General features: G+C 41.1%; 1 protein-coding gene and 1 long non-coding RNA gene across 2 annotated transcripts; both read right to left on the bottom strand.

Annotated features, from left to right (window-relative positions):
• Positions 1-21,475: 21,475 nt before the first annotated feature.
• On the bottom strand, positions 21,476-65,844 carry CDHR2 (cadherin related family member 2; the record flags this gene model as incomplete). The annotated part of the gene is made up of 27 exons (XM_081319041.1): positions 21,476-21,721; positions 23,723-23,786; positions 24,076-24,156; positions 25,358-25,471; positions 25,719-25,897; positions 28,794-28,896; positions 30,088-30,239; positions 30,379-30,428; positions 30,850-30,921; positions 31,560-32,174; positions 33,242-33,311; positions 33,554-33,793; positions 36,495-36,738; positions 36,857-36,918; positions 37,484-37,651; positions 38,418-38,573; positions 40,050-40,280; positions 40,449-40,555; positions 41,202-41,277; positions 43,070-43,213; positions 45,042-45,167; positions 46,598-46,687; positions 49,803-49,892; positions 55,465-55,604; positions 56,184-56,320; positions 57,515-57,579; positions 65,698-65,844. 27 exons carry the CDS (start codon positions 65,842-65,844, stop codon positions 21,563-21,565), a joined length of 3,882 nt encoding a protein of 1,293 aa, XP_081175167.1. The 3' UTR covers positions 21,476-21,562.
• Positions 65,845-68,618: 2,774 nt separating this feature from the next.
• LOC308663346 lies at positions 68,619-71,854 on the bottom strand. Its single transcript, XR_014025367.1, has 3 exons — positions 71,477-71,854; positions 70,301-70,613; positions 68,619-68,885 (listed from the first exon to the last, which is right to left on the bottom strand). It is a non-coding gene; the product is annotated as an uncharacterized lncRNA (long non-coding RNA).
• Between the last annotated feature and the right edge of the window lie 235 nt (positions 71,855-72,089).

Here is a 72,089-nt window from a genome sequence, read left to right as displayed (position 1 = left end):
GCAGCAGTTAGCAATCTGTCAGCAGTCTCTTCCCCTTCTTGCCTGTCTTCTTTTTCCTCCTCCTCTCACCTGCCAGATTGGCTTGGCTCTCTCTGCTCAGCCAACAAGACAAAAGAGGAATGTGGGGCTGTGTTGTGAGGAGGTGCAAATGTTATTTATTGTTTCCAAGGAAGAAAATATTGCCAATCGTACTATTGGAATCGGAATGTGATACGTAGCAGAACAAGCTCACAAAGTTCATGGATGATTAGTACTCTCCTACAATCTCTGCATATCTGTAGCCTGCATTGAAAACTTTTCTTTCTGGCCATCTGGTGGTGGTGCTTCATACATGATCTTCACGGCCGTTTTCTGTATTGAATTCAGTGAGACTTCCTCTCAAGATGGCATGTATGATGAGATAGCACTAAAAACCACTGGAAATCAGCTATAGATTATTACATTACAAGAAAGTAATGTTTCTAAATGTTTTTTGGGAAACGGTTCAAATATTTTGAAAGAGAGAAGGAACTGATATCTATCGGCCACATTAAAGCTTTCTCTTTACAAGCTGTTTCTGATATTTTTGTCTCGTATATCTGTTTACAGGGATAATGAGAAGCATTGACATCCTCTTTCTTAGTTTTCAATCAGAGCAAGGCTTTGTTTTATTTAGCTAGGCTGGGATTGCTCCATCTGGGAGATGCACAGAAAAGACAGTGGTGTTTGCGTAGCACACACCAAACCACAAATTAGGGGGCTCTGTTGTAGTTGAGTGTTTTATCTAATTCCAGCCTGACTTGAGTTATGGTCCAGTGAGTTTACTAAACCTAGAAAATTCATCTAATTGATGAATGGTGGTTAGTCACTGAGAAATGTGCCATATGAACAATATTACAGTCTAGTGTATTCTTGTACAAGAGTTTGGGACCCATGAAAAAAAGCAACGTTCTTGACAGTTTTGATTTGGAGTCCTTTCTGTCTGTATTAAAATACTAACAGAGGTTTTACTCGCCAGGCTGCATAGTAGTAAAGGTAAAGATTTCCCTGCCAGTCATGTCTGACTCTCCGGCATCGTGGTCATTTCTGTTTCTTGGCTGGGGGAGATTGTCTGAAGACAATTTCCGTGGTCAAGTGGCCAGTATGACTATATGCCAAAGCTGCAGGGAATGATGTTACCTTCCAGCTGAAGTGGTACCTATTAATCTACTTGCATGAGCATGCTTTTAAACTGCTAGGGCACACACACTGCTGGGTGTGCAGTAGGAATGTTCAGCAATCTCCATGCACAAATTACTCAATTAATATAGCTCATCTGATAAGCAGTACAGATATGTGCATCCCCAAATGAACCAACAATAGTGCTCAGTGGCACTCGAATTAAATCGAGATTCTTTGGCTCTGACAAAGACTGGAGGGATAGTGCTATTAATCCAAACACGTAATATATCAAATGGATAGTAAACCACTAGAAAAACTTGCAGGCAGGTAGATTAGAGGCAATTTGATTTCATTATTGCATCCTTCTTTCTTCTCATGTGGCATTTCTTACAGTTCCCCTGGCTGTCATGTCTTTTAAGTGGAAATAACAACACATTTACACAGTACAATTGCACAGAATTAGTCTATATACATACTTTCCTTTCTATATGGAGAAACACAAGAATGTGAATGTAACCCTAGAACAGCCTTTTCCCTTTTAATTCCTCCCGATATTTTAGTTTAATATTCTCATCTGTAAGAGTGGTAAAGATGCCAGTCCTTGTCTCTCGATTAGTCTAAGACCCACCTAGCCTGACATACCAGAGGCAGAATAATACATAGGGAAATAGATTCTAAATAATAGTCAAACAACATTTATACTTTTTGAACCATCTGAACATTTTCTATATTGCAGCTAGTCCTTGCATTACAACTGGTCTCTTAGTGACTGTTTGAAATGACGACAGACCTCCTGTTGCGGAACAATTAACAGTCCGACCAGAGGAGGATGGACCGTGGTTCATTTGCATGGTCAATATCAAAGAAAAGAAATCCAAGGCATATTCTATTGTAAAACCTTTAATGAGAAAACAAAAGACCTAAACCTGACTGCATTCTCTCATCAGGCAGAAGAGCAAAGTAAAGTAGTAGCTGTGGGAAACTTTTTCTAGGCCTGCGCACAAAACTGTTTAAAACCAAAACATAGCTGGACATAGCTGGGGTCACTATGGTTACATGATATGATAATAACACAGGTGCAGAGCAGAAAGAGACGTACAATTAGAAATGAGCGAAGCTGGCAAAACTAAAAAACACGCAGTGACACCTCCCTTGAGTATTTATAACCTGGATTTGAAGTTCCGACACTCCCCCCCCCCCATTCCCTGGGATCATATGATCGTACTTCAAGTGCTCGGCAACATTTACAACCTTTTTTAGCCTCCTACATGCATGCGGCTGAATTTTACAACAGTTTTGCCTAAAACGGCATTAACTTCTGGTTTCTAGAAAAACAGGCCCATAGGGAAACATTGGTTTGCTGAAAGACCAGGGCATTCACTTGATGACTGCTGCAAAAAAAAGGTCATAAAGTCAGGTCAGTCACGTGGATGACCCTATTTACGACTGTCACGAATTACAACTGTGATGGGCAGGCTCTGTCATATCATAACTCAAGGGTTATCTGTATTGGCATTGTCCAGAAATACAGCTGGCTAAAAGCATTTTAGTCGTAATTGAAAATGATATCGTTAAATATTTAGTTTTACTTTTTCCTGTGTTAAATAACCAGACAAGTATGAATTTTGATGCTCTAGAATGTTGGTATAACCCACCATTATCCAGTCCAGCTGATCCTGCCTTTCTTTGCTGTATATCCTGATTATTTGTCTGTGCTAAGACAAATGGATATGAGTCATTTCTCCTTCCCTAAACCTCATACTACCTTGATATCAACTAGTCCTGTTTATTTATTTATTTATTTGCATATTGGGGTATCTCAAAGAATGCTGACACAAGGCAGAAAGGGAAAAAATAGTGTACAGTAGGGCTTTTCAACCAGTGGTACGGGTACCACCTGTGGTACGTTGGCACCTGGCAGATAGTACGCGACCATCCTAGAAAAGTGGTAGTGGGGGAGGGGAATGACCTGAACCGGTGGCAGCACCGCACAAGCCTGAGAGAGAGATGGCTGGAGCTGCAGGGCTCAACGGAAGCGCCAGGATCACCGCCAGGCTCCAGCTGGAGCTCGGCGCTGATCCTGACGCTTCTGATCCTAGAAGAAGCGCCAATCAGCTGGAATGTTGCAGCATCTCAAGGGTTTTTTGATTTATATTCAGATGCTTGGCAACTGATTCATATTTATGGCGGTCACAGTGTCCCAGGGTCATGTGAAGTGACCAAAACCTGCTGCAACCACCCAGCAGACCGGGGGGGGGGGATAAAAACCAAACACACCCCACCCCCGCTGCCAATCCTCAACAGAAATGCTCACAACAATGAAAACCTCAGACAGGATGAAGAGCGCCACCGGGCGGGCAGGCAGGTGTCTTGCTCGTCTGTGGCTTGGGGGGGGCACTTTTTCAGTGCCATTGTAACTTCGAACAGTCACTAAACGAACTGTTGTAAGTCGAGGACTACCTGTACTTCATTACTTTTTTCTTTTCTTTCTTTCTTTCTTTTTTTTTTTTTTGGTCATCAAGTTTTTGACACCTTGCTAGGCGACTGGTGTTGCCATATCCTAAAAGTGGTACAATGGGTGAAAAGGTTGAAAAGCCCTGCAGTACTGGATGCTCGAGGTGGAGATATTTTCTATTAACTTTTAATAGCAAGTCTCAAGGGCAAATTTGGGCAAGGCATAAAATGAAAGTTTTTTTTTAAACAAAAAAACCCACCCTTGTTCTGCCAGGGTGTTCGATCCACATCAGAATTCTTTCTCCAGTTCTTTACTTTTAAGAAACAACCATTCATAAAGTTGCTAGTTGTATGGATGTTGCCTTGTCTACCTGGGCTTAGAGTAAGTAATAGATGAATGCTGGGTCATTTTTAAATGAATTGGCATATTTAGAAACTAGCGCTGTTTGACACCTTGTTCAACTGACCCACCAGATACTATCAGAAAAACACCACCTCTATGAATATGATGAAGGGACGCGGTGGCTCAGTGGGTTAGGACACTGAGCTTGTCGATCAGAAGATCGGCAGTTTGGCGGGTCGAATCCCGAGTGCCGCGTAGCAGAGTGAGCGCCTGTTACTCATCCCAGCTTCTGCCAACCTAGCAGTTCGAAAGCAGGTAAAAATGCAAGTAGAAAAATAGGGACCACTACGGTGGGAAGGCAACAGTGTTCCGTGCGCCTTTGGCGTCTAGTCATGCCGGCCACATGACCTCTTTGGCTTTGAAATGGAGATGAGCACCGGCCCCTAGAGTTGGAAACGACTAGCACGCATGTGTGGGGGAACCTTTACCTTTACCTATTTATGACTATAATCCGATATTCCAAGAATGCCACGTATTAATAGCTGTTTACCTTTTAAAATGGTCATTGTGGTGCTAGTTACCAGCAAGGGCAGCTTGCCCAGAGTGCTTGTGGAGCACCACAAAGCTTTTGTCCTCGCCTACATGTTATAATTGTAGGCATTTCCAGTTTTCTGGACTGTTTAGCATTGGGAAGATATAAGCTGAGATTCTGATTCACCTCTAGTGATAGTCAGCAAGTCATACCTTAATAGCTTACCTACCTCCCAAGATTTTGGTGAGGGTGGTGGAAATTCAGTAGGCTGTGACAAGTTTCTTGGGGGGGAAATGGAATAAAAATATAATAATTTTTAATCTCTTTGATCTCGGCAATCTTGTTGGGTCTCCCTTCAAAGGAAGCAGCACCCAACTCTGCCCCAGTTACTACCTAGATAGGTGATGTACGCGGCTGTTGATTCCCTGGTAGCGGTTCCCAAATGGTGCTGGCAAAGCTAGTTGAACTGCCACTCAGCTAATGAGGGACAAGTTGCATTCTGCCTGAAAACCCACTGCTTATGAATTCTCTCCTGTTGTGATCTTGTGGCTTCAGTTCATGGAAACAGATTTAATTGCAGATGAGCAGAAATGAATTTACATTTTGCTCAGACATTAAAATGGCATCTCCTTATCTGCGTTTAACATATCTTAGGTCAACATTACCCAACCTGCGTATCCTGCAGAATGCTGGACCTGGGGATGGGAATGCTAAGTCCCATAATTCTCTAGCCAGGCAGACTATATGTGATGTGCATCCAGGTGAAGACACGGTTTGACCAATGCTTGTCTAAGAAGAGTTAAAACTTGGGATATTCTTGTGCAAGGGGTTCAGGACTCTCTTGATTTGCACACTAACAGAATGGGATCAAATCCACATGAAAGCAGCTGGCAAAAGAAGTATTGTGTTAAAAATGGGGCTGTAGGAAGAAAAGATCCCACAATCGGGGGTGGGGGGTGGGGTGGCTCAGAAAGTTACTAATTGCTCCATTCTGAGACCCTTCCGCTCTCCATCTTGCCCCCATGATCCAGAGAATGAAAGCCTGCAGTCTACTCTGTCCTTCCCAGAGCACATAGACCAAAACATACAGCCAGTGCTGTAAAAGGAGTTTGAAAGAATTCCAGAAACTCTGTTTTGCATGTTTTCCTTGCCATGAATTATGCTCAGAACTACAATAATAATAATAATAATAATAATAATAATAATAACAATAACCTCAACAGGATGGAAGCTGTATTGAACTCAGTGGCACTTATCTCTGAATAAACAGAGGACTTGGCTATTTCTGAGTCTAACTAGGATTGTCTCAGGATTGTTCTGATATTGCTGCTTTCGAATGTTGCCTGGCTAGACTTTTTTTCAGCCCAGGAGCAAAAAATAATAATCACCTTTTGGCAAGAAACTAGAAATTCATGCTTAAGCAACATGTTTCTAGCAAAAGTAGGAAGCATCAGTTCTGACTGATGCACTGAAGTAATGGCTACACCAGGCACATATTTCTCTCGCATATACCTCTTTCTCACTTACATAGACGCAGCTCCACCTCAGGGCACTCAGAATAGCAGCTCCACTATATCTGACTGAGCCTGAACCCGACCTTTCCCTGCATGAGCCAGATACAGAGGTCTAACAGGACAGATGCAGCCCACAGCAGGTGTTCCCATCCCTGCCCCAAAAGAGATTTTCCCATTGGGTTCTTGTGAAAACATCCAAGAATAGTAATCTTCATGAAGCAGCCCCAATAGCAGAGGGAGGGATGAAAAGTGGGGCCGTGTCATAGCTTTACTGAGAGATCAGTATCCGTTAACTATTTTCCAGTGGTTACCTCAATTCATCAGGCTCTGAAGGAGAAGCCAGAAGAATAGTTCTGGTCCTAGTTCCTTGTTGTGGCTCCACCTCCTCTCAGAATAGGTCTGTGGCCCTGCACCACACCCCTTCCTCTCTCCCTCTTTTCTTATCTCTGGTGCCTCTTAACATTGAATACTTAAGAACAGGATCTTTGCTTTATATTGTAAATTATCGGCATCTCGGGTCAACCAGACTATTCCATCTCTAACGATGGGGGGTGAGGTGTTACCCCCCCGTTGATAGGGCTCGCAACTTGGGCGTCCTCCTGGATTCACAACTCAATTTTGAAGACCATATAGGAGCCGTGACCAGGGAGGCTTTTGCCCAGGTTCGCCTGGTGCGCCAGTTGCGACCCTATCTGGACCGAGATGCCCTACGCACAGTCACTCATGCGCTCGTGACCTCCCGTTTAGACTACTGCAACGCTCTCTACATGGGGCTGCCCTTGAGGACCACTCGGAGGCTTCAGCTGGTGCAGAATGCGGCCGCGCGAGTTGTGATGGGGGTTTCCCGATACTCCCATGTAACACCTCTACTCCGCGAGCTGCATTGGCTCCCGGTTGCCCTCCGGGTGAGATTCAAGGTGCTGGTGATGACCTATAAAGCCCTAAATGGCATGGGTCCGGGATATTTAAGGGAGCACCTGCTGCCGGCATCAAGTTCCCTTCGTCCAGTGCGCTCCCACAGGGAGGGTCTTCTCAGGGTGCCACTGGTAAGAGATTGCCGGCGGGTAACACCCAGAGATAGAGCCTTCTCAGTGGGGACGCCTGCCCTTTGGAACCAGCTGCCAGTGGAGTTGAGGACTGCCCCCGACCTCCGTTCATTCCACCGGACCTGAAGACCTGGCTCTTCGAGCTCTCTGGCCCAGGCTGAGAATTCTTATTTTAGCTTTCATCTTAATTTTAACTGGGGTTTTACTTATGCAGGGATGAATATAATTTTTTTAATCTGTTTTTAACTTTTGTATCTTTGTTTTTTAATCACCCTGTAAACCGCCCTGAGTCCTTCGGGAAAGGGCGGTATATAAATGTAATAAAATAAATAAATAAATAAATAAAATAAATTACTCTAGAGCCCCTTTGCATAAAAGTAGGGAAAAGGGAGTTTTAATTCTTTTCTAAAATAATCTGTGAATTTAAGTCAGAAATTAAATGATCTCATTGGGTTTGTGTTAGAGCTGGATTATTATTTTTTGGAAACATAGACTAGACTACAAGTTAGTCCCCATTTAGTAACCACAGTCGGGACCAGCAGCCTGGTCATTAAACGACATTGGTAAGAGAAATTGCAACTATGCCTACAAATCTTACTTCAGTTGCCTTTGCTTTATTTACGAACCCGAGAAGAACATAAATGCAAGGACTCATCACAAAGTTACTTCTTCACTACTGGCATAATGACGAATGATCCTGAGAAGAGGCTGTCACTAAGCAAGCATTGCTTTTTTGGGAATTCCAGCCCCGATTCACTTTATCAGTTTTACTGAGCCTTGTCTGCCTGGCAGGTGGTAGGGATCAGAAAAAATAATAATAGTACATTCAGACTTGCAGCAGTGTTCCCCCAAATGCATCGCCTTGACACTTGTGGTGCTCCCCTGAATTTGCCACAATGCCAATCCTTGAACGCGGCCCAGCTACTTTTCCATCCAATAGCAAAATTTGTGGCTGGCCATAAACACAACGTGTTCAGTCAGTTTCTTCACCCACAGCCCTGTGCCTGACCCAGAATTTTAGGTGAGGATGGCTTGGTGCCTCTATACTTCCTTTTATAAAAGCAGTCATAGTGCCGAGACAAGAATACTCTTGTATGTGCGTGCACGCACTCGCCTGGCCAATGACTTTCCCCTTGTTGGCCTGGCCATAGATTGCTGGTTGAAAGCACCAATATTTTTCCCAGGGGCTTGCTGGGTGCATTTAATTCTTGTGAGATTGCAGACTTGTGAGATGTAATGAAATGCAATGAAAAGCTCCAGCTGAGCCCTTCCACTACAGCTCCCCGGAGGAAAGACCTGGACTGCACACGCTTCAGCCTCCACACACGCATTTGGAGAAGGGATGGAGGGTGACACCATCATTCTTTGAGAAGCCTGAGAAAGAAGAAGGCGGAGAAGAGGATTGATTGCTTGTTTGCTTGATTAATTAGGGACTTTGGAGTTACTCTGATTTGGTATCATTCCACCATTCAGCTTTGATTTTAGTATTTTGCGGACTCTCCTGATGTATTCCTTTTGTGTTGACTCTTTGACTTTTCCATTCAAGATGTTATCTGCTTCCAATATGCCTAGGTATTTGTTACCATCATCCTTTGCTAGTGCTTTCATAATACTTCCGTTTCCCAGTTCTATACCTTCTATTTTTCCCATTTTTCCTCATTGCATGGATAATACAGCACATTTTCCATGTCCAAAGTCCATTCTGGTGTCGCTGCTAAACAACTACTACTACTACTACTACTACTACTATTATTATTATTATTATTATTATTATTATTATTATTATTATTATTATTATTATTATTATTATTATTATTATTATTATTTTGTCAAGGTTGCAGACCCCTGAACTAGTTCTATGTACTATGTACCTGTTTTCATAGATTTTTTTTAAAGTTTATTGATAAAATGAATGGAAGGAAAATTACCATAATCTCCAACAACAAAACATACTGTATATTGAAGGCCTCAGATTGGGGGAGTCAGATTTAGGAATTGGTTAACAAAATTATTTTATGTGCACATCCTAAAATCTTGGCAGAAAGTGCTTTTGTCCTCACAGGAAACAAAGTTCTGTTGTGTCACCGCATTTAGGCCATGCCTAGAAGAACCTGTGCATAACTGCATTTGGCTGCCCTTTCTGTGTCCAAAATATTCACGGATAGACTGCAGGTTGTTATGTGGAGGAACTTTCTTTTATCAGCTCAGGTCTCCTCTGGGAAAAGGGGGTTCAAAGCAAAATAAAGAAAGGTAAGGTTGTTTAAGGTCTTCTATGCCAATGGTTTTCAACTCACTCTACCCCTCCCATATCACTTCCCATTCTCCCAACGTTGTTGCAAACTCCAGAGCTAACATATTTTCGAAAGGGCCCAACTGAGGAAAGAAAACTGCTCAGGAATTGTTTGAAATGGAGAACTGGCAAGGAGGAAAAGGGTTACAGGGAAACTGAGTTCAGGGGAAACTCTGCTTTTCCTTTCAAGAATCTCACGTGAAAGCAGCTTTTTCCCTCAGAGAAAGAAGACGAGGGCTCATTGGGCTTGCATTAGCACATAACATATAGCTAGGTCTATGACACTGCCCATTAAGATTTGGTATTCTGAAAGCCAGTCTACCCAATCATAACTGCATTGCTAAGGCAGTTCCATTTTGGCGCTCTGTGTGTGTGTGTGCATGCGCGCGCGCACACACACACACACACACACACACACACTTTGTTGTAAGAATTGTGATGAGTTCCAGCATGAGAAGGAGAGCTGTGCCCATTTCAGAAATCTTTCAGAAGTGCTTTGGGCTATACCTGAGCATAAAACCTGCCTGCTATTAATTAAAGGAGTCATGTCTTTGGGGGAAGGAATTCTGGATGAGCTGCACAGTTCAGCATAATGAGGCTGATTTAATTAGTGGCAAAGAAATTCTGCAGTTACACGAGGACCAAAGTTCTTCTTTCCAGACTATTTTGGAATTATTCAGAGGCCTGATGAGAATACTATTTTATAGAATGACAACTTGCACAAGGAACCATTTTGAGTCCATAGTCCTATTGTCTCTGAGTACTGTAAATCAGGGCTTTTTTTCTCATAGAACGCTCAGAATGGAGTTCCGGCACCTTTTTTGGATGGAACCTTGTAGGGTAGGCAAGGCAGGTTGTATGACATGTGTGAGTTCCGGCACCTTTTTCTTTTACAAAAAAAGCACTGACTGTAATGTTAGATATCAAAATAATAAAGCATGTGTGGATAATTCAGCCTCCAACATTAGAGGGCAGTTGTTCTAATTTGGGATATAAATGGGTTTGTTTAGCACCACAGAATTCCATGCTTATTTGTAGAATAATAGTTTTATTTTGTCAAAAGAGCCACCTGGGACTTTTAAAAAAAATGTCTTATTGATTGGCTCATTTTTCATTTCCTTTTTAGGATACAATTCACACTTTGTTTGCTTCTACTAAAATATGTGATCTCAAGTGAGTCAGTAGCTTTACCACATATTGAAAGACACAGAGATAATGATTCTCACAGGGAAGGCATTCTTACAATACGGAGTGATGCCTTTCCCCCTCCTTATGTTAATGGTTTCACGCTAAATCTCTGCAGAGCAGAGCTTCCGGGGCCTTGGCCTTATAGGACTCAAAAGAAGCACCACGGAAAATGGATAGGATAGGAGGAGGGTGATCTGAAAGTGCCAGCCTCCCAAGATTAAAATGAAAAAGCATGTCTCAAAATGTATTAAAAAACAAAGGAGCAACAAGGTATAGGGTATTGGTGCAGTTGTGGGAATGTCTGAGTACACTGCGTGCAGCATGATGACAACCCCAAATTTCTTCTTCCTGGCTTCAGATTTTACTTCTTACAGTAGTACCTTTATACTCGACCGCTTTGAAACTCATTGAATTTTATACTCAGTGCATTTTGATGCGAAAATGTCCTGCTACTCATTGTTTGGTACTCAATGCACAAGCTAGAACATTCTGTGTCGGCTGCCTTGTGATTCACTACATCATTGCTTATGGAAAAAAATTGTTTGGTACTCATCGTTTGTTTTGCTACAATGAGTAGCAAGGTACCACTGTATTGTCTGCTCTCTGATCCTTTGTAAGAAAAAATGCCAAAGATTGAACTCAGACCTTCTGATTACAGAGCATTTACACCAACATTGAGCTATTATCTGTCTTCCTACACATCCTAGAGTTGTCTAGCCGCTAATAGTACCATAACTTCAGCAGGTGGCAACATCCAGGAAAGCTTGGATGACCTGAAAAAAAGAAGGGTTGGATTTGGTTAGTTCTTGAAATGGGAGATCGCCAAGATATCCCAGAGCTGTAGAGATCCAGGAAGAAGGCAGTTCTGGGCAACCCTCTATCAGATGTTTATCGAAATACAGCATTATTTCTATAATTTCAGTAAACCGTGGCCGTAGCTTAAAGTCTGTGTTTATGGGGGCATAATTGAAAATTGAAAATTCTGCCTCTGCCATTAATTCCTTATGTAGCTTTAAGGTTGTCTTCCATCTTTAAAGTAGGAATAATACTGAAGTATTGTTTTTTTCCTGATTAGTGAGATGAAGATGGTGTACTTGAAAGAGTATAACATGATTATTATTAGTGATGGATTATAAATTAAAAGGGTACAATTTAGTCAATTTTATGGGTTTCAATATTTGGATCAGAAATTCAGTGTTGTTTAAACAGATAGGTGTGTGGAACTAAGTGCTCAAAGAGACCATTATGGAAGTAAAGAATGGGAAGGGAGAGGGGAAGGGAATGGAATTACAGGTAGTCCTCACTTAGTGACCATTTGAAGTTTTGATCTCCCACCCAAAAGCTACTTACAACCCAGTTCTGGAGTTCCAGCAGCAACCAGTTTCAAGCAAAAAATGACTATGGAAATCCATTGACTTGCTTTACGATCACTACATTCACTTTTACAACTGCTGCACAAAAGATAATAAAATTGGGTTGGTCACATGGGTGCCTCATGACTTATGGCAGAAATTCCATGGTCTGTTACAGTCACAAGTTGAGGACTACCTGTACTGCACTAGAATCTGTGCATCTCTCCGAGACTGCAAAATACCAAGACTCATTTCAAAGATTCTGTGTTGGTTGTTAAGGCAGCAAGCTTAGTAAACTCTCTCAAATAATACAGAGGAATTGTTGACTTAGAAGACATCAAAGATAGATATCTGTAAGATCATTATGTTTTTCCTTGAGATTACCTCAGATAATTGTCCCGTTTCTTCCCCACCCTCTCTCTCCTTCCAGAACCTTCCGAGAGAGGTACAGAGAATAGCATGGCAGAGGTCCTGCTTAGAGATGGGCAGTGCTAAGGAGACAGAGGCTCTGCAGTTGCTGAACCAAGAAGCGGTTCCAGGAGATGCTCACAAGCTCACCCCCAGCTCACCTTGTGGTTGTAGAAAAATCAGCTGCCTCCAAAATGTCAACTGTGCAAGTGGAGAGTTCACCATGAGGAACTGCTGTGTAAATGAACTCAGCACCAAAGACAGCAGCCAAAAGGTCACCATGGTGGATAACCCAAACCAGAAAGAGAAGGCTCAAGCGGTAGATTCACTTGCTGCTGCTGAGCCCCCCATTCTAAAAAACACAGGTGTTGGAGGAACTCCCCCCGAAGCAAAAGAAGAGGTAGCAACCTGTCATGAGTGGAAACAGAACAGTAAGCAGGATGAGAGCCTGAAGGAGATCTCAAATAGCACAGCGACCATCTGCAGCCCTCTGGAAAAAAAAGTTAGCCCTGTTGCTGGAGAAGCATGTAGGCATCTTCCAACAGAGCCCTGCCTCAAAGGGCCCAATAAAGACTCATCCAGTGCACCAATCTCCCTGAAACATGTTGCATTTCTTGAACCCACCACAGGTAAAGCTGAGGAGGAATGTATCCAAATAAAAACAGTTCATTCCAAGATGGGTCCAGCACTTCCTTCATGTCAGCAAAACATAAGCCAAGGGGAGCCTCTTGCTTCTAAAGGAGATAAATCACACTTTAGCAGTGCCATTAGTGAAGCTATGGAATACAGGAAAGAAGATTCTAGAAGTTTCTCTGGGTCAGAAACTATGAAGGAGCCCATTCTGGAACCCTCTAAAGCTGAAACCACATCAGAGAAGTCAGACAAGCCTGTTGTGGCAAAGAATCAGTTGAGTGATACTGAGGAAACGAGGGTCCCTGTTGCAGAAACTCACCCACCTGGAAGCTCCTATAAAGTGCCAGAAGTCCTTGTTACCAGCATTTCTTATGAAGTCAAACATCAAGGCACGTCAGGTGAATTAGAATCAAGCCCAGCTGAATCCATGGAAGAGAAGACAGGGCACAGGGAACCAACAATCTCCAGCTCCAAAAACGAGGACCGAGCTCATGAAAAAAAAGTAAAAATGATTAGCATAGCTACAAGTGAGGACCATACCACCAATGAGGAGACGGCGTCTGTAGAACTTCTTGCCCAGGCATGCGTATTGGAAGTCGCACACCCCCAGCATGATGCTGGAACTCAGGTTGATAATCGGGTATCTTTGGTGTCTGTAGCCGTCAGCCCTATTAATCCACCCGATGGCTCTTCAGCTTTCACATTTCATACAAGAGGTTTAGGGGCTTCTTCTCTGAAAAGTCCTGGTCCAGAGGAGAAACCCACGAAAAGGGATGTGGAGATGCAAGTGTCCATCCCAGTGGAGACCAGATCAGTGGCCACAGGACCCATGACTCCGGTAACCAAATCCCCTCAATCATCCTATCCTGAAGTGCACATTAAGGGTGCACAGGACGAGACATCAGAGCCAATACGAGAAGTCAGCTGGGATGAAAAGGGGATGACATGGGAAGTATATGGAGCCTCCATGGAGGTGGAAGTGTTGGGAATGGCCATACAGAAGCATCTGGAGAAGCAGATTGAAGAACATGGTCGGCAGATGGTGATGACTCCCCAAAGTACCCGCTCCAGTTCTGTCAAGGCTGCGTCACGCAAGGGTGAGATCAAGAGGCAGCCCAGTGTGTTCCGGGCACTCCTACAGAACGTGCGACGGCCGCGCTGCTGCTCTCGTGGAGGCCCAGCTGTGGAGTGAAATGTGGTCTTGTCATTTTCTTGGGTTTTTATTGTAACTGGAAAATGCAAATATTATGTAGTTTCTCAGGCAAGGTGGGGGGGGGAAATGATCCCTTTTTAATATTTTGAAACTGTAATGTTACGGCACCTCTATCTACTGCTCTTCAAATGGCATATTTTAAAAATGTTGGCAAAGTACTAAATTACAAGGTTGATAAGTTTGGCTGAAGAGCTTTGAGCCCTGCCCAGCAATAGGTGTCTTCATATACACCTGAAGAACTTACACATTCCTGAGAGCAGTGCTCATATCTGCTGCTTGCATCCAGAGTGCAGTTTTCATGCCGGATATATAATCTCCACAATGACAAAATGCAGAACTCTCAACAACCTATTTACTATAGGATGGAGAGCATCCTTGGGCTTTTACTGCCCAAGTGATAACAGCCCTCTGATAGCCCACATTTGTCATTTTTTTAAAAAAATTCACACAATAGATCACACAGATCTCTGAAACAAAGCCATCTGAGATATAAGGAATGGGATTGGCCACATTTAAGTGTTTGGGATCCACAAACAGAAGAAGCTATCCATTTAAATGAAGCGTGTTTTAAAACAAGCACTTTGGTTTTGACCCACTCCAGAATCTTTCTTGGTCCCGTTGCTGAACCACTGAAAGACCAATGACAGGGGCAACCGGTTTACCCAGATAAGTAGATCCACGCGCATGCAGGTTGCTCCACTTGGAGGTCTCCTAGTGCTGTTGTCAAAAATCATTATGTAATTCTTATTTTCTTCTTTAGCAGATGGTTGTTGTTAGTAATGGTCGTAGTAAGAAAAAGGCAGTATTAATAAAAATGTAGGCATAGTTCTTTGGATTCTTCCTCCTGTAATCCGGAGGATGCCATTATTTGATTCCGTAACAGTCTATAATGCAGCAAAGTAGGAGCCACAACTAAACATTGTCTGTTACATATAAATCCTCTTAACACACACACTGGTTCTTTTAGCATACCAGAAACCTATTTTTCATAGCCGTTAATGGTTAAGCTTTCTTAGTTCTCTCTAGGAGTAACTCAAATGGGAAAGTGCTTTTCTAAAGAGAATGGAGCATGACTGGATTGCTTACCATAAATGTATATTTTGCATTTACTTTGATCCAAAGAAACTGAATCTGGGGCCGCATAATTGCAAATCTCAAGTTCTAAGCATCGTTGCTTAAAAATAACTTTCTATTTCTTAGAGCAGATGTCGAATGGTCCAACATTAAATATTCAGTGCAAACATACTTCGCCTAATTCCTAAATCACTGGGGCTACCCTTTCCTTAACTACAAAATAAAGTCCTTTCTGATTTCAAATATATTTATCCATTCAGAATTAAATTCATTCCCCACCTTTCTGTTTACAATATTCAAGCACTTGAGGTGACTTGTAGTTTAAAAATTACAGAATATTACACATAATAAAACCCAGGCAATTAAATTCAAAATCAGTTTTACTTAAATCAACTAACTGTTGAAAAACTGACAAAGACAATAATGTTCTTTTTCCGTTTATACTTTTCTCTGGGAGTCCTGTAGTAAAAGGCCCTCTCCCATCTGCCTGGGAGAGGAGCTTCTCCTGGTAATGTAATAATAATAATAATAAATAAATAAAGTTGTAAGGGACCTTGGAGGTCATCTAGTCCAATGCCCTGCTCAGGCAGGAAACCCTATACCATTTCAGACAAATGGGTGGGTTCAAAGCCTGAGAGTTAGACACGGAAGCCAGAGAAAGGGATTGAGTAGCTCCTTTGCCCCTTAAAAATAAAATTATAAACGTTTGGTTTCCTAGAGAGGATCAACATTTAGTTCTTAGGGAATGAGATCCCTGTCAAGGCTTGGTCCCAGTTTCTTTGCCATCGGTGATTTTCTTTGGTAAGCGCGCACATATTTCTCAAATGCAATTCCTCTCTGCAAAGCTGTCCCAATCCTTTAGAAATCTTTTTGTTTCTGTACCCTCCAATGAGGGTAGCATGATAAGAGAGGGCCGCTTAGCAGACAGTCACTGTGTCTGCTTTTAGGCTAAGCAGAACAAGCGTATTTAGTGTTGTAAGCAGTGTGCATGCTGAGTATTTTCTCACGTGCCATTTGATTGATGGGGTAAGGACCAGCAGCCTTACTTCCTAAATTACTGACAGTCATGCTGTTTCATCCCATAGATCCAAAACAGGACCTTTGTTTTGCCGCAACAAACTTGTATGGCTGTACCTCTTTGATATAGCTTGGAAAGATCAAGCTCTTGAAGTCTTTGGAGGTAACTCGTAGGGGATTAGCTTTAGAGCTAGAAGGCTGAGTGGGCAATTTTCTCAGTATAATGCAGAATGTCAACTCTTTCAAGACCCCTGAAGATCTATTTTCTCCACAATCCCCATCCTTTAGGAAACGAGGCCATGCTTTTCACAGCTGGTAACAGTTACTCCTGGGCTTTCCCTAGGAGTAACTCAAATGTTACTCCTAGGCAGTATGTATGGTATATGAGCCTCTAATAATTGGGAGTAAAAACATTGATACCCTGAATACTAACCAACTGTGCTCTTCAGTTTGGGGTTTGTCAAAGGTCTCCCATCTTCAGCCTTCCTTGATCACATGTTATCTAGCATATTAGATAACCATTCCCATCCGTTTAGTCACACTGATAGCAGGTGATGGGACTTGTGAACCAATACTGAGGGGTTTTTAATTTTTAATTGGATTTTAGACTTAATTTTTACGGCTTAAATTTAATTACTGTTTTAACTGATTTTAACTTTTGTATTTTATGTTTTAATTGCCTTGTAAACCGCCCTGACTCCTACAGGAATAGGGCGGTATATAAACTCAATAAATAATAATAATACCGTAATAATAATAATACATCTAGAAGCCCTTTTCGAAATGGTTTAGGAAAGCAAAACCCTGCTACACTGTAGAACAAGCAGTTGCTACTGCGCTTCTTATTTATTTGTCCATTCCACACAGACAAGCTTTCCTCCTGTCATGTTATTTTTCTTGCCAATAACATTCCTCTACATCATCTCATATATCAGGAAGTAATCCAATGAAACAATTTCAAGCAAATCACCCAATTCGTGAAGTATGATTCACATCTAGGGATGTCCATCATTTTGGATCTGAAACAAAAATGGTGAGGCGTAATTGGCAGGGCACACATGCCACACCTGTTGGTGTTGCCTTACAGAAGCTGCATCTTTTCTGGGTTTGCAAGGTGGCCATACAATACCAGAAAAATATGGCTGAGTGGAGGCATTTAGGCCGACTCAAATCACCTTCCTGCATGTTATTGATGACTCCTTAAAACATATTTTCCTTGATTACCATACAATATAAGCCCAAACCAAAGATGCAGCTGCTTTAAGGAGGGACTTTAAAGAGATAGGGTGTGCATACCGTACCTACTTTGAAGCCACTTTTTTTGACGGCATCAAAACATTGCACATAGTTTCTTTTTGGGTACAAGAATTACCTTAGTACAAGTATGGGTTTATATTGTATTTAGTTTTGCACTGAAGGTGCACAATTTAGAGCAGGCGTGTCCAACATGTGCCCTGCAGGCTGCATGCAGTCCTGGACAGCTACTAATGTGGCCCCAAAAACCCTAAGGTTTGTTATTTATATAGACTAACTATATTATATATTTTATATGTGGCCCAAGACAATTCTCTTCACTCGAAGCAGTCCAGGCAAGCTAAAAGATTGGACACGCCTCATTTAGAGTGATAGTTCAAAAGAAACAGAGCTTGTTCCTAAGGCAAAAGAAAAATGTAGGCAAAATATATAATCGCCCTTGATCTGCATAGTATCAATAGCCTCCTCAGGCCTAAGGTCTGTGCCTCTTGCAAGTCAAAACTTGCAAAATGTTGAATTGATGGTGGGTTCTCTATATGGGCTTGGACCTCTTGCATCTTGACTGGGTGGTAAGCATCACTGAAGCCCATGGATGTTGTTTTAGATCCTATACCAGGGTCCTGAGACCACCAAGCAAACCATTTGCCTGAGAAACTAATCCTTGGGAAGAATTCATGTCTTGTAAGCAAATGGGCGGCTTGATGTGCATCTTGTATGCACTTGAATGCATGTACATATGTATCTTTGCCTCTTTGCAGTCTACACTGTTTTCTCTACAGAACAAAGAGGTCCATTGCCACCTGAAAATTGGCAAGTGTTATATTCCGGATTTTTTTTTCAAAGGGTTTGTGGGGGCTGAAATATTTTATTCATATGTGTCAGGATATGGGGACTTAAAATTATTTACTCTGGACCAAATTCTTGTTTTTCTTGATGTTGCCATTCCTCTTTTTTATCTCCTTCATTTTTCTTCTGTTACTAATATTCGTACTGGGGATGTGGGATTTTGTACTTTTCCCGTATGTGGTATAATCTGAGCAGAGATGTGTCCGACAGAAATAACTGATAAATTGGAAAGAAGATGGTAATGTGGGGAAGACCCAGTTTATTTTTTTTTTCTTTTTGATGGTAGTTCTCCAGATAGCTACATCCGCTATCATTTCAAAGGAGCTTCCAGTGGGAAATATAGTGCCAAAAATCTATTTTTAATTGTGTAGAAGAATACTATCCTAACTTTTGCCAGAAAATAACATTTTAATTTTCACTTTCTATTGTGATTTTTTTTCCCTGTCTGGGCTGTGCTACTTAGCTGTTGTTAAAGGGGGGGGATGAACAGATCAGATTTGTGCATCATGAAAAGTAAGCAGAGTTCTTCTGCTGAATTTTCTTCTTCAGGAAGTACTCCCATGAAAGAAAGGGGAACACTGACCATTATACTCTGAATGGAGATGCTCTTTGAGTCTAGATAATGGAGGGTATGTCCAAACGGAAAGACTTTTTGTGTCTCTCTAGTTGATTGACAACATGCAGCACCCATTCATTTATTCAAACTGTGAATGGATTGACTCCTTCCTTCCTTCCTTCCTTCCTTCCTTCCTTCCTTCCTTCCTTCCTTCCTTCCTTCCCTCCCTCCCTCCCTCCCTCCCAAAAAATATGTTTCTTTTGCAGTGTTACATGTTTAATGAATCCTACTTGAACTCCTGATTGGAGTATAAAAACCTCTTCACCGAACCCTCAAAAGCCAGGCTGCATTGTGTTCCCATGATACAAGAATGTGTTTCCTTCTGGTAACTGGGAAAAGCTTTCTGAACGCTGGCTTTTCCCCAGACAGTGAAGATTAACTCATTTGCAGAGTTGAGGTGGTGGTGGTGGTGGTATTATTCATCTCTAAGTAGCTTTTAAAGCCTTTGTAAACAATGCAAGCATAGGAATAGTTTGGCTGTCTGCTATCCTGCACAAGAGAGAATCTATGCCAGATTTCTCCAACCCGGTGTTCTCCAGAGATGTTGGACTACAGTGCCTATCATCTCCAACTAGCGTTGCTCTTGGAGAGCATCTGGCTGATGGAAAAGTCTAGGCTTGCAATGGCTTTTAGCAGGCATTTGCCGAAGTACAAATGTTAGCACTAGGTTTGAGACACAGGGAAATGTTGAATTGCTGCACTGACTTAGCAACAACACTGCCTGCATAAAGCTATACCTAAAGTGTATCGGGCTGGCAAGCTCTCCTCAATACATTAAGCAGGGCTTTTGGAAGACATGCTGGAGGATGGGCTTATCCTTCAGCCAGCTGCGTTCCTAGGCCCCCAGAGTGCTCAGTGTTCACAAGTAGCCTTCCAGTTGCAAGACGCAGAGCTAGGTTGTCTTGAGATTTCACTTGCCTTGCAGATCAGAGAGCCTAGCACAGGCACAGGGTTATTGCTACCACCACATTCAGCTGAGACTCAGACATGCAAGAGAAGAATTGGGGGAAGAGGCATCCAGCCTGGAACCAGCCAATGGACTTCCCCCTGCTCCCTCCTCAGAATAGAGGGGAAACCTTACAGAACCACTGGAGAACCTTCCCACGTCCTGCTTTGTGTGCTGTTCTCAGTATGGTGTTTACGTGCCATATGGATTTATAGTACCAAGCAACGCTGAATTGTTAAAAGAGTAATTTTGCCTTTTCTTCCCCCCCCCCTTCTTTATATCTTTAGGGTACTACTTGTAAACTTAACTGTTGGATAATAAATTTTTCTCCAAAATATCCAAACAAACCCAACACAACAATGAACATTTTCTGCTCAAAAAGATTTATTTGTGTTTGTCGAGGGGTTGGGAGGAAAGGGATGGCTTTCTTTTATAGGAGTTAAATTCTGAATAGTCTCCTTGCTGAGAATGGTGAAAATTGGGTTGAAGGGCTCTCAAACATGATCCCTTGGCAGGTTCTCAAAAGGGCTGGAGAACAATCATTTTTGCAACCTTCAAGAAGTTCTTAAAATTACAAGTTTATCCTCTGTTCAAGAGACAAAAAGCAAACACCACACTCGTACCATAAGATAGTCCACGTTGGACAACATTTCAAATTCATATAGACACTAAAAATGGAACATTTCCATTTTCCTCGTACCTACAAGTTACACTGATACCAGGCTAAAAAAAATATCCCAAAAACATTTTCCTTTCTCATAGTAAAATTAAAATACAAGACTAAGAATTGTTTGTTTTCTTACGATACCTAAAAAGGAATTGCCTTATTCTTTCTCATAGTGGCATCATACCTGCTAACCAACAATTAACCAAAAAGTGAAAACACATATAAAGAATGGTACCCATTAGAAAATAAGGTGTGTTTCCTGGCATTGTTCTAGCTCATTTCCAAGCATCTTAATAATAAAGGTTTAGAGATTAAAAAGTTTTGGTATTATCACTTTTGTGCAGAAGCTTTAAGAATGGGGTGGGGGGGAGACCAATTGTACTGGATTATTTTTGAAGATAAGAGTTTCCCGTGAAAACCATCATCTGGACATCTTTGCTCTATTTGTAATAAAGTAGCAAGAGACCTACGTCTTCTCCAGCAATGGTGAGATGGGATGACAAGAAACTAATAGTGTCTATAAGTTAGTTGTGAGTTATTGATTACATGGACAAGCTCATGCGTCACTGGCCCAAAGTCATTCTGTCACATCCCATTAAACCACGATCAGAACTCTTAGTGACCAGCTTCTAGTCCAATATTTTCAATCACATCGTTACCACTATCTTCAGACTAAACTGTTCTTCTCTGTCTTGTCTCCATTGAAGCATTTTGTTTTATTGAATACCCTAACAATTTTGTGCAGTAGCCACATATATGTATCTTTCAGTTGGATTCCTAAGCCCCCAGGATGCTGGACCTAGTGGCCCAAGAAGCTTCTTCCAGCTCTCCAGTTCCATGATCTTGTTGAGTCTGATCTTTGCTTCTAGTTTAGAGCAGATGTACAGTTTACGGTACAGAACTTGAGTTAATTCAGGCCACAGAGAAGCCAATATTCCAATGTTTTACAATTTATTTCATTAGTATTTCAGCATCTTCAGGTCACAGCTGCTATACATTTGGGACATTGCCAGAAGGAAATGGGCACAGTCATATTTCTGTAGTATCCAAGGAAGAGTTTCCAAAGTCTAGAGATACATTCTTGGAGTTCCCTTGCTGCAGTGGGTTGTTCTTCCTATGACTGTCTAAAGCAGCTTTCAAGGGCTCTTCCATATTGTTTATTTCCCACTGAGCATCTGCTTTGTCCAGCTGGAAATAGTAAAATATTTAAAAATTATTGTTTCTGTGGATTACAAGTGATGGATAACAACAGTTTTGGATCACCACACAATATAGACACCCTATCCCAGGCTTTATTAGTCTTTGAGATCTGGATATTTAAAAAAATAGCCACTTTCTACATTTTTCTTCTATCCACCAGCTCACATCCTTATATACTGTATAATAAGAAGAAGAAGAAGTTGGAAGGGACCTTGGAGGTCATCTAGTCCAACCCCTTGCTCAGGCAGGAAACCCTATACCATTTCAGACAAATGGCTGGCCAGTCTCTTCTTAAAAACTTCCAGTGTTGGAGCATTCACCACTTCTGGAGGCAGGTTGTTCCACTGGTTAGTTGTTCTAACTATCAGAAAGTTTCTCCTTAGTTCTAGGTTGCTTCTCTCCTTGACTAGTTTCCATCCATTGCTTCTTGTCCTGCTTTCAGGTGCTTTGGAGAATAGCTTGACTCCCTCTTCTTTGTGGCAGCCCCTGAGATATTGGAACACTGCTATCATGTCCCCCTCTTCCTTCTCTTCATTAAACTAAACATACCCAATTCCAGCAACCATTCCCTATATGTTTTAGCCTCCAGTCCCCCAATCATCTTTTCTGACAGCAAATCGATAGCAGAAAGATGGGAATATGCAATTGTTGAAGTTGCTGCTTCTGTTGTATCATAAACAGAAGAGCCTTGGTGGAGCAGTGGGCTAATGCCTCCTTAAGTAACACCAGCTGCCTGCAATTAGTGCAGGTTCGAGTCCCACCAGGCTCAAGGTTGACTCAGCCTTCCATCCTTCCAAGGTAGGTAAAATGAGGACCCAGATTGTTGGGGGCAATTAAGCTGACTTTGTAATAATGCCGCTTGGGGTGTGTGTGAAAGCCCTAACAAGCAGGCATATACATAGAATGAAGGCTACTGCTAAGCTTGTAAGCCGCCCTGAGTCTTCAGAGAAGGGCGGGATATAAATGTAATAAAAAAAATAAAACTGCTATCTCCAACATGGTACTCTCCAAATGAACTGAGAGTGCATCTCCCAGAATCCCTAGCCTTTGTCTACAATAGTGACAAATTCTGGAATTTGTATTCCCAGCCCACCTGTAGGATCCCAACTTGGAGAAGATTGTTAAGTATGTGAAAAGCATTTTCTTTGGGTGGGGGTTGATCCAGAACACGAGGCTTTTAGAGCACAGCACAGCAGAGATGAATGTGTGTCTTTCCACACTATTTCCAAATACACACTTGGCCATCTGGTATCCTTGTAAACAGCCAAGCACAGTGTAGATATGGCTGTGATTGTGTGAGCGTAGGGCAGAATTATTTATCATGCCATTCCTTGTATAGACTGGAAAGGCCTAACAACAGAAGTGATATAAAAATTGAGCAGCACAAGCCCAAACTCTTCATGAAGATCAGATTATCAGTAAGAGGTGAACCAGAGAGATGGGCGTACAGATAGCTGCATCCTTATGAATAATTTCATCTCCATGAAGAGATTGGGATAACCCACAAGTCTTGTTCCTCTGATGCTGGCTTTGTAAGTTACAGAAATTCAAAAGTTGTGATTTGTATACTATTGTTTATATGTTATGAACCAAACTACTCAGTAACTTAACCACAAAGTGTGAATCCAGCTTATTTAGCAGTCCTTAAGGTTTTGTCTAACAGGGCAGAGATTCTGCCCAAAACAGAAAAAGCCTTTGTAAATAAAGGACAGGACAGCAGATATTTTCCGTTTATCATTGTATGTGTTAATCACAAATCAAGCAGAAGGTGAAAGTAAGGCTTGACTTGCCACCCAGGAATGTAACGATAATGTAACTCAGTTTCAATACTTTCCATATACAAAAATCTCTATTACTTTAAAAAAAAATCCCTTATAAATGAAAGAGCTTAACTTAGTAAAGCAAGTAATATATTTACTTCGAACAAAAGATACCCTACCCAAAAATATTTATCATGCAAAAAATGTGCAATAGTGAGAGGGGTCTTACTTTCAGTTTAGCAGGAAATGAGTCATGTGAAGCATCAACCATATCTTCATCCAGAGAATTCAGGCTGTAATACAAAAAGCAGTTTGATTGGCCTAGGAACTATTTATCATCTTAGCTGCAAGTCTCCATAACCCCATTATTGCCTCCACCCATTCTGGAGACCCATTTGGTTTCTAATTTTTAGCACATATGGAAAATTCGACACCTCAATGCCAAAAGTAATGTGGGGGGAGGGTCAAAGAGATTTTAGGAACTGCACAAGATAAGGCTTTGAGTAAGTAAAGCAATCACTTCAGCATTAATCAGTATTTGCATAGATGGTGATTAATTAAAGATTAAGTTCATCATACTACCTGGCCACTTCAGAACTGGCATTTTCCTCAAAGCCAAGGTTCACAGAAGGATCCAAGGAGAAACCAAGGACAGGATTAGCCCTGCAGCAGAATGTTTTACACAGAAATGTCTTATGTATCAGAAATGTAACCAACCCTATGCCAAGCAGAGAATGCCATAATACATCATTTGGCAGCAAACATGCCCTACAGCTGCTCTTGTGTATGCCACAAGCTATACACCATCCGTTCAAACAGCCAAGGTGACATGCAAAGGGACTGACTAAAAATTTAATTTTCCACAATGTGGATTACCTTCCAACCAAGCAATAAGCAACTGCTACCCTAATTTTGCCCTCCTAAAATCAGTTTGAAGCCTGAAAGGGAGAGATTTCATATTTTCCAAAGACTGATAAGATGGTCTTCCATTTTTCTTGGCACTTCTGTATTGTTTCAACAGTAAAAAGGTAAAGGTTCCCCCGCACATGCGTGCTAGTCGTTTCCAACTCTAGGGGGCGGTGCTCATCTCCATTTCAAAGCCGAAGAGCCAGCGCTTGTCCAAGGACATCTCCGTGGTCATGTGGCTGGCATGACTAGATGCCAAAGGCACACGGAACGCTGTTACCTTCCCACCATAGTGGTCCCTATTTTTCTACTTGCATTTTTACGTGCTTTTGAACTGCTAGGTTGACAGAAACTGGGACGAGTAACAGGCGCTCACTCTGTTACGCGGCACTCAGGATTCGACCCGCCAAACTGCCGACCTTCTGATCGACAAGCTCAGCGTCCTAACCCACTGAGCCACCGCGTCCGTTTCAACAGTGCAACCCTGCTATAATTTCCAAGGTCTCCAATTGTAACCACATTCAGCTTTTTGATCATTTGAAGGTGCTATATATTTTTAACCTATTCAAATTCGGCATAGGATCTGACCAACAGATGAAGTTTTATAGTTGAAAATTAGCAATGTAAAGGATTAGATGGCTTTCAGGAGGTAGGAACTTAAACTTCTTACTTGCATTTCATCTACAGTATCTACATCAATCGATCCTCTCTCTCTTCCCCCCCCCCCCCACATCTAATTGATATGGCCACCTCTGTCAATGACTGTGTAGCAAACCAAAATTAAATAGAATAAAATCAATCACAAACCCTATAAAAACTGAAAATGCAGACAACCAAGCAAGCACAACCCAATCTCTAACACAACCAAGAAGCACATCCCTCCACAATTTAGGACTTCTGTCACAAGCTGTACCTGCTTCTCTCTTAATGCAACAAACCACTCCTTATGCCCACGTACCCTTCTGTATTGTATTTATTGGTCCCAGGGATGGCAGTTCCTTGCTGCACTCCATTTGCTGAGAAATGTGAAGCCACCTTCAAGGCTTTGAGTGCCTTCAATTTCCTTGTATAACTGCAAAAAGAAAGAAAGTTTGCACCAATCTGACAAGTGGGTTGACGGGAAAGCTTAATAGTAGAAGAATAGACCATCTGAGGAAGGTTTCTGCGCTGGCTTTTAAATATGTGGAGCCAATCTAGTATGGCAAAAGGGCTTAGAGCTTGCAACCAGGGGGAAAATCCTGGGTGCAATGAATTCATTCAGATTCTGATTAGGAATGGAAGAAAAACATTGGAAAATTGAGCTGATGGGGAAGGTGTACCTTTTCCTCATGCCAATTACTGTCCCAGTCAGGAGGAGGAGGAGGACGAAGACAGCTGCTGCCAACCCTATAATAATACCAAACAACTCCATCCCTTTCTCAGGTTCTTTCACATCCCCAGGACCCTGGAAACATACAAATGGGTTATAATAGCACACTCTGTATAGAGTCCATTCTAGCTTTCCCCATCCTCATGCTCCCCATATCAAATTGCAACTCACTGTCTACACTCAGCAGAATCATATTGGTTGGGCATTATAGAAACTGTAGTCTAAACATTAGGAAAATGCTAATTGGGGGGGGGGAGAGAACCAATCTGTACTACACAGGCTAACGCTGAAGGCTATGCTGGGAAGTTATTGGGGGGAATCACAGAAAAGGGCTTCTTCCATACTGTTGTCAAGAAAGTTGCACCCATGCGCCCAAGGAGCCATTAGGTGCCCAGTTTGATTGAGAAGGACTTTTTATAGACAAAACTTTCCCATTCTAGTTGCCCTCCAAAGCTTTTGGATTACAATTCCATCATTGCTACCCAGTGAACTAATAACAAGGGAATGCAAAAATTGTAACCTGAAGTACCATATGTCCCATTGCTGGATGCCTATTTCTCCCGATGAAACTTTGCCTTCACCTATATGGCTTCTCTCTTAGCTGTTTTGCTCATTTCTGCCACAAAAGTTTTGTCCTCCCTAATCATACATCTTCCCTTGGATGTTCCCATGTTAATATTTTTTTTTTACAAGACTCCCATTCCTGCCTTTCTTTTTTGTTTTCAAATTCAACTCATCTGAATTTAGAAGCATTAGAAGGATAAGAATTCTCACAATGACTAACAAGCCATGTTTGATAAGTTGTTCCAGCTCTTCAGGGTTTCTTCGAATGAGCCTGGAGAAAACATATTTTGAGGTTGATTAGGAAGTGTTTTCCAAGAGCTGTTTAGTGTTTGCAACTACAATAGAATTAAGCATGAGTTCTATTAAAAAGAGGGACGCGGTGGCTCAGTGGGTTAGGACGCTGAGCTTGTCGATCGGAAGGTCAGCAGTTTGGCGGGTCGAATCCCGAGTGCCGCGTAACAGAGTGAGCGCCTGTTACTCGTCCCAGCTTCTGCCAACCTAGCAGTTCGAAAGCACGTAAAAATGCAAGTAGAAAAATAGGGACCACTCCGGTGGGAAGGTAACAGCGTTCTGTGCGCCTTTGGCGTCTAGTCATGCCGGCCACATGACCACGGAGACGTCCTCGGACAAGCGCTGGCTCTTCGGCTTTGAAACGGAGATGAGCACCGGCCCCTAGAGTCGGAAACGACTAGCACGCATGTGCGGGGGAACCTTTACCTTTACCTTTACCTCTATTAAAAAAATGAATGAAAAGTCTATTTCCAACTTCTCAGTGCGCCTTTGAAGATTCTCCTGTTTTTGTTTTATACTATTATGCTAAACTATCCACTAGCAATTGCTTCCTCAATCTCAGCCTTCCTCTGCATTATTTTTCCTCTGTTCTCCATCAGATTTTCCTATTAGGTCTATACACACTGATATATTTAGATGTTTTGCCCAGGCTGAAATTACATGGGGACAGGGAGAGAAGCACTAGGTCTAAAATATGGTTTAAAACAAACGTGTCAAACTTGCGACGTCACATGATGTCGCGCGACGTATTGGAACTTTTACCTCATTGCCGGCAATGGGGTGGGCGTGGTTTTGTCGTGACACATCTGGGCCACGGGCTGGCAGTTTGACATCCCTGGTTTAGAAGCTGTGGGATGATTCTTAGCTTAAATTATTGGGTATGAGAGTGAGGGACAAGGTTTGGTTCATTTAAAGGTCCCTACTTTTTCTTTTTAATTTGACCACTTCGTTTTCCATTGTTGTCAAACTAACAGCTGAATGGGCCAGCCTTCCAAATGGGATTTTTATTTACTCTGTTCCTTCCCCATTTGCTGAGAGCAATGTGACACTTACATGAGAACGTGATCACCAGTCAGAGCTGTGCCATTCTTGTAAACAAAATAGGCATCCATCGCAGTATCCTCCAGAGCCCTACAGAAGGTAAAAGAACACGTAAGATGGATGGACTGAAGGGTCAGTACCAGCATGACCTTGATAGAACTGTTACCAATCAAAGAGCTATCTCAAAGGAATGGCTCTTTCGCCATTTTTTCCAAAAAAAAAAGGCAACATAAGAAATCAGTGTTATAAAGCAGCCATAAAAAGTAACTACACTGCTCACTCATATGCTAACTTCATGTTGAAATCTCAAAACTCTCCTTCCATTTTCATATGTTCTACCAACACCATAACATTCCACCGAGTATGCCTATGCTGGTTGTTGTAGCAAAATATACCTTCAATATTTCAACATGCCTCTCCTCTTTCCTCACCAGCCATTTCATATGCTTTTTAACCTCAGTTATTTCCTCACTACTATTGCTTCCCTCTGTTCAAATTACCTGTTAGATTTGGAGGCTGAGGAATCATCTGTATAGATTGCTGCTATGTAGACTGTTGATCCAGTTGCTTTGCTCAGAATTCTGGAAGCAACATAAAAAAGGCACATGTATCATCAGGGTTCCATGATAAATACCCATACCATTGTACTGCAGGAAACCCAGTTAATGTTCACAAACTGTAAATTGTGGTGCATTCAGTAAACCAGAGCTAAGCAAATCTGGTGTAGCATGATATGTGAATTTAGCATTTGTTTTAAGAATGACTTTGCCAAAGCTAAATGGCATCTCTTCACTTATGGAGTCAATGCTTACATGAGTGCACGTACACATCCACACACCAGACTGCTTTCTTTGTACTTTATTTGTAAACTGACATTGTATTTTGCCTTCTTCTGCATAACAAGATGGACAGAAGCACCATACTTAGTGATAGGTGAAAAGGTGTCATACCTCTTGATTTCACTTGAATTACTCTGCACTTCCTTTAAAGAGATACCAAATTTCAGCTTTATACGGTAACTCCGATCCACACTGAAGATCTGGAGAAGAAGAGAAATGATTGTTCTCTGAGATCAGACATTATGAAAATTCTATTGATGGAGGTTTGTCGGGAGGGACAACAAACTTACATCCAATGATGTAAAATTGCTTAGGGCTTGAGTTCCATTGTCTTTGGCTTCCACTTTCACCTGATATCGACCTTTCAACGCACTATTAAGGTTGCTTGCTATTCTGTAGGAATAAAAGTTGTTGCAGCATCAGAGATGTGTGTTCATGATCAAACTCTGCACTACTGTGAAGTAGACTTGCCCAATCCCACCTCCATCTTGAAATATTTCTGCATTGGTAGCTTTCATGCTTCTATTTCAACTTTCAGGGTAGTCCATCAGAAAACCAAATAAAGCATTTGCTAAATTGTAATCTTTATTGTAGAGTCAGAAAAAGTTGGATGTTGCCCAAGACCACATCATAATAGTATCCTGTTGTTAACATTTCAATAATTTAGAAAATAGTTTTTCAGAAAACGATAAGAGTAAAATTAGATTTCATAAAATGCTTTCCAGTGGGTTATGAGAACCCAGCTGATGGTGATCTATGTTGTATGAGCTACATTATACTATTAAACCATAATCTGGCTTATTATTTGGGGAAAAGCATTCCATTTGAACATGGTGATTGCAATTTTCTAATCTGGGTTTAGTGTGTTATGCTAACTATATCCAGATGGTCACTCAGCATGCATGACAGCCTCTCCTAATCATCTCCCCTCAGGAGCTGTAATCCAACTACATCTGGAGAGCACCAAATTGAAGTTGTTCTAGGAAACCCAGGATCTGCAACCCCATTGAAAACATTGAACCTTAAATAGCTAAGTGATTATCTAAAGTTCTACTCCTATTTAGCTGCTTCTAAATGTGCTAGAAAGCAAAGCTCTCCTTCTCCATACCCAATAAAGATTTAATTTAATTTAATTTAATTTAATAATATTTCTATACCGCCCTTCTCCCGAAGGACTCAGGGCGGTGAACAGGGCAAGAATAAAAATACAGATTACAAAAGTTAAAACAAGATTAAATAAATGCCCACATACTAAAATACATCTTTAAAACCTAATAAAATAACAATAACAAACCCCAGTGAGCCCTATATATATGTTCAAAGTATGTGTGTGGAAATAAAGCATTGGAGCAATATATTGGTGCAAAAGCCACCTTTCCCCCCATATCTCCTTGTCTTGCAATGTCCCTTGGTTAAACAGGTCTATTGAACATATCTATCCAAATAGCCTCAAGGGCTTGTTGATCAATACAAGGTGGTCACGAATGGGGTTGTTAAGTATGCGTGCCTTGCATTCACTTAATGTGACCACAACCATAAGGTAGCATTTTTAAAGCTTTCAGCAAAGGAAACTCCATCACTTACTGGATGCTTCCAACAGAGATGCCCTTCTCTATTGTTTTTGCCACTTTGAAAACTTCAGAAAACTTCTGTTCATTTCCATTGTCCTGGATGAAAACTACCTCAGTGATGCTAAATGTGATCACACCATTTTCATCTGAATCGGCATCCTTGGCCTGGAAAAGGGAAAAAAAATATTGATGGACTTTGAAATATTATCGGACCCTGTCACAAAGTTTGTGAGCATCCCGTTTAGTTTCTAAAAAAAAATCCAGCAAATCTGTGCAGCTAAATGGGTATTCTGTATAATCTTACCTTGACCACAGCCACAGGCAGTTCCATTGGAGAGATTTCTGGGATTATTACTGCAATGAAATACCAGATACAGATCAGTAAGTGGGTCTTGCTCTGCTGTAAGGCTCACTACCAAATCACATTATAATGGAGCTTTCGTCGTCTGCTCCCAAGCACATGCTCTACCCCAAACCCATTAAATGGCTGTCAGTATGGCATTCCTCTGCCCTAGCTAGAAAGCTGAATGTTCCCCTTCTGGCTGGCTAACATAAAGAGGAATGCACACATGACAGGAAGTGATGTGATGAAAGAAGCTTTGTGAGAACTGCAATCAGCTAGAAATGGATGCCCCTGCAACTAAGACAAGAACAAATTTCTGTTTGAACAGGCTGAAGGGAATCCTTAAAGCAGTCTGACACACTGCCACCTATATATATCAGGGGGCCAGTGAGGCATACCATGGTTGCAACTGTCTTACAACTCTGTTCTTACCAAAGGTGTCATCAACAGGAAGAAACTGGGGAGCGTTGTCATTTGCATCACCAATTAAGATTACCAGAGTCTCTGCAAAAAAGCCACAAATAGACAGGCTGTAGTCATTGATGAAAACAGCTCTGCATGTCTTCCTAGAACCTGCACACTGTAGCCATAACCCTGTTCAAGTAGATCTAGTTACATTTCCCATGAATAGCAGGTGTTGCTTTCTCGTTTATATAAAAGATCCCAGCGTCAGTGCTGATATTCCTCCAGCTATGAAGTTGTTCAGAGCAGATAATCTGTGGTTATACTTTTTTGCAGTTACCTTTCGAAGACACAGAAAAGACCAATACACAAATACACTGAGATAGAGAAACAAGCCTGTGATACGTTTTTCACTTGCTCCCTTTCTCCTCTGGCAGGGAGTCGAGCAATGGCCGAATCTTCCCTCCATTCAATAATACCAGCCTTCTGCAACATGCAGATGTGCCAGGCTACAACTCTCATTATCCCAACGTAACATGGTTAGTACATATGGAGGCCAGCAGGTGAAGGTTATGAAGATATTGATGAAGACAGCTTGAGTGAACATAGTTATAAATATATAAATTATTCCTTTGGAATTCAAAAAAAAATCTAGTAGAAAGGAAAAGTAAGACAGAGGAAGGGTATACATTGCACAGGATAGAAAAAGTGTGAAAGCAAGTGTCATGCAGGTATCTTACCATTTCTACTGTAGGGGTTTCCTACTGCAGTGAACTCATCCTTAACACGCAGTGTGATTTCCACTTGGGTGCACAGTTCATAGTCAATATCTGAACTATTCACAAAAAGTGATCCATTGGCTACCAGGTGGAACCAGTGCTGACATATATTGCCTGCACTGCCTGCACTGTTGAAACATGCAATAGCCAACTCCTGGAATACTAATGAGTGGTTGGTGTCCTTATCAGTAGCCTCCAGCACAGCTACTAACTTATGTAGTTTCTCATTCTCTGTAACACGAATGTTTTCTAGTGGAGACGGTACAATGGTTGGGGACTCATCATTGACATCTAGCACATACACCCTCACCATGGCAATGGCAACTTCCACTGTTTCCCCAAAGTCTGAATTTTCAGCCCGTAGAATCAGATTGAAGAGCTTCTCCTGCATTTGGTCATAGTCGAGAGCAACGTCTGGGTCTAGATACAATGTGCCCTCATACCAGCCAGATCCCCTGGTGTTGGAGCGAATCAGAAAGTTGTTTGAGCCTATGCTGCTATTAATGTAGAATGAAATACGGTTGTGAATTTCTGTTTGATCAGCATCTCTGGCTTCCACAACTCCCACAAGGGCACCTGAGATATAATTCGAATATTAAAATTAGAATAATTGCAGAGTTCAACATATACCATCCTTCTCCACCCAGATTGTAATAGTAGAGGTCTACAGTTACGTTGTGAATGGCAATGCCCCAGTCAAGCAAATGCTATCCTCTACCTCCACTTTCATGAATTACTTAGCATTCCTACTATTGGTTCTCAAGAATCCTTTCATGCTTTATGTTGGTGATTTAAACTGCCTCTTAGATTGGCCTTGAAGATGCCAATTATAATCTTATAAAACATAAATGACTTGGTTCGCACAGGTTGCCAAATCCCTGTGTTTTGCTTAACCCTTGACTTGGTTCACAAAGCACACCTAGCCTCTTTGGCCATAATTGAGAAAAGTGACAACAATCTTGTCTGCCATTTGTCTGTCTGTCAACACATGAAAATTGTAATGTAGACCCCTTAGTAGCAAATCAAAGCTGAAAAGTAAAGAAAAAGCTAAAGACGACTACTCAGACCCAGTCATATATATGATGGGGTGTCATTTGCCCGCTTTGCAGCCCTATGTTAAATGCATTAATAGGAACAATTATTAATCATTTTTATCCCTTAAGATCTGCGCAGAATACCATATATTAAAACTTTGGGTAAACTTTACAAGAATATCATCTGACTCTCTCTAGAACTTCCTCTTCAAGAAAAGATAAGAGGTAAGATTAGTTTATAAGTGCCTGGGAGATTTTCCTCTCCTCAAACTATCACGATAATGCAATCAATGAATGCTGATCCTTAGACTTATATATTGCCTGCTCCTATAATAGTTATCTATGAACCAGAGCATGAAAATGCTGTGGCACCATGTCCAACTTCCGGCCTTGATATAGACATCTGAGTAGTGATTTTGGGAAAAGAATGCTTGACTAGAATGCTTTCATGTGATCCAGTAGAGCTTTGTAGGTGGTTTGTTTAGCTTCTCACTTTGGATTTTTTTAGAACTCAGTAGTTATGGTTTTTGCTTCAGGTTACCCTCCGAGATATTTTATAATTTCTAGTTTCATTTCCAGTCTGTGCCAAAGAGATTCAATAAATCATACCTCGCAAGCCTTCAGAAACAGAGAACTCATAATTTGAACTGTTGAAGCTGGGCGCATTGTCATTTTTGTCCTAAGAAGAGAAGTATTTATGTTGTTATGCCATATAAAATGGTAGATAGGGTGTTAAATTTGAAACCCCATTACCAAAATTATGCATCTGCAAAATAAAAGCAAATTTAATTTCTGGAGTATTTTACACATGCCTCCTTCTCCACTAAGCATCTTATCTAAATAAAATTTAGGTAAGAACTTTACATTACCACCTCTTTATCCATCTTAGCCCAAACTCCCGGCGATGAACAGTGGGATTACCTCCACAGTGAGGGTGACATTGACAGTGGTGTTCAACTGAGGGATCCCCAAGTCTTGTACAAGTATTGTCACCACTATCTTCCCTTTGAGCTCCACAGGAATAGCTTCTCGGTCCAAGGGTCCTTTGCTGACTAGCTCTCCAGAATCTGGATTAATAGTGAAGTTGTTGCTGAAGTTGCCAGGCATAATTTCAAAATGTAAGCGGCTATTATTGGTTTCTAGGTTATCCTGATCAGTGGCCTGGGAAGAGAATTTTAAAAAAAATACTTACTTCTTACTCTTCCTTGTTCCAGTCAATATTATGAGTAAGATTAAACTTCTTCAACTGGATAATATATTGATGAAGATTCTCAGTCATCCAAGTAGATATTATTGTCCTTAAACAGAGCCTTGGTGGAGCAGTGGGCTAATGCCTCCTTAAGTAACACCAGCTGCCTGCCATTAGTGCAGGTTCGCATCCCACCAGGCTCAAGGTTGACTCAGCCTTCCATCCTTCCAAGGTAGGTAAAATGAGGACCCAGATTGTTGGGGGCAATAAGCTGACTTTGTAATAATGCCGCTTGGGGGATGTGTGAAAGCCCTAATAAGCAGGCATATACATAGAATGAAGGCTACTGCTAAGCTTGTAAGCCGCCCTGAGTCTTCGGAGAAGGGCGGGATATAAATGGAATTAAAATAAAATAAAATAAATAAATAAACTTCTCAGTCTAAACTGTAACCTTGTGGTCTCTCTGAGAGAGACCATCTAACTGCTAATCAGGTCTGATTCTGCTTAACATTTTGTTACATCAATCAAGATCACTTATACCTGCTATAATAATTTCAGGAACCAAAATGGAAATAGCTGGTACTTTGACTCCTTTTACTAGAACTCATGACTTACTACTTCATAGACTTCACAGAATACTAGACTGGAGATCCAGGCCTTGAAGAGATCAAAACCTAATACACATAGCATACTAAGGCATGATGCAAATTGTTTTTGGCTTGGTGTGTTGTGAGAACCAAGCCAATTATAGCTTATATAATAAGCTGTAGTAAATAAGCCATGTCTTAACATGATGTGTGACTCCCCAACTCAGGATGTTCTTTAACAACCACATTATTTATTTAGAACTAGCAATAACAACCACAAAAAATAAAATATTTCCCAAGTCAATGTAATGCATGGATACCAACGCTATTTTATCCAAAACTGCCTGTTCATTATGGCACAACCACTGTGGCACAACCAGCAGAGATTATGAAAAGCAAAGTACCATCTTACATCAAAGACATCTCAGCTATAACCAATAGACTATTACAACTACCCAGCTTGTTGTAGTACACAAAGCAGCTAAAGCTCTCCAAAACATCTTAACTAAATCAAAACATCCAGAAGCCCAAAAACAAATGCCAAGAGTTATCTACAATGTACAATGCAAGGATCGTTAACAGTCACTGTGTAAGATGGGCAGGCAGAAGACTAGCAGAGTGCATCCATGAGCACTAACTAGTAGTCAGAAGACACAATGACAATTCCTTAATTTCACATGACAGACTCAACCACAGTTTTAACTTGGGAACTGTAAACATCTTAGGCCAACCCATATCCAAAACCATTAGGGAATTCCTGGAAGCTTGCATTCAGGAAAATCAGCCATCAATAGATACATAAAGATAAACCATATTTACATAGCATGCAAAAGAGACAATAAAAAACGAAAGAAAGGAACAAAAAGAACAAAACACACTCTCTCCAACCAACACATAGATAAGCAAAGAACAATACCAGAGAAACAAACAAGCAGAAAACAATATCTAATTAAGGAACTGGAATACCTAATCCACCAAATCTGGCAGAGGAAGATACTGTATGTAAACCAGGGGCAAAATCCACACTGATTTGCACTGATGATGCTACCTAGCTGAGTGATGAAATGTCTGCAAGTGTTAGGTCCACCATCGCCAGTGTGCCTCGCTGGGGCCCTGGCATTAGGGCAGAAGGGAGGAAGGAGGATGAGGGTTTATTGGGTGCTATTGCTGTAACTTCAAACATGGGAAATAGGGAGGGGGGAGTGACAACAGAATAAGACCAGATCACCACTAAATTGACTTGTATCAGGATCTTCAAGGCCATTTATCCTGAGAATGGAATGTTACCAGTTCAACACCTTAGAGTTTCTCAAAACATCTTACTGGCATTGCATTGGCTGGCCAAGGGACTGGTCATGGGGTGAGGGAATGGGAAATGAAAAGAATGGCTTTGTATTTTGTGCAGGAACACTAGATTCCACCTGACTTTACTGCAACCAGGTTCTTTCAGTAAAAGTTTCTCTGCTCCAACCAAATGGCGTCACGAGTCTTACTTTTCTGAGAGAGTAGACTGGGGCAGGTCTGACAGCAAGCAAACGACCATGCTGAGAGAGCACCAAGGATTCTACAAGTCAGTCTGTATCTTAAATAAGTGGACATCCCACAACTGTCTTTAAACCTATGCATATAAATGGTTTGTGCGCTATGGGTTCTCGTTTGCATGTAAATAATTCCTATTTCTTTTAAGTCCAATGTTTAAATGACTTATAGTTGTGGCATTCTGAATTTCCTGTCTATATCTAGATTGATTGAAAATGCCATCTTTAAAAAACAAACCACTTAGAATATCACATTCCAATTCTCCATGGCCATCATATGGCTGTATGTAAAGGTAATATTGTATATTAGAATAAATTAGAAAGTCTTAGGGCCCTAACTTAATTTTGGAGTAGGACTGGAAAGAAACAGGACAGTCACAATTTGGTGAAGTAATCTCAGCTTCAAAGGTAAACTTCCGACTTTATAATCTATAATTAAATTATTACTTCTTCTAAGAAGCAAATTATTGCTTTTTGTTTGAAAATGCCTATTAGTGTAATTTGGGAAATGTTCCAGTAAACAAAGGAAGCTGGCATTTTAGTTTTACCTGGATCCAGATAGGCTCAATGCTGTTGCCCTCAATGACCATGAAGTTGTAGGAACCTATCACAACCGGAGGATTATTGTTGATGTCAATCACTGTGATCTCCAATTGGGTAGAACCAATCAGCCCACCACCATCCATTGCCTGCAAAGTGGCATAATAGACATGGCGGATTCCCCAAACTATTTTATTGCCATTGGCCACAAATATTGTACCATTCATTTCATTCACCGTGAAATTTGATTGGCTGCAAAACAGTTAAACAAGCATATTTTTAGTTGTGTGATCACACTCACTTAGCAAGAAAATGTTGACACATTCTCTTTCTGTTTCTCTCTGCTAATTACTGTACTGTATATACTTACATGCTCTTAGGCAGTAATTGGTAAGTGATCTCTCCAAAGTTTCCACTGTCTGGATCAGTGGCCTGCAAAAAAAACAAATAGAAGAAACCATCTGTTTATCATAATTTCTTCAGGACTTGAAGTCTGCAGCTCAGGAAGGAAAGAATTAGGATATAAGTAGGTTTCCTTTGCACTAATAAATACTGTGATTGGTCTGAATAGATTAAAAGCAGACTTTAAGGCCAAATCAGTTGTTGGTAGATTTATAGAAGAAAAATTAAAATAAATCTATGTGGAGGGTAGAAAGCCAGTTTAGTGTAGGGGTTGGCATCATGAGGCTGTGAGTTCTAGTCTTGTTTTAGGCCACAGACCAGCTTAGTGACCTTGGGCTAGTCACTTTCTCTCAGCCCTAGGAAGGAGGCAATGGCAAACCACTTCTGAAAAACCTTGCCAAGAAAACTCCAGGGAGTTTTCCAGAGAATTGGACATGATTAAATGGAAGGTTAAAAAAAATATGCAGGTTGTGGGGAAACAAGGAGCATAATATCCTACGGGTGCAAAACAGCCATGAAGTCATAGAGATAATAGGCCTTTCTATTTCCATCATCTTTAACACCAGGAACCCAAAAAGACGTAGAAGTTTCTTACTGTGATATTAGAAGCTATAATGAAACCAGGTGGGCTCTCTTCCAATACGGAAAGCTTGTAGTCAGTCTGTCTGAATTCAGGCCTGTGGTCATTGATGTCAAGAAGATGGATGGTCACTGTGGCAAAAGAGCAGCAATCCACTGTCCTTCTAGTATCATTTGCTACAATCTGTTAGCATACAAAAGGATCAAATTACTAAACTTATCTCATGTATAAGAGTCGCTGTATCAATCTGATGGGTGGCATAAAAAGAAAGAAAGAATGAACGAATGGATAAATACTCATAATTTCCTTCAGGATAAATCTTACTGTCTCAGGTAGAAACAGACAGGGCCATCAGAATTCATGCACATTGTTTAGCCCGTTAGCCCTCTGAGATAAGCAAGATCAAGAAACAGGAGAGATGCTGTGTAACTGGATAGGAATAGAAGAATCTAGAAGCCAATCAGTTTCTCTCTGCTCAGTCGTATACCAAACAGAATCAAAGCAGAATTGTTTTGAGTTTCTTTCTTGTGCCTTCTTCTTTCTCAGGACTAAAGTCTCTGCTAAATGGCTCATCATTCCTTCCCATGCCCGAATTCAGATCTACATTGATTATTGTAAGCTGCCTAGAGCAGCCAAAGGCAAGATAGGCAGCAAATAAATTTAATAACAAATAATTTCTTGACATTTGTGAAGAAGAGACGGCCATATCCTTGGCAGCAGCTAGATGGGGATACCTTGGCTGCACAATTCACAGTAGAACCAGTTTCCACATAGTCTGAGATCTGCAGAGTATACTGTAGATGCAAATATACCAAGTGTTCCCCACTTAGATCGCCTACAGTAAAGCTATCTAAGGGGGAATTCAGTGCTCAGAGGGAAGAATGTTAAAAAGTTGATTTTGGATACAATTCAGTCAAAGGATCTTTCCCCGCCCTTCTCTTTTTCTCACCTCCACAGTCATAGTAGTGATAGTTTCATAATCCACAAGGCTTGAATTTCTCACTAGCACTTGAACAGTGCCTTCGTTTACAATCTGCCCAGGTGAGACTGAGAATGCCAGTGCATCAGGACCTCTCAGGAATAGCTGGAAAGTACCATTTTGACCCTGTTCAAGAGTAAAAAAACACAGGACATTCTGAAAGAACTGTATCAACCAGGAGAATCCATTAGTACCAGCCAGGAGAGTGACAGCCGATTGGGATTTTTGGCAATAGAAAATAGCAGATAGCAGTGTAGTGGTTTTCTTTTCTTCTATTTGCCTGCATTCACTCCTGAATTTTTCTGGAGCTGCAAAATTTCAGCTGCAAAAACAAGATTTTTGTAACCATCTCCTAGAAAAGCAAAAGGCTAACCATCTTGGATTGACACTGACATACTTCTCAGTGTTAAATTAAAGCACGTTAAAATATTTTATCAAATGAGACAAAGTAATCAGTTGAACGTTTAGCTTGTGTTCTGAATGCAAATGACATTCAGTAACTGTATTTAAGACAGGTAAAAGAGAGAAGTTACTGCTGGCAAAAATGATTATTGATTCCCTTACCATTTAACTGGAATGACTTCATTTCAGCTAACACAGACCTAATACAACAGTGAAATCTTTTCAGAACGTCTGTGGGATTAGACTGCTGTGTTGGCAAATTCAATGGAATGATATGAAATATGTTCATAATTCAGAGAAATTAAAGAGATATATGGGTTTCACTGCCTCAAACAGGCACACATACAATTTTCCACTTATAGTAATTTTTCAGATACAAAGTTTTCTTTAAGTCAAACTCAAGTCCTACTGACTTCATAGACATACCTTTATGAAGGCTTTTTGGCAAAGCATGGAAATATTCTGCTATTGCTTTCTTCCGAAGGTTTAATAATTTTTAACTTTCTAATTTAGTCTGCAACACAGTTATTTCATGATGGTCTCCAATCCAAACACTACGCAGACCCAATGCTGCTTAGCCTAATCCTATTATGTGCTAAGTTGGTCGAAATAATTTAAATCTGCCTTTAGTCCAAATTCAAACTCCTACTCTTCAGGGAATGAAACAGCAGGCTAAGTTTACCAGATGGACAATCACATCTTTGAGCTATCTGGTCTGGACTGAGGGGTTTGTTTTTAAATTATGATTTTAATTTTTGCGGCTAGACTAAATTTAATTTAATTTTAATTTTATATTGTATTGTTTTTAAATTTTGCCTTGTAAACCTCCCTGAGTCCTTTGGGAGTAGGGTGGTATATAAACCGAATTAATAAATAAATAAATAAACATCAAGCCTTGTTCTGAACTGATATTTTTTACTCTAGCAGCTTTGTACAAACTACATTAAGATGTCTAATCCAGCCACTGTTATGTAGCAGTTAAAGTGTTAGGCTAGGATTGGAAAGACCCAGGATGTTTCTACAGTCCACCATGAAAAATCACTGAGTGACTAGGGGACAGTTGTCACTGTAAACCCAATCCACTTTGCAGGGGTAGTGTAGTGAGGATAAACTACACTATAGGAATCCTCCATGTAATTCCACCTAGAGCATTTGAAGCAAAGGCAAGATAAAAAGCTAACAAAAGCCTCACACACTCACCTTGTCAGGATCATAGGCTACAATATTGAGGTTGGCCACAGGTGTTCTGGCAGAAGCATGTTCCTCAATCTGACCTGAAAAATTGACCTCTGTAGGGCCTGTGAAGTTGCAGGGAGGATCCGTGCATAAATAAAACTGAGGCTTGTTATCGTTGATATCGGTGATATGGATGGTCACCTGGGTGCTTACTTCTGCCACTTGATGGTAAATGTTCAAGTTCTTTTCTCGAGCCTGTCCATTGAAGCAAGGGAGATCTCTTAGCTTAGTAGATCTACTTAATTTAGTAATTTGATGTTTTAGTATACGAAAATATTTTCATATACCATCAGATCTTTGAAAAAAAGCAGGGGTAGAGGAGAACATAGACCAACCATTTCCCAGGGCTGCTCTGCTACTCACAGCAATCTGAAATTGCACCTCTTCACCTGGTACACCTTCTCGGTCCAGGTTACTATTCACAGTGATGACTCCTGTGGACTGGTTCACTGTAAACAGGCTGCTGGCATCTAGAGAGGGAGATAATCAGAAAACATCTTATCAGCGGTTTTGGAAAAGTTAACCTTTCACTAAGGATGACAATTGTGTTTGGCTTTTAATTTGGATCTCAGGAAAGGGGTGTGCTTTTGTATAAGAACAATTCTCTAACCACTTGGTGTGTTATAGGACCTCAAGCAGTTTCTCTGACATCCTCTTCCTCCAGCTCTTGGGAGAGAGGGGCAAGGAAAAGTTTAAGATTGCAGTCATCCAACATAGTCAAGAATAGACAATGAGACAATTTCTGGAACTGTCCATTGCATGGATAAGCAGTCTAGTGTCCTCCAGGAGTCATGGGAATTTAAGTTCAAGATACACAGAAGGCATGATCTGACTGTAGGAAAATTTATAACCCAAAGGAAGCCAAAAAGACAATTTGGGAAGAATGTGGTAAGAGACAGGCTTTCTGTTGTAATGTGTCAGAAAAGGACTGAACATCAGCTATGATTTCCTAAGTATAAGGGTGTTGCTATGCATTTTGTAGACATAAAGTATCAATATAGTAATTAAAAATTAGAATCATATGCATAATTAACTTCATGATGGTAGACAACAGGAATCATAAATTTGATCTTGTCCGCACACCTTATATCCCTCTTCCCCAGACTCTTTACTCACTGATGATACTGTAAAGGATTGTATCATCCACACCTTTGTCCTTGTCAATGGCCAACACTGTCATTACAGAAGTACCCTAGAAGGAAAAAAAAGCCTAAATAAGATATATTTTGTACCCCCACAGTATGTAGAGAACCTGATTTGCCAATGTGTTCATCAACCCTTGCAGTTGTGCACAATTCTAGCTTTATAAAGAAATAAATAAAAAGATAAACAATATTCCAACAAGGGGATTGTCATGGTTGTTGATTGTCATGACAGTGATAAAGAGATCCACCTTCTAGATAAATCATTGCTGTTCAGGAAAATAATTTCAGGTGTTTAAAAAGGCAATTCTATCTTGATCTCTAGGGGACAAGAAGCTATGGAAAAGCATTCAGAAATCTGCTCTGGCTGCTTTTTAAATCATTTTGTCAGCATGAAATCATCCGTTTACTATGTGGTTTCATTTAGATTCATATTGAGAGCAGATATTGATGATGTTAAAAAATTAAAGATGTCAACAGGTTGGCTGCAGGAGGGGGAATTAGACCAAGCATGTATTCAGTGTGTTCACTTTTGATTATAAAAAATGTTAAAACCAAATGACTGGTAGAAGATGAATACTTTGTTTGGCCAAGTGTGATTAGACACAAGAAATTTGTCTCATGTAACATTTTTTTTCTCAAGGAAAGAACAAAGGCAAAATGAAGATTCACAAATGCAGAACTAGCTTTCACCACCTGTTATAATTATTAATTTCCCTCTGTCTTTTTTTTAAAAGTAAGGTGTTAGAATGATGTGATTCACAATATCCAGTTTTCTTTTTAAAAATCCTCCTCTTCCTCACAGGCTGTTCTGATCAGATGCTATACAATACTGAACTTTTCAGCTGAATATAAAGTGCTATGTGGTGGTCACTGGAAATCAATATACATTGGCCCCTCTGATGATGATCACAATATGCAGAAGACTTGGATATTTGTATATCTTTGTTTGATATGACATGTGCAATTTATCTTGTAGAAAGAAGTTCTGACTATAGTAATCCATGCTTTGATGAGTTATCTGTAAAGGTGGTTATAAACTTCAGCTATTGCACAATGAGGTGTACATTATATCAGACTTGGATTAATGCCACTGGCATTCCAATAGTTTCCATGCTCCAATGAAAACAAACATGGTGTAGGACTAGGATAAATGAGGTAGTAGTGAGCAGCCTTTTAGATATAAGGCAAAAAGGTGTTTTATTGCACATGAGGGCACTCATGTGGCTCTTGTCTGCAACTCCTTAAGGTGCTTACAACTATGTATGAGACTGCTTGGCTGTTTCTCAGGCCTAAATGGAAGGACCACTTTTTGTATCAACCTAAGATTTCTGATTTGGGGGAAGGGAAATCTGCCTACCTCTAGAAATTAAGACAGAATCTTCTCAGTAGCAATTGTGGAGCTACTTACTGAGGAATTTTAGAAGGATATATTTTCAAGTTATGTAGGCTTTCGATATTGTGCCTCTGTTTATATTTTAGATTAAATGCCATCCCCTCATTTTCCTATCCTTAGCCCCCAAATGGATCTAGTAGGAAATTTTAGTAGGAAAAGATTTGAAAACCAAGGTCAGTTTGGTATCAGTAATAAGGTGTTCAATAGGCCAAAGCATGTCTACCACTCATAATCCACCCTGTGGGATTAACTGAGAGAGGATCCATATGATCATATTCTGTTCTTGCTTACTCAACTCAGATTGCAAGGAAGGACATAAATTCACTTTGAGGATACAGAGATAAACCCACATAGGTAAAATACATGTGAAGGGGACAAAAGTGATAATATTTATGTATCTAAGGAAGATGTTGGGTTTTGACATAGACAGGTGAGAAAATTCTTACCCAAGGGCAGTTCTCTGAAACCGAGGCCATGTATGGCTCTCCGAAAAACTGGGGATCCAGATCTGCAACATCAATAACTGCCACAGATAGATAGGCTGTATTATTCTGGTAGATAAAAGAACCATTCCACATTCCTCCATTGTCCTAGAATACAGAGAAGCAACCATAAATAATTTGAATTGACATTTTACCTATCTATGGTAGTACTGTGATGATTCCCTGTGTTATGATGTAGCCGAAAACACACCTAGAGTATCTAGGAGATTGCATTTCCATAAAAAAAATCCTTTGAAAATACCTGAGTTTTTTTTCCTAAATAAATATCCAGATCTCAAGTTCTTCTTTCACAGTGTTAATTCTTCTGAATCATAAATTTAGAACTGAGGGTGATGGAGGCATTTTTAAACAGTTTTTTATTGTCTATCTAAATCACTGATTTTAGAAATTGATCTTACGGTACCATTGTAGAAAAAATAATCTGATAGGTTGGCTTTTGCTAGCTTTATATACTGTAAACATGGAAGAGTTCATCTCAACTCATCTCTTGGAATCATCTAAATCAATAATTGAAAGATATTCTTTCTCAGACCTACTTTGCAAGGCTATTCAGGTATATAACTAAAGGACTGATAATTGATTTTATGTGAAAGCATTTATGTATTTGTCTTCTCTGTTCCTTCCCCTTTTTTCCTCCAAACATTTTTTAAAAAGTATATTTAGACATTTGGCTGCAGTGTTTTAAAAACACAATTTCTCTAAAACCTTTATCCTGTGTAGGATATTACTCCTCTTAAAATGTGTTTAAATTAAAATGCAATATCTGCCAGATAAATAAAGTTTTGCAAATATAATTAGAATCAATTCAATATCTAAAAATGTATTGGTCTAGATTTTTAATCATCATGGTCAATGTAAGATAACAATAATTAGGAATCTAGCTGTCTGAAAGGTGCCTGGGGGGGAGGACCAAAAGAAGAATGGTTTGTGTAGTTTAACAGTTTTTTAAAAAAACAACAACAAAAAACAAAAATGGTAATAATGTCTAAACTGAAGCAGGTACAGTTAGAGGGATAGTTATTTACAATGTAAATCTCATTCTTCTTGGCTCCCTAAACTTTTTCTGAAGTTAGTGGAGACCTTTCAAGATCTCTTTTAGTGTCCTACAGATCTGGAAATCATCAAATGGCCAGCACAGAGCAAATCCAGGGCTAAACCCCTGCCTAAATATTCCATTATTATCCACATCTTTTGTGCTTTTCAAATGGGTGCCACAATATTTTGTGACATAAGGACTATTACAATGGCTGAGGACCATTATTTCTTTCTGATATCATCAATGTCATCCTTGGCTTCCTCAAGATTGATGATTTTAATAACAACCCCTGAACTGCTGCGTTCAGTTATCGATGCTTTGAAGGAGGAAAGAGCCCTTCCCATGCGCTCCAAGTCGGTGAATCTGCTCTGTGATTCTGCGTTCCAGGCACCTGCTTGGCTACTGGTGAGTGGACCATGGTACAGATCCAAAGAAGAGGAGGAAGGGCAGCCTCAGTTACAACAGGGCCTTTCCACCACTGCTTCCTAATTTAAGTTGGTTAATCCAGGAATTGAACTACTGACAGAAGGCTTAACAAAATATACTACATAATCTCATCTAGTTCTTGCCCTACTGTTAGTCATATCTCCATAAATCTGCTCAAGCTGTACAAGGAATAGGGAAATATGGTGGAGTCCCCTAACTAGTTTTCACCAGACAACCCCATGCTACATGTGAAATCTAGGAGTTGCACTCTTAGCACACTCACAGGCTAACTGTTGGGACACCAATATAAATCCTTAAGAACCCAGTTGAAAGCTACTACGCACAGTGCCTTATTCATGGCAATTAAGCACAATTTTTCTTCTCCACAGAAATGAAATTATCGTCCCATTCCCCACCTCTGAATCTCCCTTGCTTATCTTAGCTGAGCCTCACCGTAGCAAAGATCTTGATTCGATAGAAAGTGCTCTTATTGTTGTAACTGAGTGAGCCATTCAACACCACGGTGCCATTTTGCAGAATGATAAAAAGCTGATGATTCTCTGCATTGTTTGGAATGACCTGCAAATGAGTCCCATGGTAGAAACATGAACAGTAATAAAAGCACAAAACTTTGCCTTGAATAAAATAGACATTCCTCAAGGATGACTTTGTGACAAGTCCTGAAGATATTATAAATTAGCTGATGGGGGGAAGAAAGTATATTTATATCACACAGAGTCAACAGGTAGAAAAACCCTCACCAGAGGTCAGATTAATTCTCAGTTTATGTAGCAAGTATATGGAATCTAGTAATGATGCTGACAACATCTCAGAGTCATATAATCACCATTTCCAACTTATCCAGCTGGCTTCCTACAAGCAAAGTCAATGGGGGAAGCTGGATTTATTTATCGACCGTGTGATTCACTTAACAGTTGCGGTGATTGCTTAACTACCATGGCAAAAAAAGGTGAAAAATTAGGTGAGGTTCACTTAACAACTGCCTTACGTCTCGTCCCAATTGTGGTTGTATGGTGAGAAATGAAAATATATACAGATGTTTAAAGGTCATTACTTTTTTAAATTGTAAATTGTAAATGGAATATGTTTTATCAAGATCCTATTTACAATTTTAAAAAGTTACAACCTTTAAACATCTGCATATATTTTCATTTCCAATTAACTTTTGAAATTCTTGAACTGTAACATTTTTTCAATTCCATTTTTCATTAATGCAAATTCCCAGATAAATATTATCCAAAGTTCTCCAATATATTTGTGTAAATTATCCTCCTTGCTGTAAGCACCTTCTACAGTTGTAACTACAATACAGCTTTTGTTTGGAATTCTCAGAAACACACGTTCTATTCAGAAGTATTTCCCAAAAAAGAAATGTGCACTTTTTCTGCAACGTTTTACATTTAGAAAGATGGCTACAGGTGGCTCTATGTATTAAATTAATGCATTAAATGGGGAAATTCACAATCCTAAGAAGCTATTTCTGCACAAGGGCCACTGGGCAGATGTTACTTAGAATATGTTCAAAATGCCAGTCCTAGGACACTCAGCTCTATTTATTTATTTAGCATATGGTGTATCATACATGGACTTACAATACATATTAACATTTTGTCTAGATTAAAAACACAGTAAAATATGAATGTTAAAAAGATGTACATTCAGATAGCAATATTTAGGCCATCTAACCACTGTTTATGTGGGGAAAAAATCAGATATTGGACTGGCATATGTCCTCAGTTTACAAGCTGGCCACCATGTGGTCTACAGTTTGACAGTTCTTCTCAATGGAAAGTCAAATTGGTGGCTGAACACCCAGACACAGGTAGATGTATAAATGACCCTACGCAAACGGTGCCAGGTTTTTAACTACCATGCCAGCAATGGACAACCTTGAATTGGATTTCCATCTCACACGGCATCTGCCAGGATTCGCTATATAAATGGGGTATAGCATCCTCCCTTCAGTATGACTGTTGGGTCCCACTCACCTCTTCAATTTTATAGGATACCCATCCAGCATTTTCACTGTCAACATCCAGAGCTCTCACATCATAGATCGGAGAACCATTTTTTGTGTTCTGGAACAAAGTTAATCAGTTTGCAGACTTGAAGGTTGAAGTGAGTTGAAGGAAGAGCAACAGAAGTTACGTATAACATCCAAAGCTAATATACAAACTGTAAACAGAACTACACGTGCTTTGAAAATGATTCTGAATAATTGCCTTGGACTTTACACATGGACAACACTTTTCTGCTTTGATTAAACAAAGTGAACCTGAAAAAAAGATACCACTTCTTGAAGAGCTGCATTAACTAGTGTATTCCTTAAAACAGTGGCACCATTACTGAATACTTTAAAGCAGGGGTGTCAAACTGCCGACCCACGGGCTGGATGTGTCATTGGGAAACCACGCCCACCCCATTGCCAGCAATGGCAAAAAAGCTCCAATACATTGCACAATGTCACGTGACGTTGCGAGTTTGACATGTCTGCTTTAAAGCAATTGGGCTGCTTTAATCAATAGCAAGGAGGTATTGTAAAGTCCAAAGTACTTCCTCTGGATTATCTTGGAAATAAGCATAGTCCTATTAAAAATTCTCTAATAAGGTAAATCCCTTGGTTGTTTGAAAAAATGAATGGCAAAACTAGAAGTTATGGCATTCTTCCTCAGCTTTTTCCATGTATGCCAGTGATGATATCCTGAAAATGTGAAGAATTGTAAGCTATCGAAACTTCAGCCAGGAGAAAAATTGAGGAGTTACAAGAAACTTGGGTAATGTAGGACTATTTCTCTAGGATATAAGAGGCACTACATGAGAGCTAACATCTCATTCTGTGTCTCAATCCAGCTTGATGCTGGAGAAAACAAGCAACTTTCTCTATCCCTTGAATTCATTACTGTTAAAGAGCAGTCAGGTTTAGTTAGTCTAACATGCAAAGGCTACCATTCTACGTGTTGAAGTAAACATGAAGTAACATCTAAGGAATGAGGCAAGATCAAAATGTCTGAGGAAAACGGCCTAAATATTATGTTTAAATTACAGTGCACAAAGTAATATATAGGTTTATTAATTATTATTTAATTAAATTATAATTAAATTTTGCACCAATTGGGATTGCAATAAATAAGGAAAAATGAATTAGGACTGTCTGATAAGAGCCTTGGTGGAGCAGTGGGCTAATGCCTCCTTAAGTAACACCAGCTGCCTGCAATTAGTGCAGGTTCGCATCCCACCAGGCTCAGGGTTGACTCAGCCTTCCATCCTTCCGAGGTAGGTAAAATGAGGACCCGGATTGTTGGGGGCAATTAAGCTGACTTTGTAATAATGCCGCTTGGGGGTGTGTGAAAGCCCTAATAAGGAGGCATATACATAGAATGAAGGCTACTGCTAAGCTTGTAAGCCGCCCTGAGTCTTCGGAGAAGGGCGGGATATAAATGGAATTAAATTAAAATTAAATTAAATTAATTGAATAAAACATATCAAAAATCCAGTATTTTGATAGTAATTAGGCTGGGTAGGGAGAGTTGCCATTGACATCAACAAAACTTTCTAAGTCATTTTAAATATACACATAATGCTGCAAGATACAGATTTAAAATATTGCTGGTTTAGGATCTATTATTGTCAAAGTAATGTACTGTAAATACCATCTAAATCAGCAGTCCCCAACCTTTACGGCTTGATGGCCCAGCATGGTGAGGGTGGGGGGAGAGGGGAACAAGCCCACTGCTCACGCAAATTGAGTTGTATGTGTGTGCATGTGCCGGCCAGCCACTTGCACAACCCGTTCCCGAACAGGCCCGTTAATAGGGCGCAGCCCCAGGGGTTGGGACCCCTAATCTAAATTCCTTGCAAATTTTAAATTATCAGTGTTTCATCCAACAAGTTCTTAAAATCCCTATTTAAAAACAGCATTTTTTCTTCATTTTCCTTATCCCCACCCCAAAGTACCTTTATTCATTCCTTGCTTGTAACAATAGCAATAGTGACTAGCATATACTGTACTATATTGAAAAGGAATACTGTAAGAATGAAATCATTTGGTTGAAATGGACAGAGTTGGATACGGAAGTTATTTCTCAAATATGGGAAACCAAATGATATAATGTCTCTGCAGTTGCAACAGGTTAATCCCCCTTTTTTTAGTTCCTGCAGAAATTGAATACAAGAGAAGCTGCTTCAATGAGTGGCAGAGAGATCCTTTTATTCATGCTTGAGGTGAGCTCTGTAGCATTTCTTTGAATTCATTTTCAAAACATACACACCCCTGATCTCTACTGTTTCTATAATTATCTTTTGCCAATCATCGAGCAGGTCTACTTTTTAATTAAATTTTATTTAGCATGTTCAACAATCATTTGTTCAGAGACGATTTAGAAGTTATGGTGGTGCTGAACGAATGGTAGTTATGTCTGGACCCCAAAGTTACAAATGTTATAGCACACCCATGGTGATGTAATCAAAATTCTGACATTTGGCCTCCCACCTCCCCCAGGAGCGCTTAAACCCACTCCTCCATCTCTCCTACACTCATTTTTACCCTCTTGGCTGCCCTGGGCTCTGCTGGGTCTGACATCTCTGATTACTTTCACCATTTCCTTCCTCCTGCTGCTGCTGAGGTACGCCCAGCCTGGTTTTCTGAGAGACAATTGCAGGCTACACCTGCTGGCTGCGCCAGGCCTTCTCCCGAGTTGTCCAGATTGCATGTGGCTTCCTGGCAAGGCTTTGGAAGGCTTCAAAACCTCACCGGAAAGCCCCATGTGATTTGGAAAAAGCAGCAGGGCACACCAGTTACAAAGTGAGCAGAGTTCTGGCCAGCCAAAAGGGGAGAAATGGGTCTGGCGGAGAGATAGATGGGTGGGGGAACGAAGAGGAGGCAGAAGAAGGAGGGCCTTACTTTTCCAAGGCTCAGGATGGGAAGGCCCACGCTGGGAACGGCTTGGATCAGTGTGAGTCCTCACCTAACGACCAGTGGGATTCAGTTAACGATGGCAACAAGGATCGTCAGGATAGACACTACTAAGCAATGTGGTCATATAATGTCATGCTTTATGATTGCATCGCTTAGTATTGGATATTCTGTTCCCAATTACCATCGTAACTCGAGGATCATCTGTATGGGACACACAGTCACAAAGAAACAACATTTCTAGAACAAACTTGAGCAGAAGATAATATGGACATAGATACCTCAGGGACATCTGCCAGATAAGGTTCATTCTGGAAAATTGGTTTATTGTCATTCCGGTCATTTACAATGATAGTGATTTTTTTAAAGGTCTGTTGATAAAAAAGAAGAGATTAAAAACTAGTGATATAAGAGACTAAATGGAAGGGCTTCAGCATTCATGAGTGGAAAAGGACTGAAGTGTAGAGATATGATCACCATATACAAATTAGATCAGGCCCTGGACCCAAAAGTACAAGATTCAAAACTCTACTAGACAGCAAAATAAAAGGCAAAACTCAGTAGTCGGTATATAAAAATATAATCATCACTGTCATCATAATCAACAATAGCAGTTGCAGCTCAGCAAGTTAATGGATAAGAAAAATTACAACCACAGAAATGCTTTCAACACAGTTGTTACATTTGATTTTGCGTCGGGTTATCGAATAGAGTTGTGTGGAGGCTTTTTCAATGTTATAACTAATTTTAATTTATCTCAGTGGCTTTAGTCAAAGAGTAGCTTGCTCAAATTGTGCTGTAGCTCCTAACTGAGCACTGAGGTAGCAAATACACCTCATTGCCCTATTCCCCATCATAGCATGCTACCATGGAGATTCTCTGCCCCACGTATCCCTCCAGGTTTGTCTTTCTCCCAACAAATTGCTTTACTTACTGGTACACTGTTATTGTCAGTCACTTTTGCATTGAGCAGGATAACTTTTGTTTGCTGAAAAGAAAGTGCAAAGTAGAAGTATTTTAATAATATATGCCAACATAATGATCATACTTCAGTTTCAATATGGTTGATAAATAAAGTGTATTTATTTACTACCCATCTCATTGCTTTTTAGAGCAAGATGGGCAACATATAAATTTAAAAAATAAACCCATAAAAACATAGAAGTCATATTAATTGTAGTCTTCAACTTACAACAGTTAGTTGTAGTCTTCAACTTACAACAGTTCATTTAGTGACTGTTCAAAGTTACAGTACTGAAAAAAATGACTTATGACCGTTTTGGACACTTACAACCATTGCAGTATCACCATGATCACTTGATCAAAATTCAGATGCTCGGCAACTGGTTCATACTTATGACCATTTCTGTGTCCCAGGGTCATGTGATCCCCTTTTGCAAGCTTCTGACAAGGAAAGTCAATGGAGAAGCCAGATTCATTTAACAACTGTGTTACTAACTTAACAACTGCCATGATTCACTTAACAACTGTGGTAAGAAAGGTCATAAAATGGGGCAAAATTCATTTAACAAGTGTCTTGCTTAGCAACAGAAATGTTGGGTTCAATTGTGGTCATTAGTCAAGGACTAACTGTATTAATAAAAGCTGTTACATGTCCATCCTTGGGGCACCCAAAATTGCTTGCATAGCTACATTCTTCATCAGCTAATGGTTCTGGATACTCTTCAGTAGTACCCCATGTAGAGCGCATTGCAATGATCCAAATGAAAGATGATCAGGGAATAAATAACTGAGTGGAGAACCTCTCAATGCAGGAAAGGATGTAACTGTTGCACAAAGTTGAGCAAAGATCCTCCTAGCCAGGCCTGCCACAAGCAGGTCTTGTGAGTCCAGGAGGACCCGCAGATTATGCACTAGTTCTGCCTAGGGCAGTGCAACCCCACCCAAGACCAAAGATGCTAAATGCCCATGGAGAGGAGCCCACTACCCAATGCCACTCCATCTTACCAGGGTTCAGCTGAAGGCTGTTGTTCCCCATCCAGACCCCCACAACCTCAAATAGTCTCAGGCCTCAAGAATGTACACAGCATCACACAGGATGGTGATCTATAACTGGGTAGCATACTGATAATATGTCATTCCATAATGGCAGATGATCCCACTTAGTGACTTCATGTAGAAGTTAAAAAGCAGTGGAGAGAGCCCTGAGCCCTGTGACAACCCACAAAAAAGGGACCTCTCACTTCATATCAATTCTGATTGGGACCAGCCATGGAGGAAGTAGATGAACCAGCACAAAACTGTGCCCTCACCCCTAACTCTCTGTGTCAGCTGAAAAGGATATGGTATCAGAAAGGTCAATGGTATCAAAAACTACTGAGAGGTCAAGAAGAACAAGGATGGATGCCATATCTTCATCCTGCTCCCACCAAAGATCATCTTAAAAAAGTACTGTTTATGTCCCACATCCAGGCTTGAAACCTGATTTAAAGAGGTCCAGATAATCCATTTCATTCAATACCCTCTGAAGTTACAGAGTTGTAGTGCCATCAACTTCTCAACCACCTTTCCTTAAAAAGAGAAGGTGGGAAACTGGTTGAAAATTGTCCAGAATGGCAGAGTTCAGCAATGGTTTCTTGGAGAGAAGCCCAGCCGCTTCCCTTCAAATGAAGTTGAAATACCACTTCCATCAAGGAAGAATTCATTATTGCTCAGACCTACCCACAGGTCGTGAGGTTTATTGCAAATGGCAGTTAGACTTTTGGGGTTTTTTTTCTTTGAAAATGTTTTGCTTCTCGTTCAAGAAGCTTCTTCAGTTCTGTTAGGGTGAATAGGGGATTGCCTCCAAAAAATTTAGGGCAAGGGGAGAGGAAGGAATTTACTGGGCTCATGACTTACAACCCAATTATCAAAACAACAGAAGAAGCTTCTTGGATGAGAAGTGAGACGTTTTCAAAGAAAAAGAAAATCAAAGGAAATCCAGTTGCGATTTGGAAAAAAGCACCATTGGAACAATTATGACCTAGATGATTGAGAATCTTCATAGATTCTCTTCACCCAAATGTTATCTTCCAAGCAGCCTTGACCAACCAGGAGGGCATAGAACTAGTTTATATCTGGGGGCATTTACAATCTGAAGAACCATGTCCACTTTTTTGGTCCAATAGGATCAAACTGTTTCCAGTTAACTGAGTAGGTTTACTCCTTGGGCATCTCCACAGGACTTGCCCTATGTCTGGCACCCAACTTAATGACTTTATCTGCCAGATGAATAAAAAATTACTCTGTGTGGCCTTGAAAGTAGGTCTCTGCCCCCTCCCGTTTCCTAGAAGGGTCTGGGTAATCTTAAACAGGGCAGTCAGGTGGCTTCTGCAGATGTATTAAGAACAAAAAAGTATTGCTTGGCTATATTGCTTATTGCCACAAGGTATGCCTTAATAATGGTTCTAAACCATACATGTCTGATCAGCCTCATAGCCCATTTTTTTTCCAGCAGGACTCTAGATATCCCTTGATTCTTTTTAATACCCTCCACTCTTCCATGAACCATGGACATTATAGGGAACAATGGACCAAACAAGTTCGCACAGATGAGATCCTGACAAGGTTCTGTCCACCTCCCTATATAACCTAAGGTTGGATTCACAAGCAATACTTAGAACAGACAAGTTACATTAGAACTTTAAATGATGAATGAACCAGACCATATCTCTTATTAATACTTCTTCCCCAAGGACAGATTATCTGAGATGCCTCAGTTATGAATCATTTATGCCCTTACTCATCGTCTATTATTCCCTTCCCATCTTTTCTGCAAATGATTCCAGATATAGTAGATCCAATAAATCAATTATGCCCTGATTTATTTAAGCCAGTAGTTTTCTTTCAGTCCAGATTTGCAGACAAGTGAAAGCTAACAAACTCCAATAACTAATTTCCAATGAGTGATTTCTACTTTGCTTGCAGCTCTTGCAGCTCTTGTACAGTAGGGATAAATAACCTGGACCCTTATTAATATTCAAGGATACAACTTTCAAAAGTTGAACATGACATAGGCAACAGTGAAAGATAGGTCCAAGGCATCTGCAGGAAACTTTGCTCCCAGTTTATACTATATATAAGATACTATAATCTACTAGCAATTTTAAGATCTGTGGAGTTTAACTCCAAGAATTCCACAGCCAGTGTGGCCACACATCTTACAGTTACCAAGATTGAAAAATGCTGGCCTACAGTGTATAGAGGACAAGTACCTTTAAAGGTGAGGTACTGTGATGTTTCTTTGATATCTGTGCTAAAAATCTCCAACCCAGATTGGGATGGGACAAGGAGGTGTGGTGGGTGAGTTGTCGTTGATGTTCATCTGGTTACAGATGAAAAATTAAATATTGTGAAAATGAGAGTAACCTGGTAAAACAGCGTATAACTGAGGTGACCGTTTGAGAGCTGAATACAACGATATTTCATTTTAATGATTGCCAATTAGTGTACATTCAAAGTGACAATAAAGTTATTATTCTATTCTATTATTCTAAACGGCAGCTCAAATGATCTGAACAGGGACCCTGAATGCCTTTTTTATGAGGAAAAAAACTAGAACATTTAAAGCTTTTTAGCTTAAAAAAGGGTGACTTGGAGGTGGATATGATCAAAGTATGTGAGTCTGGAGAAAAACAATGGACATTTTTCTGTTGTCTCCTCTCAGAACATTAGGATCAGGGTTCATGCAATTTCCTTTTTGGGATTCTGCCCTTGGGCTATACCATGAGGGGAGTAAGAAGGTTTCTAATCTTTGATTTAGATCAGGTGTGTCCTCTTCACTCAGTGTGGCCTAGGCAAGCAAAAAGATTGAACACCCATAGTTTAGATCAGTCATGCTGGCTCTGGAATTCTAGGACTTGAAATCCACAAGTCATAAATTGGCCATAATTCCGCACTTCTAGTTTAGCTGAAACTGGGGGGACCTTTGTGTGGGGGCAGGGAAGATCAGTTTGAAAAGATTAGGCAAAGTGAGAAGCTGGGTTTGACTATGGTCACTTCGAAAAAGCAGGGAGGAGAAGGGTTCGGCCTCATTCTGAGACTTTCTTGGTTCTATAAAAATCAGTTGAAACAGAACAAAACTGGGTCATTTGTCTGATTTTTCCAGTACTGTGGCTCTCCCTTGGCATTACCACATACTCCATCCATTCTCCAGAGGCTATTCTTTTCCTTCAAGTATACTTTTTCTCCAGACTTACTTAAAAAAAATGTAACTCCTGTGTGCTATTGTTCTGAGGGTTTCAGTTTAAAATGGCATTAAAACTTGTATTCATAAGAATCTCTTTAACACTTCTTTACATTTTTCTTCCACCTATATCTTTCACTTGAATGGGGAAGGGGTTTATGAATATGACTCTCATGGCCATCCACCATTTCTTTCCTTTGTTATTTATCCTTACAGTATTTAAATGTGTACTGGAGTGATGAACAACAATATTTTTGAAAGAAAAGTTTTTACTTGCATTCCTGCAGGGATCACAATCTGTGGCAGGGCCCAGCCAATCTTGATGGACCTTGAAAAAATACTAAGTGGAACTGAACCTGATTAATACTTGGATGGAAGACCATCAGGGAAGAAACGCTATTGAACAGAATAAGACATTTTTGAAAAGGTCCAAAGTCCAGAAGAAAGGAATGGTAAATCACTTTCATGTTTTTTGCCAAAATGTTTTTTAAAAACCTCTTTGTGTAGTAGTCACCAGGAACCTAGTAAGTAACTTTATGACCAGTTCTTACACTTACAATCTTTGCAGGTCCATAAAGCAAAGGAAAGCTGGAGTAAGATATTAAATACAGTTGTGATTTCACTTAACAATCATTTCACTTAATGACTGAGTTGCCACTCACAATTGTGGTCACTAAATGAGGTCTACCTCTTGTTCAGAAGGAGATTGCCAGAGTTGCCATCTGCCCAGCCCTGGTTATGTCCCTTCATATCTTTACCTCATAATCCACAGGTTGCTTTAGCTTCACGTTGCCTGTTCTACTATCAGCTGAGAAGTAGTAAGCATTTTCACCCTCAATGCTATAGTATAATGAATCGTTTTCAGCATCCACTGCCACCAGCTGAAATACCAAGGTCCCTGCAATGAAAAATGAGGGCCAGAAGCAGAGAAGATGAGAGGAAACAATCAGAGAAATACCTGGTTTTAAAAGATTCTTATGGTCACTGAATTTTTCCTCCAATTGTCTCCCTGAAGTCACACCTTTTGAAAGAAGCCTGAATGGTTTCTGGGTTCCTAATTTATTTAGTTTAATTTAATTTATATACAGTAGCCACCCATCTCATCAAAAAGTGACTCTGGGTGGCGTACAACAAAACTAAAACAATAGCTAAAACCATTATCATTACATTATTTTTTAAAATATTAAAAAGTATAAAAAAATCCAAAGTAATGAATAATGGATGTAGGGATATAAATAATAACTGAGCCGTCTCATCACTTCACGCATCCCCTGGAGTGCCCAGGTCTGCTAGCATAACCAGGTCTAGAGGGACTTTGGAACCCTATTGCCATGTCCTTTTACCACATTCCTCTTACCACATCCTCAATATACGTAGGCTTATAGCTTCTCTATCATCACAACCACTGGCTGAAATGATGGGAGCCACTGTCTGTCTCATTTATAGGTCTTAGCCTAGGAAGGTCTATGAAAAATACCATTGACAAATATAGAAATACTGGCTTTAATTTTCTGCATTCCAAACAAAACTTTCTCCATCACTAACCTATAGGTGTGTCCTCTGGCAACACAAACCTGTTGCTCATGTTGAACTGTGGAGCTGTGTTCGCGGATGCTGCAGGAAAGACAGTCAGCTAAAATTAGGATTTCATGCACAAAAGACAATCCCCACCCAGTAATTACTGGGTGCATAAAATCTACACCTATTCACTGGCTACCAGTTCTTAGCCACATACTTCCCCCGCACTTACGACGACAAGAAGCTCTCATTCGGGAGTATAGTAAGATCCTGCTAAACTCCTCTCTACCCATTCATGCCTACACCTCTGATCTCTTAAGATGTCGATTAAAGTCAAGAAATCCACCACTCCTCACAGCGCTTAAACTGCTGGCCGAAAATCAGAGCACTATACAAAAGTGGATGGAAGCATGGAGTAGCTATACCTCCCAAGATATTTCTGAGCATATTAATCCTAATAGTATACCTCCAGGATTTAATCTACCCCGACACATATGGGTGACATACAATAGAATTAGAACGACTCATGGGGTGTGTGCCGATTCTCTGTATAAATGGGAAAAGACACCTTCAGCACAATGTGATTGCAGGGCTCCCCCACAGACTATCCAACATATAGTGAGGGAATGCACTAATAGAAGATACCCAGGAGATTTTAAGGACTTCCTCTGTGTAACAACGGCAGCTACTGACTGGATCTCCAAACTTGACATTAAACTCTGAAATGTTATTTCTGTTTTCGTCTTAGGTTTTATAATTGCTTCTTTTTTAAAAAAAATTGTTTTAACTGTTCTAACTTGTAAATATGAAGTGCTTTTAATTCTGTGTGTGACCAGTCATACGCTAAATAAATAAATAATCCCCACCCACTCACACCACCCAATCTTCTAAATTTTTCCTTCATCTGAATTTCCTCATAATAGCTTCTGCCACAGTTTTTAATATTTCCCAACACTGAATAGACTTAAGTCTAGTGGACTTAATAATACTCTTAACATGGTTTCCAGAACAATCATGGTCTAGTCTTAGCAAGAAAGACACTGGAAAATGTATAGTTCCATAAACCTCCCTTCACTTCCTTCAAGAGAGGTTGAATACCAAGGTGACTTTCTCATTTATTGAATGTTTACTTTAATGTAAATCCTACTGGTTGCAATATACCAAATTGTAGTCCAGGTTATAATTCTCACTTGAGGATGTTCTTCCATGCAGTGCCAAGCCTCAGTAATGTCACAGCAGGCATGAACTGGCATAGAAGTGGGGGAGGAACTTTTCCACAGAAAATCTTACCTAATGTCAGAAATAGAGAGAAAACTACCCATGAAAGCCCGAGCATCCTGCTGAGGCAAGGAGATCTGCAAATACAACAGAAAGGAAGGATTAACTGTATTGAAAATAAAACTGCTCATCCTGCCCAGGGCCCGGTTGTTTGTAAGATCACATTCGTTGTTGAAAATGGCTGTCCTTAGAAAGCAAGAATGGTGATCATTTTAAAAAATTATCCCAATGAAAATTGTGTGCAATGTAGATTTACTCATATGCCATATTTTATAGCTTTATTATGCCTCTCAAGTACTATATAAAAATTATTTTCTGGGTGTGGTACTAGTGACTAAATAAATGCTAAATTGCATTAGCAACAGAAACTTCCTATCTCTAATAATGTTTTATGGCATTATAAGCAGGAGAGTCTATGTTTATCACAGAATTTCAATATGCCCTCTTACCAAACTGCCAACATAAGCAGAATAAATATATGACGTAAGTCACATATTATGCACTCCAAAGAGAGAGGACTAATTTACAATTATCCTATCCACATAGATCCAGAAGAAATGGGATGATGGTAAAGGGAAAAACTCAATGTAAAAATAGCACACAGAGAGAGGAGATTTTGTTTGTTGAAACGTATTCAAGAGCGTTACAGTAGTTTGGACTACTGTAACGCTCTCTACATGGGGCTGCCCTTGAAGACCACTCGGAGGCTTCAACTGGTGCAGAATGCGGCCGCGCGAGTTGTAATGGGGGTTTCCCGATACTCCCATGTAACACCTCTACTCCGTGAGCTGCATTGGCTTCCGGTTGCCCTCCGGGTGAAATTCAAGGTGCTGGTTATCACCTATAAAGCCCTACATGGCCTGGGTCCGGGATATCTGAGGGAACACCTGCTGCCGGCATCAAATGCCCTTCGCCCAGTGCGCTCCCACAGGGAGGGTCTGCTCAGGGTCCCGCCGGTAAGAGACTGCCAGCGGGTGACACCCAGGGATAGGGCCTTCTCGGTGGGAGCGCCTGCCCTCTGGAACCAGCTGCCGGTGGAGCTGAGAACTGCCCCCGACCTTCGATCATTCCGCCGGGGCCTGAAGACCTGGCTCTTCGAGCTCTCGGGCCCAGACTGAGGAGGAATTTTTAATTTGGGGTTCTTTTTAACTGACTACAGGGTTAATTTAATATTCTTTAATTTGGTTCTTAATTTTTGTATTTTGGATTTTTAATTCCCTGTAAACCGCCCTGAGTCCTCAGGGAATAGGGCGGTATATAAATATAACTAACTAAATAAATAAATAAATAAATAAATATCTTCCAGAAAAATAAAGCATTAATGAAATACTTCTGAAGCAGTAGAAATTTGGAGTCCATTTTTTACTCAGTGCGGGATTGGAATGTTGGCTACCAGTGTGTTAGGTTTCCAGGACGGCTAGAGATGACAGTTACTCTTAATAATGACAAGAACTTTCTGCAAAGGAGCCTGGAAGGTTCCTGAAAGGATGTTCAGCTCCTGGGTCCTCCCATTTCTTAAATAAAGCCTTGAGAATTTGGGTATTATCCCAGAGCTTCAGATTGATTGCAAGGCCACTCCAAAAAGATCGTTCATGAAATGCAAGCACAGAATCATTACATCCACAATTAGTTCATGTTTCCTTAATCCAATCTTTAAGGTAACCTAGCGCAAAAACCCATTGAGCTTCTGCATCTTTAATAGCTGGGTACAAGAGAGGAGAACACAGAACAGTTTGCTAGGCAAGTCTCCTTGTTGAAATGCCATGGCTGCATAAGGGAGAAAAGCGGTAGAAATTAAGGCTGTTTTGCATCTGGCCACCCTTGTCACACATGTCAGCCCACATTCCTCCTAGTAAAGAAATTAACTAGGTAATGCTTTGGTGTCCTCCGTACTGAAAAATACAATTTTGCAGAACAGGAGCAAAAGAACGGGAGGATCACATACACTTGGGTAGAATGCTAAAGAGGGATCTTCTCAACCTGTTGATGAATCTACATCCCTTCTCAAGCCTAGGAGCTCCTAGGCAGAAGGATGAAAAGGTCAATATCCCTGATAGGCATGGACTCTGGCCTGCTATAAAACTATTGTAGATATTTATTTATAGTAACATAGAAAAGAATGGCCTGCTAGGTGGAGATGCTAACCTCTGATCTCTGGTGGAATCTAGTTCCTTATGCAGCTAACTGAGGCAGGAGGTGCAATACTTCATTTGTGGTATAAAGGATTCAAAGGAGAAGTACACCTCTAGAATCTGTGAGACAGTTCCTCAACCGAAAATAACAATCCTACACACTATTTTACACCTCATCTTTCTAAAAACCCTGAACAAATGCCATTTCTCATTCTTTTTTAATTACAATTTTATTGTTAAATAAAAGCAAGCAAACGTCAGATATAGATTAATGATTTGAGCTGGGCTACGACAATTTAGTGTTAATTTAACGTCAACTATAGTACCTATCATAGGAAAATAATATATTAAAATGAGAAAATAAGTAAATGGAAACAAAAGAATTAGCCATGTACACTACAAAATAATAAAGCAGAACAGGAAATTCAATTTTTTAAAAAATCATTAATATATGATACTATAATTATTCCCCGCATATTTATTTCCTGCAAAGAATCTACAGGATGAAATCTAAATTCACAAAAAGATGAACTGAGCCTTTAACAACTACTAGAATAACAGAACCTGGGAAAGTAGAAGGGTTTCAGTACCAAGACATCCACAATTCTGCTGTGAAACTATACTTCATCCCTGACCTGTTTCTTTCCTGGAAGAGAGTTCTCAACATTGTTGTACTTTGAGGTAAAGGTTCGTTTCCGAACATTTTGTTACCAGGCTAGGTAAAGAAACGTTCAGAAACCAACCCAAAAGCTCAGAGAATGAACCTTCACTCTCATCCTACACCCGAGCTATAGATATTCGCCACTATTGCAAATTGTTTTACTCGCTCTATACTTAGAAAAACTGTTTGGCTCCTAGGAAGATAATATTAAGACTGAAAGATTAATTTACCTAGGGACCATAAATCAAACAATAATCAAATGAATCAGAACAAATCCAAGCATCAAAACAATAATAATAACATGAAACAGGAATAGAAAATAGATGCTATAAGAATGCCATTGGATCAGGCTAAAGGTCTTTTCTGGCGTAATACTGTTTTCAACTGGGATCAACTTCCCTAAGAATAAATGGGACAAGATTTAAATCTCACTTCTTGTTATTTTCCTTCAACATCCATCAATCACGGACATACTACCTCAGATCAAGGCGGCTTTTTTGGCCATAGGCTTATCTTCTACAAGGAAGCTTCAGTATTTTAAAACAATCACTTAGGCTGGCAGCCATTATGTTTTGTGTTACATAACAAATTGTTGATGATAGAAAATACTAAATTTGCTCAAAGTGAATTCCATTCAAGTACATCATTATTAAAATACATAAAGATCAAATGCTATAAGGTGGGATGGGGGTGGAAAAGAGTTATATAACTGGGCATCTTCAATACCTATGCTGGATAATATAATCTACGTCATAGAAATATTAGCTATTCTATTGGAAGAGAGACACAGAATTAGGAAAAGCCGATTTGAGTCTCTATGACTAAGGATAAATGTGACTTTAAAATGATGCAAAGAGCTGCCTTTGGAAAAAAAATTCATTAAGTCAGCATCAGGAACTAAAAGAGCATACTATATCGAATGATTTATATGCTTCCCATCTCACCGTTAAAGCAACCCTGGGTGGAGCTTATATGAACTAAACTCCATTAATTGTATGGCTAGTATACTTGTTGCCAGCATGTTTAAGTCAGGAGTGTTCCTTAAGAAGCTCTTTTGCAAGCAAGAATCCATACAAGATCTGCACTAACTCAGGCAGGCTTACCACAAACTTCTCATACACACCATCCCATTAAACCTGAAGGATTTTGCAAGTTTAGCACTTGCTCTTTACGCAGAGCACTTTCCTTAGAGGGGTTTGGAGCCATGGCCCCCTTCGGGTTGGAGTAAAGCTGCCTATTGTCATTCTAATCCCACTTTCCTTGGACACCCCTCTACAGGTTCGCAAATCTTACCTTGAATCACGCAGACTCATGGGGCATTCCTCAGTTCTGTTGCAGGTGATGGAGGTCTGAGTCCATTGTGCAGACTTTGGCTCCTGTTATAAATTAGCTTATCAATCATTAACTGAAATGAGTAGATAAAAAAAAATTCAAATCTCCTTCCTTGAAAAACCATCCCTTTTCAGATTGTCACCAGTGCTGAAGTCTTATTTATGCATTAAATTGTCCTTTGTGGTTGGGAAGGAAAGCTTGAAACTCCTGAGGTTTCACATGACTTCCACCCCCTATTCCTGTGGTGGCGATTTTTCTATTTTTATGCCATATATACCCTGCATTTTCCTTCTTGGTTAGTCTGACCACCATGACAGTTGATTCCATAGGGCAGGCGCGCCCACAGAGAACGCTCTCCCCCTGGGGATCACCTGCCGGCACTCCCTGACCATCAGGACCCTGAGGAGGCCCTCCCTGTGGGAGCGCACAGGACGATGGGAAGTTGAGGCTGGCAGCAGGTGCTCCCTGAGATAATCCGGACCCATGCCATTTAGGGCTTTATAGGTCATCACCAGCACCTTGAATCTCACCCGGAGGGCAACTGAAAGCCAATGCAGCTCGCGGAGAAGAGGCGTTACATGGGAGTATCGGGAGACTCCCATCACAATTCGCGCAGCTGCATTCTGCACCAGCTGAAGCCTCCGAGTGGTCCTCAAGGGCAGCCCCATGTAGAGAGCATTGCAGTAGTCTATCCAGGAGGTCACAAGCGCATGAGTGACTGTGCGTAGGGCATCTCGGTCCAGATAGGGCCACAACTGGCGCACCAGGCGAACCTGGGCAAAAGCCCCCCTGGCCACGGCTCCTATATGATCTTCCAAACTGAGCCATAAGTCCAGGAGGACGCCCAAGTTGCAGGCCCTATCAACGGGGGGTAACACCTCACTCCCCATAGTTAGCGATGGAAAAGACTGGTTGATCCGAGACGCCAGTATGCACAGCCACTCAGTCTTGGCGGGATTGAGTTGAAGCCTGTTTCTCCCCATCCAAACCCGGACCGCCTCCAGGCAACGGGACATCACATCGAGGGCATCACTGGGTTGGTTCGGGGTGGAAAGAAAAAGCTGGGTATCATCAGCATACTGACGATACCCCACCCCGAAACGACGAATGAGCTCACCCAGCGGCTTCATATAGATGTTGAACAAGAGGGGAGAGAGGACCGACCCCTGAGGAACTCCACAAACAAGAGGCCTCGGGGCGGACCTCTGCCCTCCCGTCAACACCGACTGCGAGAGGCCCAGGAGGTAGGAGGAGAACCACTGTAGAACAGTGCCACCCACTCCCAACCCCCTGAGACGCCGCAGTAGGATACCATGGTCGATGGTATCAAAAGCCACTGAGAGGTCTAATAGGACTAGGACAGAGGAACAACCCCTGTCCTGAGCCCGCCAGAGATCATTCACCAGTGTGACCAATGCCGTCTCTGTGCTGTACCCAGACCTAAAGCTCGATTGGTACAGGTCCAGATAATCAGCTTCCTCCAGGAACAGAGGGAGCTGATGCGCCACCACGCTCTCAACAACCTTCGCAAGAAAGCGAAGGTTGAAGACCGGACGATAGTTGTTCAAAATAGCCGGGTCCAGGGTAGGCTTCTTGAGGAGGGGCCTCACCACCACCTCCTTCAAGGCGGCAGGGAAGGTACCCTCCCTCAAAGAAGCAGTTATTACTGCCTGGAACCAGCCTCGTGTCTCCTCCCGAGCTGCATATACAAGCCAGGAGGGACACGGGTCCAATAAACACGTGGTGGAACTCAGTCTCCTCATGATCCTGTCCACCTCGTCTGGGGTCACAGGATCGAATTCACTCCAGATAACATTCTCAAGACCGCTCGATTTCCCCCCGTCAGTCTCTGCCCAGTCAGAATCCAAACCGGCCCGAATCTGAGCAATTTTGTCCGTCAGATGCTGGCTAAACTCCTTGGCCCGCCCCTGCAAGGGCTCCTCCCTCACCTCCTGATTAAGGAGGGAGCGAGTCACCCTAAACAGGGCGGCTGGGCGATTATCTACGGACACGATGAGGGCAGCGAAGTAGTTAGACTTCACCACCATCATCGCCGCGAGATAAGACCTCGTAGAGTTTCTTAACCGCAATCGGTCAGATTCAGACTGGCTGGATCTCCAACAACTCTCTAGAGACCCCGTCTCTGACGCTTCATCTCCTGGAGCTCCACGGAAAACTATGGAGCCTACCAGGATCAGGGGTCACAAGGGTCAGGGGTCACAAGGGTACAACACGGTCGAGCGCCTCGGTGGCAGCCCTTTCTCAGGCATCCACCAAGGCATCGACCGGACTGTGAGTGAGGGAAATAGGTATAGACCCAAGCGCTGTCTGGAACCGTTCCAGATCCATTAGGCGCCTGGGGCGGAACCACCTGGTCGGCTCTTCAGCCCAGCAGCGAGGGGTGGCATAGCGGAAGACCAACTGCAGGAGATAATGATCGGACCATGACAGGGGAACAATAGTTGGCGAGCCCCCTCCCAGATCATCAAACCACTGTCCAGATAAAAAGACAAGGTCGAGAGTGTGACCCCCTCCATGAGTCGGACCCTGAATTACTTGGGTCAGGTCCATGGCCGTCATGGAGGTCATGAACTCCCGAGCCAACTCTGATGACCCTCCCAGGGAAGGCAGGTTAAAGTCGCCCAGAACTATAAGTCTGGGAAACTCAACCGCCAACCCTGAGAGGGCATCGAGAAGCTCGGACAGGGCCGTTGCCACACAGCTGGGCGCCAGGTATGTTAGCAACAAGCCCAACTGAACCCCAGGGCCGCACCTCAGGAGGAGTGACTCACTCCCAGCTATCTGTACGACAGTGGCCTCTCACGGACATAAGGTCTCCCGTATAACCACCGCCACCCCACCGCCCCTGCCCTGAGCCCACGGCCGGTGAAGCACACGGAAACCTGGAGGGCAAAGCTCAGTCAGAGGGAAACCTCCCTCTGAGCCCAACCAGGTTTCCATAATGCATGCCAGGTCTGCGCATTCCTCCTCAATCAGGTCGCGAACGAGGGGAGCCTTGTTCACAACGGATCTAGCATTAAAGTACAGCAGCCTGAGCTCAGGGGCCTGATCCCCCTCACCCCTGGATAAACGGGTACTAACCGGAGGGTCGGAGCATGCCACCGCTTGAAGACAGCGGGGGTGTGATCCCAGGTGTTGATATGGCTCTCCGCGTAACCACCTGCTGCCATTCCCAATTGTCGTGGGGATTTGAAACCCCACCCTGCTGCTGGGAAAACCAGAGGTCCCCAACCCCATCTCGCCGGGAACCATCTCAGGCCCAGACTGACAACTGGTTGGTGGGGCACCCCCCAATTCCCGCCCAACCCTACCATCCCCCTCCCTCCCTAACCCCTTAAAACAACCGGCTAAAAAACATACCAGGGGCCTCTTAATACATTTCCACTAGAGGCCCCTGTCTATGCCCAACCACCTCTCGGGGTCCCAACAATTGGGCCCGTCCTTAAGGGAGATGTCCAGCCTGGGGTAGACAAAGTACGAACCACCTGGATAAACCTACCCCAACTGATCTCTCACATCAGTGGGGTGGTTGATGGCCGATCCAAAACTGCTCTCTCACCGCGGTCAGTTCCCGGGTTCTCCCGGACAATTAATGGGGAAGCCACAGGAGCAGGGGCATATAACCATGCCCAAATGTCCAGCCAAGCCGACCCAGATGGGTCACATGATGGTGCCATTGGCAGAGATGTTCCAGGGGCATGCATAGTCCTCCCCCATTCAGATATAAAATTAAAGGTGAGCAGGAGGACCTGACGAGGGGTCGAGGCCATATCATTAAGGGCTCATGCGGCATGGAAAATAAACGTCGGTTGGCAGCCAGCGGGTCCGCCCACCGCCACAGTCCAAGCTGCAAGCGTCCAGGCCATCCCAAAATCGAGTTCCCTGAGGCCGCAGCAGCGGCTGGCCACAGGCCACACTGCCCAGGCCGCGACACCAGCACGCCGCAAACAACTGACTCCAGAGCCGTGGCCATGGCTGTTCTACAGGCCGCTATATTCCAGATTGCCGTTCTGGGGGGGGGTCGCTGCATCGTAAGAAACGGCACCCACCATCATGCGGCCGATCACCAGGCCGCCATAATCTCCCTGGCCGCTCCTGCTGTTGCAGGGGGGGGCAAGGCCACCCGAAGCCCCGGATTCAAGGCGCCACAGTTGCAGTTCTGAGGCCACGTCCGCGGCCGAACTCCAGGCCGCCATTGTCTCCTAGCCACTTCTGCCATTCGGGGGAGGGGGCTACCGTGCCAGAAAAGCAGCGCCCACCAGCTGCTCCCTGCTCTGGTCTCCAACTGAGGTGCTAAGGTTGTGGCTGTGGCCGATCTTCGGGCCACCATGGTCTCCCGGCCGCTGCTGCCATTCCGGAGGGGGGGCCTCCGCGCTGCAAAAAGCGGTGCCCGCCAGCTGTTCCCTGCTCCAACCCTCCATTCGGCTTCCCGAGCCTCCGTTGGGCTTCCCGAACTGCCCAAACTGCAAAAGCCTGTCGTGGAGCTCACAGAGCTCAGCCGAAGACCGCCTCCATCTTGGGCAAAAAAAACCTCTGTCATATACTTATGACAGTTGCAGTGTCCTGGGGTCATGTGATCCTCATTTGTAACCTTCCCAGCTGGCTTCTGACAAGCAAAGTCAATGGGGAAGCCAGATTCACTTAAAAACTGCAGTGATTTGCTGTGGCAAAAAAGGTTGCAAAATGGGTCACAACTTAACAATTGTCTTGCTTAGCAATGAAAACATTGGGCTCAATTGTGATCATAAGTCGAGAAATAAATGTATACGATCCAACTTCCCTTAAGCTCTGAGAGCAGAAAAATAAAGAGATATGTTATGTCATGCCCACATCTTCTGGTTTTATATGATTCTCACTGTGCCCTTTCCTTTCCTATCACCCAGAAGCTTTTCAGAACCACAGCCAACTTCCTCTATCAAGCACTGGTCCAGTTTACAATTTATGGCCCTGTCTCTGTTGAGTGACAGATCAGCCATTAGATGATCTCGTTTGTATCATCCTGTCTTCAATGGGAAGGAGGGAATGGCAGATCTGCCAAAGGCAATCATTGCAGGGGGAATAATTATCCAAAAGGAGGTCCCACAGACAAGCAGGGAAAAGGAGAAGCATGCACTTTTCACCAGATAATTTCCACAAAGCCCTAACTGAGAAGCCTCCAGAAAGACACTTTGGAAGGCAAGATCACAGTTAGTCTAATTCCAAATGCCACTGCAAGGAATCAGTATAGATCCCAAGGGACTGGAGTCTGTCCATTCCCTCACAGACTGATGTCTGGGTGTGTGGAAAGAGAAGAAAGTATCAGAAAGAAGAAAAGCATACTGGGTGTTCTAAAATATAAAGGAATATGTGGCTTTACCCTGTCTTTGTTCTGACCTGCCCCTTCACGCTTACTACCTTCACCACTGCCACGGGATGCAGCTTTCAGGACACTACTACTGACAAAAGGCAGCCTTCCACACTCAAATTTCTCATGGGCCACCAAGTCTTTTTTTTGCCCGTCCCTTTCATTACACATGAGTTCACGAGCTGATGATGAATCACTGGCTTGCATGGTTATTTCAGCCATAAGCACCTAAAGTACAGTATATTCCATGGGGTTGCCTTCTTATACATTAGTTTGCCATTGATGGGCAAAACCAACTCTATTTTCAAGCCTTCCCATTTTTCAAGCCTTCCTCCTCTCTTTTCCTCAGCCCCCCTTTGGCACCTGCACCCTTCCTTAGATTACTAGCATGGTCTCCCTGACACCCACCTGCCTGTTCCAAATTGTGGCCTTCTCTGCCAATGCAGCACTTTCACACTTGATGTCTTGTCACTTGCTGTCTTTTCCTCTTCCTTCACTGTGCCCTTAAGCCCTCATCTAAATTTTGTAATATGTCTGTAGAAATTAAAGATGGACTACAAAACCATTTTGATTTTATTTTTTTCATCTCCTTTGTGTGGCAAGAGACTTTCAATAATTACCGTTTTCCCTGTAAGAGGATCTACAGCGTGTACCCAAACAGTTTCTCTTGTCACAGCATGGGTCAAGGATGTCAGGGTGACATCCCTAGCTATGGAATTGACTGTAGGAAAATGACCACCTTACCCCAGACTCCTGTGTTCCTACCTCATGGTTCCTCTCACCCATTGGCCTTGAACTCCGAACCCTGCCTAGGCCAGAAACACCAGCAAACTGGCAAGGCAAATTTCTTCAATTTGCTGGCTTATTATGCTTATTATGCTCATACTGAAGTAACTGACAAGCAAGAGGATTTGCCAGGAGGGGCCTTGTCCTGTTGTGTGTTGGGGGAGAGTAGCGTAGCTTCCCCAGTGACCTACTTTCAGGGACAAATCAAGATTGTGAGTTTCCATTCAGGCAGAAGATGAGGGAGTCCTGAGCAAATGAAGGAATCGGTGATTGTATCTTCCTAGCTTCTAATCACTAGTATTCTAGCATGTTATTAGGCACCCATCAAACCAAATAAGATTCCTTAGAAGTCGGGGTTTCCTTTTGCAAAGCCCCAAATATGAAATCAAGAACACAAAGGACAACAGAAGATAAGATGGCCTTTCCATAAAAGTTGCAAAGTCTTAGAAAGTGAAGTCGTAAATTATAACGAAATCAAAACACTTAAATTTATAATGGCTAAAGTAAAAATGAGCCTTAGGCTGCAATCTTTTGTCTGCTTATATAAGCGGAAGCCACCATTAAACAAGCTTCCTGTTGCGTGACATAACTAATACATTGCCCTCCTAGTTAGTTTAAGATGAGGAGTGAGCAAATGGAGTTTGGCAGGATTTATATTTATTTATTAATCATTTATTAATCCAAGTGGGAAAGCCTTCGGGTCCTTCCAGTTATTGCAGGGCTATACCTCTCCTTTCCCTGACCGTGAAATATTGACAGAGGCTTACATTATCCTGAAGACTTTTGTCAAAATGGCTAAGTTTTTATGACACAATTGCCAATCCTGTACAATTTCAGCATCTTTATTATTCCCTTCATAGCAGTTTTGTGTTACGAGGTTTTTGTTTTTTATTCTGTCACTCTGGGAAAGAATGTGAGGTGAAAAAGCTATATACTCTTCTTTTTCTTGATGAACCTTTCATCTTCACCTTTGATAGGGTAGCTCACTGGCAGGAAATAGGAAATTGTCCTTCATAGCCTTACAGTTATCACTCAAGCTTGGAAGATTGACCATTTATTTATTTTGACACGCTTCATGCACAGTTGGGAAGACTGCTCTTTGAAAATCTGCAAAGAAAAAAGAAACACCTATGTTTGCTGTGAGAAGTTACCAAGGGTGTTAAATCAGTGTTCCTTTCACTGGAAAGGGAGAATTTCTTTCAACATTAAAAGGTGAGGATAGATTTTAAGGACACCTTTTAAGTATTCTCAAGGAGGAGAAAGGCGACCAAAGCATTACAAGAGTGAAAAAGCTCCAGAATACTAGAGCAGCTAAGAGATCCAAAGGCAAAACCAACAGCCATGAGGATACATAATTAACAAGGTACACCTCTATATAGCAAAATGCCATGTTTTGTTCTCCATTATTTTTCTTAGGTTGATTAAGTGACTTTCCTGGGTGTGTCCTTCTGCAGTGCACAGTACCTTAGAGAGAGTGAAAAATCAAGTGATGAAAAACCTTTTTGAAAGTGAGTGAAGTGGGCTAAACAAGGAGGTTTCAACAGAGTGAATGGAATGAAAAATAAAAGTGGTGACGTGATCTGGGATGTGACTGAAGCTAAGAAGGCCTGGAGGGAGAATTTAAACATTGGTACGTGAATCAAAGCGATCTATCAAGCAATGGGATAGAAACAAATAAATATTAGTATCCAAGTAAAAAAGGATAAAGATAAAGTCTTAGATACTACATAAATGTTGGCTGCAGGTGTACAGCAAGTGGAGAAATGTTAAAATATGGTTGTGTTTTATTAACAGAGAAAAGGTACATCATATCTCACATATGTGCAAACAGTGCATTTGTGCCTGATGATTTTAAGAGTGTCATTAGTATTCTTTTAACCAAGAGAAAAGTGATAGGAGCAAATACAAAAACTACATGGGAGATTTTGGTAATTGCCTCAGAAAGTGACAGAAAGGTACAAGAAGTGAAAAAGAAGTGCAGTGCCATGTATATCAGGCAGGTGACGTACAGTCCAAATTTTTGCTCAACTGTCATGAGAAATGTCAGAAAAAAGATGTTTTGTAAGTTTGTTGATTTAAAGAGTATGAGAAAATGAATAAGATTGAATTAAGGAATATTTGAGTGAATATAAAGTTGAAGGGTGGTTTTGAAGTTGGTGAGCAGGCCATGGTGAAAGTCAAACATGCACGAGAATAAATGAAATATTTTGTAAATGATTCAACACAAAGATGACATTAAAAAAGGATACGCCATCATCCCGTGATTATATCATATATTTTGTAAATGAATGCAGAGAGTGATGTTTAAAGATATGGTGTTGCAAATATGTATGGGCAAGTGCTTTTAAATATAGATGATGTTCTGCCATTGACTGAGAACCCCAATGATTTGCAGAAAATGTTGAATAGATTTGAAACTAAATATTTCAAAGATCAAGAAAGCTATGTTTAATAAGGAAAACGGAGGAAATGGAGTGAATGATTGCAAGTTATAAATGATCTGAAGATAGAATAATTTGAACCTGCTCATTTCTGCTTCTACTGAAAATTCTGGGTTGATTTGTTCAATAATCCAGCGTTATTTGACCATGGTATTCTCAGGTGTCTTCTCCAACACTTAAAAGTTCAAGTGTCAATACTTTTCCAATCCTGCTTCTCCAAAATCCAACTTTAGCTTCCAGGTAGTGTCATAGGTCACCTTTGCTTTCATAGTTCTGATTTTTGTAGGCATAAAGGTATGGCATTTGAATACAGGGTAGGTCTTGGTAAGTGCAGATAATTAAACCCATGAAATGGTAACATTATTCAAATCCATACTATAACCAAGTGACAGTTCTATGGAAAATATGATAATTAGTTCCAGCTTGACATAAATAGGCAATAAAAATTTTTAAACATAAAATTTTATACACATATAAATAAAATATTAGTGAAGGATAAAACAAGTTTTTAATTTAAATTTATGATTTACAAAGTCACAGTGTAATTATAGAAAGCAAAATAAAAAATAAAATTCTACAATAGATTCAGGCATCTCATTCTATTTTAGTGTTGCTATGACCACGTTCATGTTATTCAATTATATCAAATTTTTGCTCCAATGTAATAAGCCTCTTTTTAAAAAAAAACAAAAAACCACCTTGTACTGTTTTTGTTGAAGTCTACATTTTCTCCATTTTGTACACCCAAAGATCAGCAGTGTCTAAAACCCCAACAGCAACTGTGGATGCCCTAGCCTCAATTGTGCATTGAATTTGGGGTTGCATTAAATGCAACCTGGTTTCAATTTACAATTCACATTAAATCAAATACAGGTACTCAACTTATGAACATAATTGGGCCTGGCAATAAGTTGTGATTGTCATAAAATGGGTCATCAAGTGACCAATTTTATAACCTCTTTTGTGGTGGTCATTAAATGAACATCATGGTTGGAAAGCAACCACTGCAATTGTTAAGTGAACCCATTGTTCGCTATGGGTGGTTTTTGCTGAAAACTAGAAGTAAACATTGGTGTCCGGCAAAAATGTCATAAATCAGACTGCGGGATGCTGCAAATAGACCAGTTGCTGAGCACCCAAAATGTGATCACATGACTGCAGGGGTTGGAGTGGGCAGTCATCATAATTAGTTTGGGGGGGGGGTTCTGTTGTAATTTTCAACAGTTGCTAAACAACTGGTCCTAAATCAAGGCTTACCTGTATCACATTACTTGAACTCACACCAATTGCAACCATCCTATCTTTTCTTTTTTTTTTTTTTTTTAAATTTATTAAATTTATTATTTAAAAACATTGGACACAGTACCAGCGAGCTGACAAACCTTTTTGTCTACAATGTTTAAATATATATATATACATGTATATATGTACATCAAAAATACACTTAAATACACTTAGATTACAAATCGGTGAAATACCACAATATTTAAAACAGTGAGCTAGTCTGTAAAACCTAATAGAGACCTTTCTTTTTATCCATCCAAAGATACAATTTGTTCCAAATTCTATAATAGTCTGATTGATCTTTATTCTTTAATTCCAAAGTTAATTTGTCCATTTCAGCGCAATCCCAAATTTTCCTAATAACCTCTTTTTGTCCTGGGATCTCATTCTTTTTCCATTTTTGCGCAAATGATATTCTAGCTGCTGTGATAATATGGATCGTTAAGTATAGCACATCTTTAGGATATTTCTCTTTCGTGATTCCCAACAAGAAAAGTTCTGGACTAAACTCCAGATCTTGTTTCAATATTTCTTTCAGCCAAATCCAAATCATTCTCCAAAATTTTTGTGTTTTACTGCAAGACCA

This window comes from Vipera berus (genome assembly GCF_964194415.1).
Source record: "Vipera berus genome assembly, chromosome: 2".
NCBI classification, from domain to species: Eukaryota; Metazoa; Chordata; class Lepidosauria; order Squamata; family Viperidae; genus Vipera; species Vipera berus.
This window is presented reverse-complemented; position numbering and strand designations above follow the sequence as displayed.